Source organism: Ambystoma mexicanum, chromosome 1q (genome assembly GCF_040938575.1).
Source record: "Ambystoma mexicanum isolate Mex_15411 chromosome 1q, UKY_AmexF1_1, whole genome shotgun sequence".
In the NCBI taxonomy this organism is placed as follows: domain Eukaryota; kingdom Metazoa; phylum Chordata; class Amphibia; order Caudata; family Ambystomatidae; genus Ambystoma; species Ambystoma mexicanum.
The window spans coordinates 460,549,506-460,621,594 of record NC_090922.1 but is presented as its reverse complement, the minus strand read 5'-3'; positions in this window follow the sequence as shown (position 1 = coordinate 460,621,594).

Here is a 72,089-nt window from a genome sequence, read left to right as displayed (position 1 = left end):
TACCAAATTGAATAATATAACGGAGACACGATACTGAGGATAGAGCAATATGATACCGTAACCTAAAGCGCTCTGCATCAAACGGTTCCACCTATGCACCAGGCCCAAGTAGGCCGCAAGCAAAAGCTTCCATGAACATTGAATGAGCAAGAGCTCGGTTGCTGACCCTGCAGAATGAGCCCGGCGAAAGCACACCGCCAAGGGCACGATGTTGCAATCTCGCACGCCGCAAGCCGACGCTAAGGTCGCACCTGCAAGATAAACCAGGCACACAGTGGGAAAAACAATATTAATTGTGCTGAATTCTGCCTCAAACACGGTCCCACCTCACGTGACAAAGCCAAACCTGACAGGATGCCAAGCCCAGGAGGAAGGAGACGCCTGAATCCCACGTTCCAAGACACAGGCAGATACAATTAAAAGACTCATTGGACATCTGTAGCAGTGGGAGTAGTCGACCTCCCAACATATGAATAAATCCTCACATTGTTTACACCCACCCATAGTAAAACATTGTTGCAAATGACAGGTGCACCGCGAGCTGGGAACAGCGATAGTCCCAGACTGGGAGGCTCGCGAGCGGACCAATCAGAACATGGGGCTCTTATCACTGACGCCATTAACATTGACCAATCCTCAGAGGTCTTCATGTAACAATTTTCAAGTATCAAATTGAAGGGACAGCCCAAGTATATCACCTGACTAACCCTCAACCACTAACACCGTTCTCTATATGTATGCTATACTAACCCTACCACTCAAGTAACCAATCCAGAGTGGAAATAGGTTTTTTGCTAAACTTTCTAGGGTGACGCAAGTAGCGCGTCATACTAAGGTAAAAAGGGCCTGCGAGCCCCACGATTGTGTGTGTGTCAGGACGGACGCGTACGATCCTTGACCCATCCCTGCCGTTTTGTCTAATAAACAGCAGAGTCACCTTGCTTCTTGCGTGTGTCTCATACTCTATCTCTTTTGGGATATACGGGAGGAGTTGGGGCCTCCCTGCCCGGAGGTCTACGGACGGCCCGGCCGACCCCGGCAGAATTTCCCCCCGACACTAGTATTTGCTGTGATGTACTGAGGGCCAGATAGATATCTGATACTTTGTTTCTTTGTAAACTGTACAGTTATAGAATAAAGATCTGTGAATCTTTATAAGCCTGTATTTGGTGTATTTCCTTTTGGGGTACTCAGCCTCAATGTTTCCTTTTGCTTTTGCAAGAGGGAGCTGTAGCCTTGCACATACAATAATAAGACTTCAAGTTCATCTTCCAGGCAAACAAAATGTGTATTACAAAAACAACATACAATTATCTTCAGAAAAAGCCCAAAACAGGGATTCCACTTTAACAGCATACACTAAGAAAATATTTACATTAAAAAAAAAATATAAACAGAAATTCATTTCATTAAGCCCCATTCCTCTAACATTTCTTTTTTTCAATGCACTTATGTATTATGTAATTATTCATTGTAATATTTCTTGGTATGTATTATATGAATAATATTCTTCATGTACATTTTTAACTTTATTTGACTTCAATTTACTTTATGTTATGATCTCATGTCTACTTTGAATCATGCTGCATGTGAATTGTATTACTCTGATATCCCTCAACATTATATATTTGAGTCCAAAACCCATAAGTGGAATGCAAGACAATGAAGAGCAGATACAACGATTGGCTGTATGTACTATGTTGAACTTTCAACAGATTCTGTGAGATTTTGTTTGAGGTTAGTCTTGCTCCACGTAAAGGAGCAAGTTCCTTTTCTATTAACATAAATGACGTTAAAATGCACCACATAATATATTTACACTCTGAACATGTCTTCCTTTATGCACATTAGCCCATGTGCACTGGCTTTTCCACTAGCACTAGAATATTTCAGGAAAGTGTTTGATTGTCTGGGAGAGGACAGGACGTTTCGGCGCAGCTGTTTCAGCACTGGCTGTTATGGCATTGTCGTTTGTCCGCAGGTCACGATTCGGCACGCCCTGTTGGCTACAGCCTGTAGGGCACAGGGATCATTGGGCACGGGACATTTCAGCACTGAACAGTGCATCCTGGATCCAGCTGAGCATGCTAGCACCTAGCCAAGCGTGCTATACACCAGGAGTGTAAGATACAGTAACATGCTGAGTGTAATACGTGGAGGTCAAATGACGCAGTCACTGCAACAATCTTTGGCTTTCTTTTATTTCCCCACAGAATGTTAGCCTCATACTGCCTTAAATCATAGCAAATTGCTGTGTTTCTATCTTTGTGCTTTTAAAATGCCCCAGCCACGTGTGCCAAATCAGGAACTGGTGCTTGAACATGCACATTCTCATGTTGGTTTATACCAGAGTTAATCTTGACCACTTAGACATATTCCATCGTGAGCCATATCACAAGCGCACATACAAACCAGAAACAGTCACTCTAAAAGCAACTGCGTTGGGCCCTTCCACACTTTCTGCAGGGCTCTAACTGTAACCAACTCCTGCACCACAAATGTATGTATTTTGGCACCCGGCGCTCATTGGCATACCTCTTAATTTTTTGCTGCTTCACTTTCACCCTCTTCTGCATGGATTGCACATCTGTCGTTTAAATCGGAAAATTCCTGCCCTTATCCCTTAACTAACCAGGGACCAATTCTGAACACAGTAACCTTCCTCTCAGTAACTGGTGCAGCCTGTAAACAGATGTGCCGTGTGTTAGTAAAATATCAACACCTTCTGTACCCCTTTTGTCCGGTACCACTTGTTGAATACTGCAATCTTCGTATTCTCTTTGATAGCTCAATTAAAACGCCCACATTAGCCATTAGCCTGCGGAGGGTAAAGTGACATGTGGGAATGCACAATACCTCAATTTGCGAAAGAAAAACACATTTCCTTTCAGCCAAAGTTGATGCCATTTTCTTTTAAAAGATTCACAGGCAGGCATTTTTGAGACGAGGGCCAGGCCCAGTTTGCACATTGGCTGAAATGTCAGCCGCATCCAAGCGACTCTCGCGTCATAAGGCTTGCTCCGAATTGGCCTTTCATGTCACTTTGGCCATGCCAAAAGGGGCTCTGCGGACAAAGTGGTGCGCCAAAACAGCCTTTGCCGAAACAGCAGGGCCAAAACGGGGTGTACCGTGTTTGATTGTCTGGAGGGTGCATTTTTAGGGAAATGTCACCACATGGTGGCCATTTACATGGGGGCATTATCACTGGATACCGTGTCAGGTTGGATTGGGAATCTATAAGCAGGTCTGGCAATATCAGGAGTGAGGCTTTGTCCTAAGTAGCAGACAGAGGGCCTCATAACGAAGACAGCAGTAACCCGCCGGTGCTACCGGTGGGACGGTTGCCAGTGCCACTGTCCTCATAACACCGAATCCGCTGCCTGATATCTTCAGATGGAACCTTTACGAACGTTCTGACCAAAACAATGGCCTCTTAAATGGCCCATCCCTATAAATTGCCCCCAAATGCTCTGCTTGAAGAAAGAAACTGATAAGCAGTGATTAATCGACTGGGTCTGTTCTGTTAACTTAAACTGCTTGCAAGTGCCACTTATGTGTGCGCCAAATGATAGCTCACCCTCTGGGGCACCTACCCGCCCACTGAGTGTGGTTGTGTGTCTAGTGATGATCCGTGGCCATTGAGTATTACATAGCTCTCAACTCACACGCTTTTGGCGGGTGGCACCCGCCTTGTAAAAGGCTGACTCACCCTCCAAGCCTCCTGCACGCCCATTCATTCCAATGGGCGTCTCACCCGCCAAAACCAAAATCGGGTGATTTCACCCGCCTTTGCAACACAAATGGTTGAGAGCTATGGTATTTGCTGACTTGGGTCTCGACGTACTCATTGAAGCTGGAGAATTTGTAATAGTAAATAAATTTGACATTTATTCCAAAGTAAAAAAGATTCTTTTTTTGATACATGGAGTGGGATATCATACAGTCAGCACCACGGCAGCCAGTTAGCGCGTAAATACAGGCATTCATGTTTAATGGGGCTACATCACTCGTCAGAGAGTTCAGCATCCTTTAAATCCCACATGTCCCTTGGGCTGTGCAGATTGTGGAGGTGAATGATGAGTAATAAAAAAAGAAACAGTTCCCAGCCAGGCAGATAAATTCCCCAAAAGCACCAAAGCGCATGAGGATTATTTAAATGAACGATCATCAAAACTTTAAACTTTGACGTTTTTGATGATCGTTAATTTGTCTCTAAAGGACATGCACCAGGTGTGCCATTTGCTGTCCCAAACTAAGTGAAACAAAACAAGAGCTTCAGTGCTTTTTGGACATTACTTATTTTTCATTTTTGCTGTGTTAATGATGCGAGAGCCCTCTGCGCCCGCCACACGCACAACGTAATGCTTCCTTGAATCGGCTAGGCCTCTCTCACTTGTAGTTACCCACCTGAGCCACCTCCCTCCCTCTCTCTCGTGTCGTGTCGGCTCTAGCTAGAAATCCCAGCCTCGTGCGAATTAGCAGAAACAGCAGGAGTCAGGCCCAGACAAGGCATGTTGTGAAAGGAAATTTACATTAACTTGCAAAGATGAAAACATCAAGGGGGGCAGGAGGGTGATGGTGCCACATTGGCAGTGGCATCCAGCAGGTCAATTTAGAAAGCACAGGGGGCATGCCTGTTTCTGTAGTGCTGTTGTGTTGCTTCATTCAAAAGCACCCTTAACCTTAAAATAAAAAATAAATCAAATTGGTCCCGGCCCGCCCAGTGCAGAACCACTGAGGAGGAGGGGGTTCCGGAACGTCATTGTGAAGAAGAGCAGAATAGCTGAGTGGCAGATAGGGAAACAAGTTAGAAAATAAACACACGTACGCATGGACAGACGGAAGTCACATACAAGTGTTTGCATTTTAATAATACAGACACCCATGCACCACCATTTTATTTTAAAAGATTCACAGGCCGATATTTTTGAGACGAGGGCTGTTGTGGAGGGAAATAGGACACGGGCCCTTTAAGCAGAAGCGAAAGGGAAAGAGGGAGAGGGGTCGGGCGGGAGGAGGAGGGGAAGCGGGAAAGTTGGGGCGGCAGTTAATGGAAAATAAAGAAGGAGTTGAGACGTGTGATGGTGCCCGTGTCTCTTTTAAGGTTACGTGACCCGTAACAACAGGAGTCAAGAGAGCGGAGGTGACCCCACGCAACCATGGAGAGCCGCCGGAGTGAAGGAGGAACCCGGCGCCGCTGTCAGCAGACCGCCTGCGATGAAGGGGAAGAGGCCCAGCAGTGACAGAGAGGAGACCCAAAGCGTGAAGGTGCAGCCTGACAGTGCCGGTGAGGAGGTCCAGCACGTCGAGGCAACGCGACCAGGAGGAGGTGCAGGAAGTCTGTGGCGGTGAGGAGATCCAGCGCGGCAGCACAGACCAACCGGAGGGAGGAGCAGAGGAGGTGCCCGCCCACAACGACAGAGACCGGCGTAGAGAGCCAGCACCCGCAAGAAGAGCCGAGGAAGTGACTCTCGCCCAGGAGGGCAGAAGAATTATAGCACGACTGGTAAGGAGGCCCAGCCCGCGCTGCAGGAGCCCGCGAAGCGACACCCGTCAGTAGCAGAGGAACAGGAAAGCACGCGATCAACGCCAGACGCAGGAAGAAGAAGCGGACGAAGGGAGACACGTGGTGCGCGTATTAATAAAGGTAAAGTGTGCAAAGGACTATACCAGGGCAGCAACAAAGCATACCACTAATAAGCCACTTGAAAGCGAGGACTGCAAAGGACTATACAAGGGCAGCAACAAAGCATACCACTAATCACTAATAAGCCACTTGAAAGCGAGGACTATACCAGGGCAGCAACAAAGCACACCACTAGTAAGCCACTTGAAAGCGAGGACTATACCAGGGCAGCAACAAAGCATACCACTAATAAGCCACTTAAAAATGAGGAACAAGAGACACTGATAACACGAGGGCACCCATATTGGCCAAAGAGTCATGAAGCTGTGAGCACTACTCCACAGAGAGCCTACAGCTAACGCAGTGCACCAGCCGCCTGAACGCGAAAGCACCGGCAAACACACCACCAACCATGCCCAAATATCACCAAGAATGTCACAGTCAGGACGCGCAGCGGTAGATACCACTGCACCCGCCACACCGGGAATAACTCCCACCAACCCTGCCTCCTTCCTACGCCGCCCAGACCCGTTCTCGCTAGAACCCCAAGAGAACCAGGGACAAAGATGGCAAGAGTGCATGGATGAGTTCGAGGAATGTATGAGGGTGGTAGGAAACCAGGATGCCCCAAACAAACTAGACATCTTCACAAATCTGGTGGGGAAAGACATTAAGAGTGTCATCAAGACCATCCCAACAGCGGAAAGGAACACATACCCAAAACTCATCAAAGCCATCAACAGTTGCCTAGTAGTCGTCCCAAACAGAGACTATGAGCGCTACATCTTCAATCAGTGCACCCCGCTGCCCCAGGAAACAATCGGCCAGTTCATACTACGCCTACAAAGGAAAATCACATATTGCGACTTCGCCAACTTTAACGATGACTAAGCCATCTGCCTGAGAGTCATAGAAGGATGCTTGTCATCAATATTCCGCAAACACCTACTGAAAAAACCACTACCTCTGAAAGAGATAGCTGAACTGGCCAGAGTGTACGAAAGAGTGTACGTCCAAGCTTCCCACATAGAAAACCCAAAAAAGATAGACTCTGTCGCGGCCATCACCACGAGTCAAACGAACCACCGATACAATAACACATTCAGACAAGACCAGTGGAACAACGCAAAACGCCCGCCACCAGAAAGACAATGCTACCTGTGCGGGTTTGAATTCCCACACAAGGGCCAATGCCCCGCAATAGGACAAATGTGCATGAGGTGTGGCTAAGAGAACCACTTTCAGAGCATGTGCCGGGAGAAGACACCCCTACTACCAGCATACCGGCCACCCAACCAACAAGCAACTGCGAGAAGATTCGAGGTGCCGAGACCCTTCAACCCAAGATCATACCCGGAACGAGAGTATGCCAAGCCCGCCACCAACTCCAGGCTTGCGAACAATGCCGGGTTCATCAGATCAGTAGAGAACCTACAGGTGGACCAGGCAGAAGAAACATACGCCAACCAAGAACAGATATACCACATGCAAGCATATCCCGAAGAAGAACGCCAAAGGGAGGGCGTCACCAGAGACCCCTACGAAAACCCGCCAGTCGAAGAACACCCAATGGAACAAGCACAATACGCAGAATACGACCGATACAGCAGGGAATATGTTCGACTCATCTCAGAAGCCTCAGACGACAGCACGGCACCCAGAGTGACGATACACCTAGGAGGAATAGACACACCATTCCTGGTAGACATGGACGCAACCGTAAATGTCATGAGCCACCTGACATACAACTACCTAGCAGACAAATTCCCATTGCACCCAAATATTCCAATGGGGCGCAACACGGCCGCTGACTTCAAAAGGACAATTTGCATGTGACCTCATCCACAGGGGCAAAAGAGCGCAGACGATGATACACGTTGTCCACAGTCTGGCAACGGGAAGATGCCTCCTGAGCCACAAAACTGCTCTTGCCCTAGGCCTCATTGACATCCACTATGACGAATCGGAAGCGATTCAGGGAATACCGCCTGACTCCTGACTGATAGAGGCCATCCACCGAGGAGCCCTAAACATTGAAGACCTGAAATTCACCTATCCAACCTTGTTTGAAGGTGTGGGCATGTTAAAGAACAACGTCATCAAGTTACACATTGACCCAAAGATACGGCCAGTACCACAGCACCCCAGGCAAGTAGGGTTTCATCTGCAAGTGAAAGTAACCCACGAGCTGCAGACAATACTGGACAACGATATCATAGAAAGAACAACAGGACCCACACCATGGGTGTCTCCACTCGTAGTCGTGCCCAAAGCAGACGGACGCCTCCGCCTCTTCGTGGACATGAGGATCCCCAATACAGCCATCCAACGGGAGAGAAACCCAGGCCCTAACATCGAGGACATGTTGATAAGACTCAACCAAGCCACCACATTTTCAAAATTGGATCTCAACCGGGGATACCACCAACTTGTCATCGATCCCGCATCAAGACCCATCACCACATTCAGCACCCATGAGGACCTATTTCGCTACAAGTGACTTAACTTCGGGATCTCATCCACTGCTGAAATCTTCCAGGAAACAATCCACAGACTAATCAGCCCCGTCACCAACGCATTCAATTACAGTGACGACATCCTCATATTTGGTGTCACCCAAGACAAACACGACACTGCCCTACACCAGGTCTGCCGCATCCTCCAAGACGCCGGACTTACACTCAATAGTTAGACGTGCGAAATCAACACATGCACCCTATGCTTCTTTGGGCAAATTTTTTCGGATCAAGGCATCAAGGCGGATCCAGACAAGATCCGCGCCATAACAAACTTGCCCAGTCCAAAGGACGTCTCCAAACTCCACTCATTCCTGGGCATAGCAGGATACTGTGCTCGCTACCTCCCGCAATGCGCCTCACTAACATGCCCACTAAGACAGCTACTGAAAAAAGAACAACTCTTCCTGTGGACAGACCAATGCCAACAGGCCTTCTCCTCCACAAAACGAGAGCTGGCTGCCAATCGCCAACTAGCATATTTCAATCCACAATGGCGGACCGAAATCAATGTAGACATCAGTCCAGTGGGGCTAAGTGCAATTCTGGCCCAAATGGATCTGCAGAACAGCACCAAAACCTGCATTGTAGTGTATGCCAGCTGTGCACTCAACACCACCGAACAAGCATACTCGCAGGCAGAGCGAGAGAGCCTGGCAGCCGTATGGGCGTGTGAGAAGTTCCATCACTTCCTCATCGGACAAACCTTCACCCTCATAACAGACCACCAGGCCCTGCTAGCCCTTTTTAGCAACCCAAGAATCAAAATGCCTCAGCGCATCAAACGATGGGGCATCTGCCTCCAAGAATATGACTATACCATCATCCACAAACCTGGGGGCAATGCAACCCAACTGACTATCTGTCACGACACCGGGACGGAGCGTCTGACACCACAATGCAGGGAGAAGCCGATGGATACATCGCATACCTGTCACAGAACGCCCTTCCCCCAGCCATCACTGCACAACTGTTTGTGGAAAGGAGCAGGGCTGACCCTACCATCAAGGCAGCAGTTCATCTCACCAACACAAACAAGTGGCGACTGGCGGCCAACGAACACTTTGAGCCGGGGAGGGGGGGAAGTCGACAGAAGAGACTTAGCCAGAATGGAGAGAATACACAATGAACTGGCCACGACAAGCCAAGGCACGCTACTCAGAGAGAACAGCCTAGTAGCACCCAAAAGCCTAAGGAAGCCATTGGTCATGATTGCACATGAAGGCCATCGAGGCGTGGCCAACACAAAAAAGATATTGCGGAACCAGGTCTGGTTTCCCCATATGGACACCATTGTGGACGACATACTAAGACACTGCAGCCCGTGCCAAGTAAAGGCAGCCAGTTCACCACCCTGCCCCCTGCACATAGTTCCACTTCTCGATGGACCTTGGCAGCGTGTAGCACTCGACTTCTATGGCCCTCTGAAGAGGGAGGCCACTTGCTAGTGGCCATAGACGAGTACTCCTGATTCCCACTGGTGAAGCACGTACAGTCCACAGCCTTCCACCACGTGGTAGGCACAATAGATGAGCTGTTCAGCGAGTGGGGCATCCCAATGTAGTGAAAACGGACATTGGTTCCCCATTCCAAGGACAAGAATTTAAGAAATTTGCGGCACACCTTGGGTTCCACCACCAAAAGATCACACCACTATGGCCCCAGGCCAACGGGATGGTGGAATTGTTCATGGCGAATATCAAGCGCACGCGCCAGAAAGCGGCGACAGACCAAGCCTCGATGCCATAAGCCATCTCGCAAATGCTACAAAGCTATCGGCACACACCACATGAGGCTACTGGCCACACTCCAGCCGAACTCATAATGAAGTATAAACCACAGTCCCGGCTTCCCCAACTCGAGGACTATACGCCAGAGGAGGACAACGAGATACGGCAACGAGAAGCGGAGAAAAGACAAAAGGCCAAAGAATGGGCTAACAGGAAGCGGAAAGCCAGGGAACCCCTGATCCCACTAGGAGAAACCTTGCTGATCAGGCAAGCCCAACGCCGGAAAACGGACTCGAGACATCACTCCGAGCCCATGATAGTGACGGAAGTAAAAGGACCCATCGTCACCGCCTTAGGAGACCAAGGCGAAATAACCCGAAACGCATCATACTTCCGGCGAATGTTCCAAGAAGACAAGACCGAGGACATGCCTCTAGAGGAAGAAGATCCTATGGACCCAGAGACTCCCCCAGACCCGCCTGAGGTGCCCTTGCCAATAGACCAGGATGACGACAGGGACGAGCAAGCCGGACGACCTCACAGGTCGGCCAGGAGGACCACCCGGCTCATCGAAGAAATGTGAACGTGGACTCTGTCGATAAGTAAGGGGGGGTGTTGTGGAGGGAAACTGGACATGGACCCTTTAAGCAGAAACAAAAGGGAAAGAGGGAGAGGGGTGGGGAGGGAGGAGGGGGGGAAGTGGGAAATTTGGGGGCAGCAGTTAATGGAAAATAAAGAAGGAGTTGAGACGTGTGATGGTGTCCGTGTCTCTTTTATGGTTAGGTGACCTGTAACAAGGGCCAGGGCCAGTTTGCACTTTGGCTGTAATGTCAGCCACATCCAAGTGAACCTCGCGTCATAAGGCTTGCTGCGAATTGGCTTTTCTTGTCACTTTGACCATGCCAAAAGGGGCTCTGCGGACAAAGTGATGCGCCAAAACGGCTGGCGCCGAAACAGCAGGGCCAAAACGGGGTGTACCGTGTTTGATTGTCTGGAGGGTGCATTTCTTTAGGGAAATGTCACCACATGGTGGCCATTTACATGGGGACATTATCACTGGATACAGTGTCAGGTTGTCCACCACTGGATATAGTGATCTATGACAATATACAATTATACTGGCCACAACCTTTTGGGATCAATTTATTGTCAGTCTATTTTCTAGTGACTAATTTAACTGACAGGGACTTTTGTTTATCTGCCACCTGAGTCTGTGTAACACTTAAAACAACCCATTTGGGTCCAGCCCTAGAAATCCACCCCCCCCTTTGTTCACTCTGGGAAGACTTGTTGTATTCTGAGGAGGACAGCATATACCCAAAGGGATAAGCTGGGATCCAGTAGCTCAAAGGCAAGCGCTGCCAGTACAATGAAAAGCTTGCACCATGGTCAAAGGGAAAGCGATGAGTTAGAGTCAGCCACGATAGTGGTTGAAGGAAAGGGAAGTGTTCCACCATCTTGGTACTATTTAGGCCACTCACATTTCCTGTTCCACCTACCCACTTCCTGCAAACAAAGCATCTGGGGCTGACATCATAATGAAAAGGCTATTGTCACAGCAGACAGGATTGGTTGTTTACAGAAGGCTTGAAATGGACCAATCTCCAGGATGTAATTTGAGTAAAGAAAGGAGTGAGACCCTGCCTTATGGGTAATAATCATTTGACACACGAAGACGGTTTTACCTTGAACGTTATTGGAGGTTCAGTCTCATACCTCTCAACTCACATACTTTTGGCAGGTGTCACCCACCACTTAGGCAGCTCTCTCACCCGCCAAGCGCCCTCGACTCCCATAGGAATCAATGGGCGTTCACCCGCCAAATACAAAGTCAGGTGTTTTCACTCACCTATGAACCATGAAAGGTTGAGAGCTATGCTGTCTTCTCAATGTCCTCTCCGATAGAGGTGTGAAGATAAAGACTCCAAGGAGGAGGCAAGACCCTCCCATCACCAATCTCAGAGAACCATTTGGAGGAGCTTCTGCTTGGAAAAAGTTTGCCTGCTGCCTGAATACAGGTAGCCAGAGACCTGCTCACTAGAGTTGGGGACCTCTGCAAGGGCTCTCTGACGACTTTCTTAGCTGGGGAGAGCAGAATAAAGGCTCACCTTCTACTTCAAGACCCTGCACTCAAAGCATTGTGGATGTGCCTTTTGGTCATTTGGGATAAATCCATCCAGTAGTTTAAAAAATATTCAATGGACAAGTGGGTATCCCCTACTCCCGAAAGAATTGTTTATATTTATCCCATGGTGCTATGCAGCAAAGAGGCTGAGAGGCTTTTAAAAAATAAGAAAGCCACCATTTTTCGTTTGCTCTTTGCAAATGATTCCCGTGGAAATGCTGAGGGAAGCCAAAAATGAAAAGTGCTCAAAATTATATTTGGAGGTGGAAAAGGGGTGCATTCATATCAGGCTACAGACGGGTGAGAGTAAGAGGACTACATGTGCAGTGGAGGAGTTTGGGATGAGTTGGAGAGCTTTTTTGGAGGAGAACATTTTCAGCTTATTGGGGTGAATCCCAAAGGAATATCACAAGATTCCTGTAGTAACGTTGCAAGACATGCTCAGAATAAAAAGTGCATCACACAAACCGAAGGCTGAAAGTCAGTGATGGGTGTGGGCAAGGGAGGTAAAACACAATGGTGATTAGTTGGGGGAGCAAGAACAAACCTGAGCTACTGTGGAGAAATCCCAAAGAGCAGCGCTGACTGGACCCCACTGCTGGTTGCCTTTTCCTATAGTAGGAACATGAGATTGCCACTGGTGATCACCTACGCTTAGCTATAACTTGATACAGTGTCCCAAACAGCTTTGCATGACCTACAATCACACATGACCAGAAGCCTTTTGTAGGTTATGCCATAAATGACATTTCACAGGCAATGCAGCCGGAAACTTTTAAGGCCCTCTTAGTTCCTTTGGTCTTCATTTATGTCTTCTCTTTCTCACCATTCTTGCAGTCCTTTTCAGATCATAAATTGCATGCTCTCTCCCCCTCCTCCTGACCCTTCTGTCACTTCTAGCCTTTCTTTTTCTGACTTTGCTAACTTCTTCTCCTTGAAGGTCTCTTCAGTACGTGCCACATTCTCCTCTGCTCCTCCCCTTCTTCCAACTATTGACTCAGCATCTTCCTCATGCCCATCACTTTCAACATTCTCTCCCCTCTCCGACTCTGACAGAGCTTCCATTCTTGCTTGTGCCCACCCTATGGCTTCCTGACATGATCCACTTCCCTCTCTTCTTATCTCCTCTATTTTTCCCCCTATCATTCCTTACTTAACCTTGCTCATCAATCTCTTTCTATTTACTGCAATTTTCTCGACACCATTCAAACATTCTGTTTTCATCCCAATTATCTAAAAACAATTCTTGATCCTTCATTACTATCTTACCTCTGACATATCTCCTTGCTTCCCTTTTACTCTTTTACTCCCTTTTACTCTTTTACTCTTGAGGAGAACCACCTCTGGTTCCGGAAGCACCTCAAAACCTTCCTTTTTGCCTCCGCTTTCTCTCCCCCTCTCCCCTGCTAATACTACTGAAACTGCACTGAATCTGCAACTGGGCCATTCACCGTTCTCGGCCCAGCCACTCTCCCCTGCACTGCCTCCACGGCAACCCCTGCACTACGGGACTGTGTCTGTATCCATACAGCCCCCCTTCCCAGCACTTGTCTGCACTTACCTCGCACTTGCCACCAGCTGGCCCTTGTTATTTATCCTGTATGCTGTATGCTTATAACCCTGTACTGCACTTTCCCCTCTCCCTTTCCCACATGCACTTTTCCCTTCCCCTCTACCCTTGCGCAATCTGAATAACACCTGGCCTAGTAAGATCGTTGTCTGTCTCCCCTTGTTCCCCCCCTGCCTCGTCGCGCCTTGAAACACTTGTGTATAGGCGCGTTACAAATGCCTTATCATATCATTATCATATTATCATACTCTAAACTCCTAGAGAGAGATTTTTACTCCTAAATCCCATCGTTCCTCACTCTTCATTCTTGATTGCCTCTGAACTAAGCTGGTTTCCAGCCTGGCAATGCTGCAGAAATTGCTCTCCTTCACCTTACTAACTCCCTTTTTTACTCTCCATGCAAATCAACCTTTCTGGTGCATTCAACACTGTTGACCATCCCACTCTTGTCTCTGCCCTTACATCCTTAGGAGGTTCTCACTCTTCTGTTCACTGGTTTTATACCTATCCCTCTGATCACTTCTACTCCATTTGTTGGGCTGGCAAAACCCTTTGCCCCACTTTCTTCTCTATGGTGTACCACACAGGTCGGTATTTGACCCACTGCTTTTCACCTTGTGGCAAGACAGAAGAAGGACTCAGAGCAGAGGACTTGTTTTCAAGTAACTTTATTTAACTTAAAAGAAAACGCCTCACTAGACCTGCTGCTAAAAGGGAATTCCCTTATAATCGAAACTAAACTAGTTCTCATTTCAAACCTATCCAATAAACTGACCCTACCACTTACAAAAAATGTAAAAGAAAATTAGCTAGAATATTCTACATTCAGGCATATTCACCACAATCTCTCCCGGGTTTTCCAGGGGTTCTTCCAGGCAGTGGGTCCACTGGTTATCCGTAATTAACAGTGGGCCTCATTACACGGTAGGCGGTAAACCATGGCACTAATAGCGCCATGGTTCATGCCGGTAATTTACTCGTACCGCCTTGGAGGAAAGGGGAATTACCGCCCTATTCCAAGGTTGGGAAGGTGGTAATTCCTCCATCCTCCATTGCCCTTCCCCATTCCCATTTTTGCCCCATAGGGCATAATGGGAATGGGGAAGGTGCTAATTACGGTACTGCAAATTGCGGTACCGTAATTTGCTCCCTGGTCCCTTTGCGGGTTGGATTTTTAACGCCTGCAAAAGCAAACGTTAAATTCCCCAACCCGCAAAGGGACCTCGTAGTAAGGCGGTAAGGATTTACCAGTACTGGTAAGATACCGGTACCGGTAAACCCTTACAGCCTACCGTGTAATGAGGCCCAGTGTCTCTTTTTTACAGTACTTGGCAGTCTATCAAAGTTATTTAAGTTTCCCAAGTTCAACAATAAAAAGTCTTAAGTTTGTGCAAAAACAAGCTGTCCAAACTTCTGTAGGTGGAGAGCTATTTCTCGGCTCCCTCTCCACCTCTTTCCTATTAAAACAATGTTGGGTGCCCCGGGTTCTACTTCAGTCTGCTCGCCACTTGGCTTATGGGCCCCAGTGGTTCCATTGGATTTCTCTGCCCAACATGTCACTCATGTTATCCCTCTAGGATAGGGGTCTTTCCATTTGGTTCTTTTAGTTTTCAGGCCCCCTTTGATTCTTCTTGAGCTTTGCACTGTTCAGCTTTCTCAGGTCTCCACAATCCTTTTTTTGTCCCGTGTTCTCTTTCTTGTTGGACCCCTGTGGCGCTCATAGGGTTTTAGAGAATTCTTCTCTATTTCCCACCCTTGTTCATTCACTTATGCCAATGGGGTATTGGTGAGCCCCCTTTCTATTTATTTCTTCCAACTCGTGGTTCAGATTTTGAGAACCTGCGTGCTCCCTTCGTATCTCTTTCTTCGCTTTGCTTATTGGGCCCCTCTGGCCCCTAGGGTTCTTCTGTCCCAATGTCTCATGTAACACTCTGGGGTATTGTTAACTCCTCTTTCCTTGTGGTTCTCTTTGCTATTGTGGGTTTCTGTGACCCTTCTGGAGGTTGATACTACTCAGGTTCTCTTGATCCCTTAGTCCTTCTCTGTCTCTCGATCTTTCTCCTTCTATGGGTCTCTTTGACCATGTTGTAGGGTAAGGGCAATCCTGGCTTGTTCCCCACTCGTTCTTTCCTCTCTGTGCTTCCGTCCAACCTGGGCAACCCATGTACCCTCAGTGTTGCACTGTTTACCCCAGGGAGGATGCATCTCTTGGGCATCTGTGGCTTTCTGCACAGCTTGCCGCTCCCCCGGATTGGTTACGGGCGGTTCTCGGGTTCCATTTGGCTCAGCGTTCTCTCGTTCTTTTGCTCTCTCACTGAATGCAGAGGATTCACTCCTTTCTCAGTTGCTGGTTTAGGTGTCAGTTTGCGGACAGTGGGCTCACCACTTCCTCTGCGTGGTCACACCTCCATATAAACTTTGTTTGTATACTTTTTGCTGATGGTAGTTTTTTTGATGTTTTTGTTGCCGAAAAAACTCATCAAAATATATATGGGGGTATGTAAGGGTGTAAAAGAGGTGGGGGGAGGGTTGGGGTAACAACATAGGGAAATGGGGAGTTTGGGGGAGATCCCCTAATTAACTTAAAAAACATTTCAATTAGTTTTTTTGATGGATTTCTGTTGGCAGAAAATACACTGAAAAAACCAACATCTGTAAAATGACATAGAACCACTTTGTTTTGTGGGGCCTTTGTGTCTCAGGACCTGCACGTCTCTGTGTCGGGCCAGTTGCATCTCCCTTTGGTGTCTGTCTCGCTTCATGCCACAGCCGACTCTGATGTGCAGCATGCCTCCACCACTCCCCGACATCCCCACGTCAGCGGCTTGCCTCTGCGGTTTCTCTCTCTTCACTCAAGGGTTGATGGCCTTTATTCTTGCTCTGCTTCTTCAAAAGGGCTTATTATTCACTGTTGGCTGTAGAGCATATGGACAGTTCAGCATTAACATGAGCCAAACCCATAGAGGTAATGTCAGGGGATGAGGGGTAGCCTGTGATAGCACTTGAAGACAGTGGAAAGAAAATGGAAACTAAGCTGAGAATCATGTTAGAGGAGAAATGCTCAACAGAGATGAAGCGATGGAAGAGCATGGAGGTAGGGAAAAAACGGCAGATAGCCGAGTGATAGACTGAGCAGAGACGGGTGGGATTAGATGAGGGAGGGATAAAATAGGCTAAGCAGTAATTGAGATGAGAGAAAACAGTAGAGGTTCTAACAAATTTAGTCGCATGGAAGGAAAGGAATGGAGGGATCCGACAGATATTGTGTAGATGGAAATTACAGTTATGAGCTGCAGAAGGTCACGGTTTATTAGACGGTCACTCTCAACTCAGGGAGCTCCTCATCCCCAATGAAGGTGTCGCACAACAAAGCACTTAGCAGATTCAAATTTGGTTAGGCCTCCAACCTGTATTACACCATTCAGCAGATGCCCTCTGTATCACCAATAAGCCAGAAACCAGGCCGGTATATACAAATAACAGTGTATATTTAGTTACATTTCTACCATGAATAATAAACAACTCACCAAAACATCAGCCACCAACTCTGTGGCACAACAAAATAATCACAAATGAAAATGACTTGCACCAATTTACTGACATGTATTTATTAATAGACTTTCAGTTACCACAACAAACACAGGTTGAATTTGAAGATTTGAAATCAAAACACACGTATGATTTCTTTTCACATGAACAGATAGGACATTTTAAATACACACAGTGATAGCTTGGGTTATCACAATGCTGTTTTCTCCCTGCAACTCCCACAACCAGGCATCGGTTATGTTTGAACGCTTTGGTTTGAAGGCAAGGTATAGGGAGTGGGAAGATAATGGGAATTTTGTTTGGACTTTTCTTTTTACGTTTTGGGAAATGAACTCAATGGAACAATCGTTTGGGGAACACACATGAAAATGCAATGCAGGGTTTGGGGAATTTAAAATGTGAAAATTCATTTGGGACGATTCGTTTTCACAGGGAATGCAGGGTGTTGGGATTTTCGTTTTGGGCACACTAACACATTCAAATGAACAGCAGGTTTACCAATTACATTAAAGACTAGAGGAATTTACTGTGCACTTGGATAATCTTTATCCATTTCGAATTTTGACAAAACCATCACTCCATGGTTGCTGAAACTGTGGGAATTAATTAAATCATAATTTTAGTTAAATAAGTCAAGGGTATAATACTTTTACCCTCTTCCTATTAATGGGGCAGCACCCGCTAATAAAAAGGAATGGGTAAAAACAGACAGCTTCCCTCACACTTCCGGTTAAAACAGATAGGTATTCTTCTCTTAGGGAAATTAAGTGATACTTTTGTCAAACATGGCCAGGGTCTACACAGATTTGCCCTCCCCACCCACTTATGGGAAGGGATTAAGGCTGATACCTCCTCACGCAATTGATACCTTTAGGATATATCTACTTGCATGGGAGATCTCTGTTCTTAGCTCAGGAGTCCAGACATATTTTAGAACCCTCTTTTGGTAGGCAGCTCACACTTCAGGCCTTATTCCCGGCAAGGTCCATCCAGTCAGATTGTAGGCCTCTCTCTCAGACCGGGCTCCCAGCTTCCAGGCAAAATTCCCCAGCAAGTGTCCCAGGGTCGCCTGTCTATCTGCTCTCCTGGGTGTCAACCTCCCTTTGTGTCAGCTCTCTGTTGCTGTCAGTCTGCTCTCCTCTCTCTGCTCTTCTGTCTCCCTTTAGATTGAAAACTGATCTTAAACAGTGCTGATGGCACTTACATATTATGAATATTCCCATGCTATGGATTAGACATATCTCATTCCCCTCCTGCCACTAATTATGCCCACTGCCAGCTAATAGGGCAAGGAGTTTAGAGGTCTGTATTAAGGATAATGGGGGAGGAGAAAAATGCATCATTTCAAAATGACATGCTCTTACATTTTGGTTTTTCCCCCTCAAAATCCCACTACATGGCAACAACCTCTGCTTTTCAGATAACTACATATGCATATATTTTTCAATTCTACATTTTAGGGTGAATCGGAGAATACTAATGTTATTTCGGCACAACCTTTTTGGAAGAATCTATTCTTTTTTGTGTTTTTTTCCTGAGCTGAAATAGTTACAAATATGACACTTTCCAATTCAAACATTAATTTTGCATTCTATCAATTCACCAACTTTCGAGTTCCTCTGAATAATGAGAAGGCCAGGATTGTGGTTTTCTTCCTAACTCAAATTCTAACCATCACATATCGTTCATATTTACATAGAACTGACTTTCATTTTGTGGTCTTTAATATGAGCCTTGGATGAGCTCATTGCGACGCATGGTTCTCCTTTTATTAAGAATAATGTGTCACATGTTATTTGGTTTGCCATACATTAATATAGAAGCCTCAGTTTTACATGTCATAACATCTAAACAGTTTCCTTTCTCACAAGTCACATGACTTGAACAGCTGATTATCAGTCATCTCTGTTCCTACACAGTCTTTGAAGATCCATTAGTGGCCATGAGAGGCACTTTATTGGGGTCAAACTAGTCCAAGAGGTCAATTGTGTTGGCTGGTTCATCTGACCCTCCCACAATTTTCATCTAACTCTTTGTATTTCTTTGCATTTTCACCTGAACACCAGACCTACTTTTCCTGGTGAGCCCAGCCCAAAGGTCTTGAGGTAAAATTTTCAGAGGCAAAGACCTTTCAGTCCAGTGGGGAAAACAAGCTACATACATTATTCTAACAGAATAGCATTTGAAAATGAAAAGATGTGTTTACCATGTAACATTATGGGCCTCATTACACGGTAGGCGGTAGCCACGCCGCTGTTAGTGCGTTGGCTACCCCCTTACCGCATTCCGGGTGCATGTTCCCAGAATAGGGACTTAGCGGGTCATTCCGACCTTGGAGGACCCGGTAAGTTCCCATTCCGGGAACCATTCCCCATTCCCATTTCAGCCCCAATAGGGCTCAATGGGAATGGGGATGGAGCTAATATAGATCTGAAGTGCCTCAACGAGTCCCTTCCATAACACCTGGTAAAACTAGGCATTAGGGAAGGGACCCGCTAAGGCACCTCGTAGTAGGGCGGTAAGGGATTACCGTCACCGGTGCCCTTACCGGTGCCGGTAATCCCTTACCGCCTACCGTGTAATGAGGCCCTATGTATTGCATCCTGGCCTGTTGTCCAGGAATTAAATAATTATTTAATACAATAATTAAAAACATATGAGTCTCACTTTCAGTATTTATCACACATAGGTCACACTTAACATAGGAATCTAGTGTTCACATCTACAACAAGTAGGCCGCTCCTTTTAAATTATGTCATTTTGAATGTTGAAAAGTAAGTGTTGTATTTGTGCCAAATGCAAAGTGCTTGGCTTCAATTTAGATTTCTGGATCCCAGTCAATGTGACATGCTGCTATCTGTCTCCTTAAATTAAATGATAGCTTTTCTTATTTTATGAAAAAAGCATTTTCTGCCACACATGCATTGCCATGCATTGAGCATATTCTGCATATTCTACTGTATTAATGTTTTAAGGCACACTTTCCTTCACCTTCCCATTTTGGTAATTTTGAACGGGGCCTACTTTTTGTATTCACTAGGCATCAACTGGAATGCATATTCCAATGGGTCTCAGCATCAGCCAGCTTCATTCTCACAATAGGGGCGTTGCATGGCCTCTCCGTTTCTGTCACACTAGGGCTATATTTAGACGCCACATATACCCCCCAGAACTTTAACTCGGGTCATTCATAGGAAAGAGCAAGGTAGAGTGGGGTTTTGTTTTCTTTTTGCTTTTTATTCATGGTTTTCCTCCTCGTTGAAGCACGTCTGCTCTTTTTCCCATCCTGAGGGAGTGAGGGCTCTGGTCTGCACTCTCCTCTCTTCTAATTTTTTTGGGGTTTTGGTCCTGGAACACTCCCTTTTTTGGAATCTCCTACCACCGGGCTGTGAAGGTAAAGAGTTATTGAGACTGCAGAGACGAGTAACAGAGAGGTTAAGCATATTATATAGTACTTATTTCCCTGGTAATTGGCATACAAATAGTAAACAAAACAGCATCACACATTAACATTGATTTTCAGTCTGATGAACATTCCTACAAACATATTTCTCACATTTTTATACATTCTTCATGAGCATGAATTGTTGTACTCCCTGTATATGTGTGATATTCTCCATCTGGGTTTACATTCTTTTCTGTCATTCTTCAGAAGGTTCCTGGGCTCTACCCCCACTGGATTCCTCAATCGGTCCTAAATCCTGTCTAGGTTGACAGCGCTTCAACTGATTTATATGGACTCATTTCTCTTCTGTATGTTCTTCTTTAGGGATGCAGATCTTATAGTCAACCAGGGAAACGTTATTGATGATTTCGAAGGCACCAAACCAAGAGGAAAGAAACTTCTGCCCCTTGTTCTGGTTCTTTTGTAAATTCTACAGGTAGACCCTTTCACATACTCCATACTCCTTCTTGGCAGTCTTTAAGTCATAGTAGGTTTTCATTCCTTCTGCCGACTTTTCTAAAATGTGTTGAGCATAAGCAAAAGCATGCTGAAGGTGTTTACTTGAATGTTCAATGTACAACGAGTGGACGCATTTATCAGTGTCTGCTCCTGTGTTCTGTAGAGCAGAGGCAGGGGTAGCACCATCTTTCGTCTAGTCATGAGCTCAAATGTAGACATTTTTGTTACAGAAGATGGCATTGACCAAATGGACATCAAGACAAATGGAAATCGAATGTCCCAACTAGGTTCAGAGTCCACCACAAACTTTTTTGATATGCCCACAATTGTCTTATTATAGCTCTCAACTCTACTGCTCGAGGCCGGGTAGTAGGCAATGTGGAGTTTTCTTTTTACCCCTAGAATCTCCCACATCTTGGTCATCACCTCGCTGGAAAAATGACTTCCTCGGTCTGACTCAATCCTTTGGGTAAGGCCAAAACAAGAGAAGATGTGGTTGAACATTAGTGCAGCAACTGTCTCCGCCTTACAATTCGGGTATGGAAGACATTCTAGCCACTTGGAAAGCAAACATGTTACCATCAACATGTATTTGTTTCCTCTAGAGGAGTGACTCACTGGCCCTTTGAAATCAACTTGCAAATCTGACCAAGGCAGTGTCATTCCTCTTTTCTGTAGGGGAGCTTTGTCTGTGGGAGAAATTGGCTGAAACTGAAACTGAGCACACACAAGACACCCCTTTAATTAGATGTCAAGGTCCTGACCCATGTGTGGCCAGTATGTGATCTCACGCAAGATTTCTAATGTCATATTAAACCCCTTATGTCCAGCAGTGGCCGGATCACGGGTGTGACTCAACATCAGGCTTTGGAATGAGCAAGGTACCACCCACTGGTCACATCCAGATAGGAATCTCCGTACCAACAATCTGTCTTGGATTCAGAACATTTTGGAAAACTTCATAAAATCCCAGCGATCCTCTTTCCCAATATAATTGGATTCTGTCAGAGGAAAATTCAACAAGGTCCGATGAGACAGGGGCCACTACTCAATTGGTGATTAAAACATATGTAGAAATTCCAGGTAGCAGGAGTCCCTTGTTCCACATGGATGAGACAAGATCTAATGTATATGCACTTGTGTTTGACTTTTTAACTTATATTTAAGGTATATGTGTATACTTGCTGATGAGGGAGAGTCTCCTCGCTATCCCTTTTAGATAGGTGGTGCACCACAGGGCATCTAGGGAGAGCTTCTTCTGAATAGGGACAGGGTGTTCTTCTTAGTAGGGACAGTCTGTAAGTGTGTTTTGCCAGCAAGATGTGAGTTTTGTCTTATTGTAAATTCTTCTCCCAGTACCGTTCTTTTGTGATATAAAAAATGTGCCTTAACAGCAGGAATGGAATATTAACCGCTATGGTTAATATGTAAGCCCTAGGTATTTTTGTAGTCTTCGCTGGAAAAGCACACAGCCTCAGTGCGCTATTCCAATTGCCTACGAAATTACCATCTATCGAGTCACACACTCCGCTCACCGACTCTCTTTCCATTAGCCATGCCCACCTTGGCCAGGAATACCCGCATTGGGTCAACATCCACCCCAAAGGCAAGCCATGCCCTTTTGGCCGACCTGTGCCTGCGCACAGCAGTACCACCAGCATCAAACAGCCACTCTGTGATGGCCACGACTGGATGCATAACCACTTGAAGTCAAAGATCTAGCCCTCCCCCTCTGCCCACAGTCCACAGCACAGTACTGTCTTGAAATCAAAGGCCCTGATACACACTGAGGCTGTCCTTCATCGGAACCTTCCCTCTGTTCCTAAGCGCCATACCGACAGTACTAACACACCAAATGTCAGCACTACCACCATATTCAGCTCAATCACTGCACCCATGGCATATGCTAATACTATTGATGTACAACATGTGAATGCTTGCCCTATGCTGCCCCCAGTTACTGCCCCCATGGCAATTGTTAATACTATTGATGTACAAAATGTGAATGCTCGTCCTATGCTGCCTCCAGTCACTGCCCCTATGGCATATGTTAATATTGTTGATGTTCTATATGTGAATGCTTGCCCTATGCTGCACCCAGTCATTCCCACTACGGCTATTGATATTATAGTTGATGCTCTAAATGTCAATGTTTGCCTTATGCTGCCCCTAGTCACTGCCCCACATGGCAAATGTTAATATTGTTGAGGCTCTAAATGTGAATGATTGCCCTATGCTGCCCCTATGTCATATGTTAATATTGTTGATGCTCTATACGTGAATGCTTGCCCTATGCTGCCCCCAGTCACTGCCCCCATGGCAAATGTTAATACTGTTGATGTACAAAATGTGAACGCCTGCCCCATGCTTCCCCCCAGTCATTTCCCCCAATGTCAGTGCTGCCCCTATGCTGAATGTCGACACTATCCTCAAGTTCAATGCCAGTACTGTTGCACTGTATGAGCTGAACTTATCCCCAGGCCCAAGACCCTGTCCAAACGTTTTCCCAATGACACAGGACAACACTGTGATCCTGATTAACGACAATACACCTCCTCAGCCCAAAGCTAATTATCAAAGCCCTGCCTTCACAAGGTACTCCCCCACACCAGCTCACAAGCTCAATTTAGCCCTAATCAACACCAGGTTGCTGACTGCACATGCCCTGGACATCCATGATCACATATCCAATAATAAACTATATTCCCTCACCATTACCGAAACCTGGCTTCACGCAGCCTCTGGCCCTATGCTGGCGCTCGCCATCCTGCCTAAATACACTATCTACAGAAGTGATTGACTAAACTGTAAAGGAGGTGGTGTGGTCTACAATGCAAAGGAACACCTCACCATCCTACAAATACGAACCACACTCAATAACAACTGCAACATCCTCTCCCTCAAATGGATACCTCCCCCACCAACACGATCTCTGTTTATCTCATCTATCGTCCACCAAGACCAACACAGACCTTTGAGGAAGACATTCTCCTCCTCCTAGGCCATAACCTCAAAACTACATCACAAGTGCTCCTCATAGGAGACTTCAATCTAGGCCTCAATGACCCCTCAGACCTACCAGCTACTTCACTAACCATTGCCATCAACTCACTTGGCTTCAAACAACGTATAAGCAGCACAATGCACAACAAAGCCGCACCCTAGACTGGCAAGCAGACATGAACTGCAATATCTCCATTAAATTCAACCAACCATGCCCATGGTCAGACTACCATATCATCACCTACTCGCTCCTAGCGGGTCCCCCACTCGAACCCCCTACTATTCGTACTGCACCCACACTGGCCCATAGCTCCTGCAAACCCACTAAGGAAAACCTCACCCCCTTCATCAAAGCTCTCAACCCTGATAGGTTGGAAACCACCAACCCAGTATTCCTAGCACAACACTACACCACTAGCGTCACAGATGCCATTAACATTATTAACCCGTTAGCTGCAAAAAAAGCGAAACCAGCTGTCCACTCTAATGTCTTGTTCTGTTATTGCTTTACCGCACTTGAGGTTATATATTACGGCAGTAATTGGTCTTTAACCATCAAGCCGCGCTAAAAATAAGGCACCACCTACCCACGACTGCATTCCATGCAACAGCCTGTTTATTTACATCATTACGTGATTACATTGTTTACATCTGTGACGTCATTCACGTTACGACGTGATGACGTCACATCCATGACGTACATATTATCCGCGATCTTGCCAGCACTTTAAACAGCGCTGGTTCAGATCGGCTTCCTAGACTGAAATCATCTTTTAGAGACATCAGTAAGTACTCGTTAGTTTTACTTTCCTGTTCCCTTATGCCCTCGCAGGGTGACAGCGCCCTTACACTTACCTTACATCCTCAGTGGATGTTCTGACTCTTACGAGTCTTTTTATTACTACATTAACACATGGCGCCTTTTTCAGGTACCGTTAAGGATTTTGGACACGCATGGCTGTCCCCTTTTTTGAAGTCCTATATGCATCGTTCCATTTGGACGGATAAGGGCTTTACCAGTCTCCTGGACATTATCCAGTAAGTCATTTTACCTCTACTATAGCTATTTATTTAGATTTCACCTAGGGCGGACACGACTTCTTACACAGCACAATTCCTTTGTCTTTTTATTAAAATAGGGGATTCAGATTACCACTCCCTATAGGGATGCTACATCTTTGAAATACTACGCTTAATACCTACCTATGTGGAACACACGGTAGACTTGTTTCTATTCTTTTCAGAATTGATAGGTTTTGCTCCAGATTATGATTTGCATAATGATGTTCTCCTTTAACTACGCAATTTGGCACTAATGGGATACTAATCCCCATAAAAATATTATGGATTTGAAATATTTGGGCAAATACTGAAAGTTGTATTTCAGGCTTCTAACAATATTGAGCTATTGTTTGCACAATATCCCCCATGCAGTTTGTCTAAGTGAATATTTGTCTTTGACACAACAGGTTGAACTATTATGTATTCTGACATTATGGTTTTATATTTCTTTAGAACTTCTTTGATTATTGTATGAACCATTACAGCCCCTGATGAAGAGAACATTATCTTGAAACACATTGGGCATATGCTTATGAAAAATAAATCTTCATTGGAAAACCAATCTACTTTCAAGTTGTACCTAAATCATTTTTTGTCTCAAAACCTATGTTTATGAATGCTATGTACTGACATAGATTGTAATCCATTGACTAAATCTACATTGACTTTCCTATTGGAAATATACATTCCTTTAGCTTGTTTAAGCCATCATTAGAGTGCAGGGGACGGAGTTCCCTAAGTGGGTACTTTTTCTTGTCCTTATGGTTCACAGAGGAACTCACCACCCTAAAATCTAAAAAAGACTGGCCGAGACAACTTGGAAAATTGTACTTGCCAAGGCCTCTTCCCTAAACACAAGATTTGTCAACGCCTGCTCAGAATCTAAGGAATTATTCCCCACCCTTAAAGAGCTAGAAACTCCTCTCCCTCAAGTCTCCTCGATCCTCAAGGATGCTACTTGGTGTAACACCATCCAGAACGCCCTGCTTTCCAAAATTGACACGCTACAATACAAAATCCAAGCTAAAGAAATCTTACATTCTGCAATATACTATGCCCATATACATGACTACCACTCCCAATAGCGCTATCCCGCGTTTCCGCTTTAACAATGTCACCATCCAGCAAACATCCAGCATTCTACAAGGCTTAAAGCCCGCAAGATGCAAAGTCGACATCTGCCAGGCACCTCTGATCAAATATTTTGCCTACGAACAAACCCCTTCATCACAGCCTTTACAATTGCCTCTTTCAAAACTGGCATAGTACCCTCCTGCCTGATAGAAGCTTGGGTCCTCCCCCTGCTCAAGAAACCCATGCTCGACCCATCTATTGCCAATAACTATCGACCGATCACCACAGTGCTGTTCCTTCTCAAAATCCTAGACAGAGCGGCATACCTACAAAATCAAGGCCACTTAGAAACTAACCAAATCCTAGGCACCCCCAATCTGGATTCCGTCCAGACCATGGCACTGAGTCTGCTCTCCTAGACCATAAAATTCAAATGGACACTATCAGAGATAAGGGAAAGCTGGCCCTGCTCCTGCTCCTTGACCTGTCAGCTGCCTTCGATCTAGTCAATCATAAAACCTTATGCCACCACCTCATATCCTATACCGCCTTCTCCCAAGAAGCCACCGCCTGGATTACTTCCTTCCTCAATGAGAGCGTGATGAAAGTGTTCTCTGATAATGACTGCACTTCTCCATCCACTATCAACTGTAGGCCTCCCAAGCATCATGTGTTTCTCCCACGCTCTACAATATCTACATGAAGCCCCTCTTCGATCACCTAGATACCCTAAGCATAGCCTATATGAACTATGCTGATGACCCTCAGTTTCTCCTTCCACTCTAAGGATCATACCAGGAAGATGCTGCCTCTCTCAGCTCCACCTATGCTACCATCCAAGCCTGGATGGCTACCCACGGCCCCTGCCTTAACGACGAGAAGACTTAGCTTCTCATTGTTGGCCGAGCAGCCGCCCTAAAAACCCTTGCCTTCCAATACTTCTCCATTAACATTGACAGATCTTTGATTCCTGATTCCTTGGTAAAGACACTTGGAGTACATCTCAACGCCTCTATCTCACTAACGCCACAAGTAAATGCCATCTCCTCTGCAGTAGACTATTCTACGAAGCTACTCAATGCTGCTAAACCCTTCCTATCCAGAGACAACTGCCAAACGATAGCCGGAGCAGTAGTCAGTGCTGGGTCTTCCACAAAACCCAGAAGACATGGCTATTCAATCTGCACAACCCCACACTTCCTCCTTAAACCTCCACCACGGTAGACACTAAGGATACCCCATAGATGTTTATTCTTCCAACTCCACCAACTACCTTGCCAAGCTACTTCCTGTATATTTATACGCACTTCACCCTGCAACATGTAACTGTAATGTATGCCTACCCCTATCCAGGCCCATGACATGGTAAAGCGCCCTGATGCCCAAGGTTTGTGTGTGATATACAAATGAAAAACTAAAATAAATAAAATAAAATAACATTCCCAGTAATCGGATCCTCTTTTTGTGCAGTGATCAAATCAGCATCTGGGGTTTCTTTACTCCAATGGACAGTTGAGAGTTCATTATTGGCATGGGTTTGGGACCTGGTGACCTCAGTGACTTGGATTTCCCCCAACAGGGATTTCGTTTCTATGAAATCCCTGTGAATGGCTCCAGTTTTTGCCAACTGGATAGCCAAGTAATTTCTAGTCTTGTCTGGTCCTTCCATTTTGGAGTGACCTCTGATCTTTTTCCAATAGATGGTCATCTCATTCGAGGTTACCAGACCATCAATTGATTGGATTAATTTCCCAGGCTTTAGCGGTTTATTGTTTGCACACAGCATGTCACGATTTTTCCAGTTAATCAAGTGTTCCACGAACCCATTCCTGACATAATCAGAGTCAGTGATTATGACAAGTTGTTGCAGTGTGCTGCAGTGAGGATGGCTTGATGTACCGCCATCAACTCTGCCAACTGACTACTTCGGGGACCTATTTACAAAAAGACCTCTTTCCATGTGTCAAATTGTAAGATGCAAAACGAAATTGTTCCCATTTTCCCATTCTGTTTCCATGTGTGTCCCATTGTAAGGTGCAGCACGAAATTGTCCCTATCGTCCTATTGTAAGGTTCAAAACAAAATTGTTCCCATCTTCCCATTTTGTTTCATGTGTGTCCCATTGAAAGCTGAAAAAACGAAATTGTTCTCATTTTCCCATTCTGTTCGTATTGTCCCATTGTAAGGTGAAAAACAAAATTGTTCCCCTTTTCTCATGCTGTTCCTATTTCCCCATTGTAAAGTAAAAAACGAATTCCCATGTGCATTTTCCCCCCACTGAAATTGTGCTAAGCATCCCAAAATCAGTTTTCCCATTCTGTTCCGATCATAGACATATAGCCCTGGGTGTTATTGTCAGGTGTGGTAAAACATATTTTTCCCCTTGCATCCCTGTCTCATCTATAATGTTGTTGTGATTCAGTCTTCCAAAATTAGTTTTTTTCCCTTGTGAGCTGACTAGTATTCTTTAAAGCCTTGTCTGTCTTTCTAAGTATAAGCAGAACAAATTCCCTTCCGTTCTATTCTCTCCCATAACAGTTGTGATAAATACCTTTAAAAACCAATTTTTCTTGATTTTCTTTTAAAATTGTTTTTGGTTAAATAACCTTTACAACATTTTCACATCCAAGAGCAAACAAAAACAAATTAACCAAGGTGACAAAATCAGAAATCAACATACACAACTAGACATCACAATAGACTACTAAATACAATTACAAAAAACAAAGAATTAAACTCCAAGTCTTACATAATCAAGAATTCTCTTTCTCATAGTTCAAATTCAAGAACATATAATGTATTTTAAAAAACACAAAAATAGTTAATTCATGCTACAATACTGCAGTCTCCAATACAGTGTTAGTGTTGAAATAACCTTTGTTTGAATTCAAAGATTTAAAAAAGGAAGCTACAACAAGAGTTTCAGAGGTATTTCGTCCACTCAGACAGCGATGCCATATTTGCTGCTCGTTGGCCCTTTGATGATTCGGATACATTTTTGACAAGTCGCATTCTTGTTTTGTGTTCAATTCCTTGCAAAAGGAAAACATTTCTTAGTGACTCAACGGATCCTTCTTGGTGGCAGAATCGACAAACCAATTTCTGAGGGTCAATTAGGCAGTGTTGTGCATGAATTTCTTTCATATGCAAGAGATTCCATCAAACTTGCATACATGTTTGCCTATAGTGTTTATCAGGGAACTTAGCAAGATATTGAACAGTCTCCCCACATTTTTTATATTCATGGCTTATATACAACATGGAGGGGTAACTATGCAATTTCTCCATATTTTCCAACCAGTCAAATTCCAATAAATTATGTTTTACTTTATTAGGGGAGATCAAGGTCTCAATGTTCAAATTAATTTGGCTAAGAATTTTTGCACAATGCGTCTCAATTGGCTTTACAACATTAGGTTTTTTCCCACCACGACTTGTCTGCATGGTTTCAAGCACATTCACATACAAAGAGTCCCCAGAAGATAGAAGTATTTTTCTGAATAAAGAAAGCAAGTTCCACTCACCCTAACAGCAATGAGGATAAGCCCAATTCAAATCTTATAGCCACAATTGGCACACAATTAGCTTCCTGTTAGGCAGAATGATATGCAGTACCCTTTGGGAACACCACACACAATTAAGACTACAAGTGACAGTACAAATTCACCTTTGGTACAAGCCTGTACTAAAAGTGGTAGCGATGGCTGAGCAGCAAGACGTATTTCAAGAGTAAAGAGAGCAGTATCAGAAGTTACACAAAGGACAGCAATTACTTTGGTTCAAACAAACACTGACTCAAGGTTTCTGAGTAAAAGAATGTACATTTATTTACACCATCATTTGTAAAACATTTCACTAATATAAAGCAGCAGAAAATCACAATCTTAAACACTACACACCACACAATGAATTCTGGACAAGTTCAGCTCAAAATGAAGTGTGAGCAAAATGGCACTCCGGCAATTTAAAAAGGGAGGGAAAGACAAGGTTATTCAAAATCAAGCAGCACCAACAAGTAAGTAGGCAGGGCAATTGAGAAAAGTATTACTAAAACTAACTAGGATTCAAATCAATAGGTCTGGGCCAATGTTGAGGGTTCAGAGTCTTTGCAGAGTATCACCCAGTTCAGAGTAGTTCGCGGTTAAGTCTTTGCTAAGAGTTTGAAACAAAGTTGGTCAGAAGAAAAGTTACTTAAAAGAGTAGAGAAGGACAATCCCTCAATAAGCAAAAGATTTCAAACACTTTCACCATGGTCGGACTGAATGAACGACCGGATTTGAACAGTACCTTAGTAGAAGAAGAATGCTGTAGCTGAGGCAGAAGTTCCTGGCAGGTCCTGCAGGCTCACGGTTCCTGAAGCGACTGTCGGACTGACAGGAAGGAGGAAGACTGGAGTGTCCTGCACTGCCCAGGGAAGTAACCAGCAGCATAGCAAAGCAACAAGTTAAAGGTGCGCTCCTTAAAACCCAAACAGGGTCCGGTCCTCCTGGCTATCCGGTTCACTGCAGCGATGCACATAAAATTCAACCATGGGAGGGAGGCCTTGCTTGGTGTTTGGCGAACTGGTTGGTCCCACCAGCTAAAGGGAAGAAGATTCTTTGCAGATCTTCTCTGTTGTCGAAGTGTAGGAAATTCGGACCCGTAGCAGGGCTTCACCAGGAGGTTCAGTAGTGCTGTAGTCCTCTTCAGCTTCTCTTTGGTTCTCTCGATCCAGTGGCAACACTGCCTTTCAAGTCCCAGAGACCTGCTTTTTATGCAGTTTTCCCCCATTCACACAGCCTGGCTGTCAATCACACAGCAAGGTGGCTGTCATGGCAGGGCGGTCACCTAGCAAATCAAACAAGAGTGCGACTTGTGTCTCCATGGAGACCCTGTGCAGGGGGCCTAAACGCCCTCCCTCACATCCTGTCTACCTAGACTCTCAGGCGCCTAAGGAGGGCTTCTGTGCAGAAGCCCGCCAAAGGACGGCAAACAAAGGAACCAAACCTGGTTTGGCACGCAAAGTACACGGGAAAGACATTTACAAAAAGAAATGCTGAATAAACCCAGCCGGAACCAAATAAAATTAAAAGGAGTCCAGCGGATTAAAGTTTGAGGCTACTAAAATAGCCTAAAACAGTACCAAGACTATTTTCGTAGTCCGCGGTAAGAAATAAATTGTAGATACCACTGCCACCAGCCAAATCTTAAAGAAAGGGGAACAAAATAATGTTCCATGAGAAACAGACAAAAAGGGATAACTATTAACCCTTTCCATTACTCTATGGAAGATAATTTGCACTAGGTCTTTGAATTTAAAAAGACTAATAAAGTAAATGGCAACTTTACATATTCTGGGAGACAGTAGCCAGTCTCAGAAAATGGAGTTTAAAGTGGGAAGTCTGAAAAAGACAACCCTGTGTCACTGCACTGAAGGTGCTGTGTGACACACAGTATAGAATTAGGCCTATGGAGTAGGTGAGGCTCCACAGTCTATGGACACAAAAATGTAAAACACACAGCAAAACACATGTAAGAGTGGGAAAAAAAGGCTCACTCTCTTACCAGGTGAACAAATGTATCCTGGAAATCCAGCAAAGCTGCTGAGGGACTCAGTAGGTAAGGGAAATTAGCCATTCTGGGTAATTCTCCCTACAAATCTCCCTCCGCCCACCAGACTAAGGGACGGGAGGATTTAATCCACTCCTGGATGAATCTCTTCACTCTGGTTGGTTACAAGCAGCCTAGAGAGACCATCAGCATTTTGGCGGTGACATCCTGACCTGTGCTCAATAGTGAAATCAAACCCTTGCAGGCAGATTGACCATCTTACTAGTTTTGGGATCTCCCCTCTCATTTACATTAACCATCTCAAGGGTTGATGGTCTGTAGGAATCACAAAAGTAGATCCATACAAGTATGGTCTACACTTCTTCAGAGACCACACAATGGCAAAACATTCATGCTCTATGGTTGCCCACCTTGTTTCTGGTTCCTTCAGCTTCCTGCTGATGAAGCAAATGGGGTGCTCCCTACCTTTCTCATCCAGTTGACTAAGGACTGCACCTATACCTGTATTGGATGAATCTGTCTGCACAATGAAGGCTTGGTGATAATCAGTAGCTCTTAGGACTGGAGCTTGACAAAGGCCTTTCTTCAGGTTTTCAAAAGCTTGAGTGCACTCCTCATTCCATCTAACCTTTTTAGCAAATTTTGGAGAGGAGATTACATTCAAAGGAGAGGCTTTGGCCCCATAGTTCTCAATGAAATTCCTGTAGTACCCAATGAGACCTAGGAAGGCTCTCACTTGGGTTTGAGTAGTAGGGGTCGTCAAGTTTTGTACAGCTAGTACTTTGCTAGGCAATGACCTTATTTCACCTCCTCCTACCTCATGACCAAGGTAGACCACTTTGTTCTGACCAATTTGACATTTGCTTGCCTTTATGGTCAGATGGGCCTGCTCAAGAGCCTGCAAAACATATCCTAAGTGATCAACATGTTCTTTCCAAGTAGGGCTGAACACTGCAATATCATCCAAGTATGCCATGTAGAAGTCCTCCATCACATTCAGAACTAGATTGACTATCCGTTGGAATGTAGCAGGTGCATTCTTTAATCCAAAAGGCATAACCTTACACTGGTTGAGGCCTGCTGGGGTTGAAAATGCAGTTTTCTCCTTGGCATGATCTGTCAGGGCTATTTGCCAATAGCCTGACGTCAGATCAAATGTACTGAGGTACTTGGCTGCACCAAGGTTATCCACCACTTTATCTGTCCTTGGTAAAGGATGGGCATCAGTCTTAGTGACTGCATTTAGAGCTCTATAGTCCACACAGAATCTCAAATCCTTGGATTCTGCCTTTGGTACTAGAACATCCGGACTAGACCATGGACTTGTAGATGGCTCTATTACCCTGAGATCAAGCATCTTGTTGGCCTCATCCTTTATGTGGGTTCTGACATTCTGTAACATCTGCTTTTCACAGGTAAACTGTCACCAGTGAGAATATCATGCTGGCCCAAAGGGGTCAAGCCAGTTGAAAGCGAAAACAGGGAGGCAACCTGTTTTAACAGAAAACTTACACTCCTCCTGTTGTTCAGAAGTCAGATTAGAAGAGAGATTAACTCATTCTATCTTCTCATCCAAAGGTTGGCCTCTGAGTAGGTCAGGTAGAGGTTCACCCTCCTCCTCCTCTTGAGCTGAAGCTAGAAGGAAAGCTCCCACTTCTGGTCTTGAGACATATGCCTTCAAACGGTTGATGTAAAAGACTCTGGGAGCCTCCTTAGGGCTGCCTAAATCCACCAGATAGTTCACCTCTCCAAGTTTGCCCACACCCTTGAATGGTCCTATCCATTTGTCCTGCAAGGCCTTGTTGCCACCATAACTAGTGCAAGCTGGTCTTCAGTAAACTCAACCATGTTGCCCTTCTGGTCATGCAATGTTTGACCAAAACCTGACCTGCTTTCAAGTTATCACTAGCGTCTGCCATCATGTGTGACATTCTCCGCCGGAGACCTATCACATAGTCAGTCACTCTGACTTGCTTGGGGGAAGGAGCACTGTCCAACCCCTTCTTAAACAGGGCCAAAAGACCTCTTACTGGATGGCCATAAAGAAGTTCTAAGGTACTGTATCCAACTCCCTCCTGAGCAACTTCTCTATAAGCAAAGAGAAGACATGGCAGTAGAAGGTCGCACTTTCTTTTAAGGGGTTCTTCTAAAGCACCTATCAATGTCTTCATAGTACAATTAAACCTCTCTACCAGTCCATTTGTCTTTGGATGGTAGGCTGTAGAGAATGTATAAGGGACCCCGCAGTTTTACCACATGGCTTGCATGTAGTGGGAGATAAAATTGGATCCCCTGTCGGATATCACTTCCTTAGGAAACCCTACTCTGGTAAAAATACCAAATAGAGCCTTAGCCACAGCCTGAGCTGTAACAGTCCTCATAGGTATTGCTTCTGGATGGCTAGTAGCATGGTCTACTACAACCAGGATAAACCTGTTTCCTGAAGACGTGGGAGGGTCAAAGGGACGAACAATGTCGATGCCCACCCTCTCAAAAGGAACTCCCACCACTGGGAGAGGCACCAAGGGTGCCACATTCTTGGCTCCACTCTTGTCAGAGGTTTGGCAAGTGTGACAGCTCCTACAGAATTTGTCAACTTCTGAACCCATCTTAGGCCAATAGAAGTATAAAGAGAGCCTTTCTTGGTATTTTTGAAACTCAAATGATCAGCCAAAGGTATATCATGGGCCAACTGTAGGAACTGGAGTCAGTTTTCTAGGGGCACTACAAGTGTTTTGCAGTCCCCAGGGATATACTCAGTCAGTTCACTGTCGAAGAGGCCATCTTCCCAGTGCAACCTATGCTTCCCAGCTTCTTGCCCATCAATCTGAGAAGCTGCCTGTTGTCGAAGACCTTCAAGAGTAGGACACTCTCTTTGTCCTCTGACGAAGTCTGTCCTGTTGAATCCACCTTCTGCCAGTCAGGACTGCAGCTTAGGATGGTCAACAGGATCCAGATCTCCAACTGGAGTAATGTCTTCTTGAAGATTTGACTCTTCAGAAGCTGACTCAACCACATAGGATTGTACCTCACACTCAGCCTCAGCAGGTGGAACAGTCACATGTGTGACTTTGGACAATCTTGGGAATGTCCTTGTTGATAGCACAGTGGTGCTATCTGCTTTCTTTTTGGAGGTCTTAGGTTTCCCCTTTGCCTCTTTCCTTCTTGAAATAGCAGTGAGCAATTCCTGTGGAGTGGGTGTGATAGTTTCCTCTATCAATTTCCCTGGAGAGCCTCTCAAGGTCCTCTCCCTTGCAGGCCTAGTGAGCTCCTGTCTCCTCTTACTGGGAGGCCTGGGGGTACTGGACACAACTCCAAGAGTTTTCAGGTCATTACCCAACAGGACTCTCCCAGGAACTTCACTCTGCACACTAACAGGTATATTGACAGTCATGTCATTGCACTCAATGAGAGCTCGTAACTGGGGAAGCATTTGCACAGGGCCTCCAGCTAACTTGGTTAGGTGTTTGGGTGCCTTTGCAACATCCTCTACCTTGAAAAATGATTCATCAACCACAGTTATGCTGGCTCCAGTGTCTCTGATGGCAGGGGTCTCCTGGCCATTCACAAGAACACTATCTTTATAATTCTCTTTAGTGTTATCTGGGATGGAATTATAGACATCTAAATTATGTTGTTCCCACAAACCCAGGGACACTAAAGAAACACTAGCTGAGACTCTCATGGGTTCATCAGCCAGTAGGTAAAAGTTTTCACTTGCCATAGGTACGTCTTCCTCTGGGGAGAAGGCTAAGGAGACAGTGTGGACCCCTGAAGGTTTACCCTTACATCTGGGATGCACTTTCACATTGCCAGTTGACCCACATTTCCCAAATGTTTTGATGAATGGGGGCTTGTTCTGACCTTCATCTGGTTTGGGTCCAGATGGTACACTAGCCTAATTCGGTTTCCCTTGTGGCTTACCCTTATTGTTTTGTTTGGGGCTCTATTTTGGATTGGAGGTATGAGAATTCTTCTTGTTATCTTTCTTTGGCTGCTTTCCCTCATACTTCTTCTGAATAACCCCAGAATCCTTGTGAGTAGCCCTGTTGGCAACCGACAAGTCAGCAGCCTTAGCTAACTTCTTTAGATCTATCTCTTTAGAATCAGCCAAGAGCTGTCTGAGCTCAGGAGAGCAGGCATCATGAATTGACTCCAACATAACAAGATTTCTCATACCTTCATAAGTGTTTACTCTGTAACCCTTAACCCAACCATCTAAGTTTTTCAAACATTCACATACCCAGGTAGCCCAAGGGGTACCATCATGATTTATGAGGGTCCTCAACCTCCTAAGGTACTCAGAAGGGAAGGGGTCTTCCCAAATCTAGCAATTAAAGCTAGCTTCACACACTCATAATCCATCCTATCCACCTCTCCCAACTGCATCACAACATCAGATGCAACAGTGGGTAACCTAGAGAAGAGCCAAGGAAGCAACCGATTCATTGTAATGTCTTAAATACCATGGTTATACTCAAACATTGCCATCCAATCCAGAATATCAAGCTTAGCCTCATACATACCAACAATGTATTTAGGCATACAGGGTCTCTTAGGACTGGAAGACCTAGAAGACTCTGGGAGAGAAGCATTTTCAATAGACAACTTTTTCATTTCTAAGGCATGGTTCATCTCCATTTCTCTGACCTTAAGTTCTTGATGCTTTTGTTCAGTTTGAGCATTAATACCTTTTAATTCCAATTCAAGCCTCATCTTTTTAGAACAATGAATTAAGGACTGAGTGTAGGACCTGATGGGGTCCCAGTGGACAAAGATTGAGGCCGCTGAGCAGGTAGAGGAGCAGTAAGGCCTACATTGTGAGATACATCTGCCTCATCTAACTTATCAATAATATCTGACACATTATCATCCTTCTTATTTTCCACATTTGCTGGAGGGTTAGGTATTTCAGACCCACTCTCTGGACTCTAACAACCTTTAAATTAATTCTGACTTTTTGCCTTTAACAGAGAGATTCCTTTCTCTACACAGATTTTTCAGATAATCAACAGTGTATCTAAGGAGGGTCTCCTGACTGTAGCTTTCCATATCAGACATGATTAAAATGTTGCTTTATAGTGATGTTTAGCCTTGTGGTTAGTTGATCCAAGGCAATAGCACCACTCTAAGTGTAATCACTATACTTGATCCTCACTGCTGTACACCAGTGTTAGGCAGAATCATATGCAGTACCCTTTGGGAACACAACACACAGTTAAGACTACATGTGACAGTACAAATTCACCTTTTGTACAAGCCTGTACTATACAGTAAAGTGGTAGCAATGGCTGAGCAGCCAGGCTTATCTCAAGAGTAAAGTGAGCAGTAGAACAAGTTACACAAAGGACAGCAATTACTATGGTTCAAACAAACACTGACTCAAAGTTTCTGAATAGAAGAATATACATTTATTTACACCATCATTTGTAAAACAGTTCACTAATATAAAGCATCATAAAATCCCAATGTTAATACAATACACACCACACAATGAATTATGGACAGGTTCAGCTCAAAATGAAGTGTGAGCAAAATGTCACTCCAGCAATTTAAAAATGGAGGGAAAGACAAGGTTATTCAAAATCAAGCTGTGCCAACAAGTAAGTAGGCAGGGCAATCTAGAAAAAGGCTTACTACAACTAGGATTCAAATCAATAGGCCTGGGCCAATGTTAATGGTTCAGAGTCTTTGCAGAGGATCACACAGTTCAGAGAAGTTCGCGGTTAAGTCTTTGCCAAGAGTTTGAAACGAAGTTGGTTGGAAGAAAAGTTACTTACACGAGTAGAGAAGGACAAGCCCTCAGATTAGCGAAAGATTTCAAACACTTTCAGCATGGTCAGTCGGAACGAACAACGGATTTTAACAGTACCTTAGTAGAAGAAGAATGATGTAGCTGAGACAGAAGTTCCTGGCAGGTCCTGAAGGCTCACGGTTCCTGAAGCGACTGTTGGACTGACAAGAAGGAGGAACACTGGTCTGCCCAGGGAAGTAACCAGCAGCAGAGCAAAGCAACAAGTTAAAGGTGCGCTCCTTAAAACCCAAACAAGGTCCGGTTCTCCTGGCTATCCGGTTCACTGCAGGGATGCCCAGCAAATTCGACCAGAGGAGGGAGGCCTTGCTTGGTGTTTGGCGACTGGTTGGTCCCACCAGCTCAGGGGAAGAAGATTTCTTGCAGATCTTCTCTGTCATCGAAGTGTAGGAGATTCGGACCCGCAGCAGGGCTTAACCGGGAGGTTCAGTAGTGCAGTAGTCCTCTTCCTTCAGCTTCTCTTTGGTTCTCTAGATCCAGTGGCGACTCTGCCTCCAAGTCCCAGAGACCTGCTTTTTATGCAGTTTTCTCCCATTCACTCAGCCTGGCTGTCAATCACACAGCAGGGTGGCTGTCCTGGCAGGACAGTCACCTAGCCAATCAAACAAGAGTGCGACTTGGGTCTCCAAGGAAACCCTGTGCAGGGGGCCTAAAACCCCTCCCTCACATCCTGTCTACCTAGACTCTCAGGATACTAAGAAGGGCTTCTGTGCAGAAGCCTGCCAAAGGACGACGTACAAAGGAACCAAACCTGGATTGGCGCACAGAGTAAAACACGAGAAAGACCTTTACAAAAAAGAATAAACCCAGCCGGAACCAAATAAAATTAAAGGGGTCCAGCGGATTAAAGTTCAAGGCTACTAACATAGCCTAAAACAGTACCAAGGCTATTTCCATAGTCTGCAGTAGGAAAAAATGGTACATACCACTGCCACCAGTCAAATCTTAAAGAAAGGGGAACGAAATAATGTTCCATGAGAAACAGACAAAAAGGAATAACTATTAACCCTTTCCAGTACTCTATGGAAGATAGTTTGCACTGGGTCTGTGAATGTAAAAAGACTAATAAAGTTAATGGCAACTTTACATGTTCTGGGAGACAGTAGTCAGTCCCAGAAAATGGAGTTTAAAGTGGGAAGTCTGAAAAAGACAACCCTGTCTCACTGCACTAAAAAAATGTAAAACACACAGCAAAACACATGTAAGAGTTGGAAAAAAAGGCTAAAACTCTTACCAGGTGAAAATATAAATCCTAGAAATCCAGCAAATCTGCTGAGGGACTCAGTAGGTAAGGGAAATTAGTAATTCTGGAGAATTCTCCCTGACACTTCCATTCATATGTAGTACTTATTATTGATTCACGTAATTGTCTTCCAGCTTTGTCAATGTTCATGGTCATGCCACTTGGGGAGACTTTTAAATTAGTAGGGCCCAACGTTCCCCTTTCAGAAATTGGCTAAGGGAGTTTAACATAGAATGATCGCTCCAATCTGTTGGAGTTATTGAGAACTCAAAAATATTTACATCAACACAGGGTTCCAAAGAGGTAATCAATCATACTTTTGCTTGTGCCTCTAGATCATGTGTATTGAGTTAATTCCTTTTTTTTAAGTGTTCATAAAGGGAAAACAGATTCAGTGAGAAGAGAGTTGTACTCCATTCCAGATATTTTCCCAATTGTTGGCCGCAGGTATCAGATGTAAGATTATCTAAAGTGTTGTCAGCAGGGACAGGAAAGCATTAAGTATTCAAGTCACACGCTAACATGACACAGCAGACACCTTTTCGAGCCCTCCAATTGCACACTTGATTAACAATGAACAAGAGAAAGTCATCCAATTTACCCACTCCCGGGTGCCAATAGATGTTCAATAGATGGACCTGTATCTCATTGGACGGGAACTCTAATACTGCTGCCAGGATACCATAAGGTAAATTGTGAGACTGGCATGCTGTTATAGAAGGATCGGATTTTAAAGCAATCAATAAGCCGCCATAAGGCCTACCTCTCCCACTGGATTTTGCTGCTTGACAGAAAATCTGGTACCCATCAAGAACCGGGTTAGTGGTAAGCCACGTCTCGTGTAGAAAAATGCACTGCGCTTTCTGCAAAACCTCAAGAACTGCCAAATGTGTGTGAAGGTGTGAGTGCCCCCTAGTGTTCCACAAGATAACCTTCAATTCTCTGTTTGCTTTATTAACAGAGGGCTGACATTTTCAACGTTGAAACCACTGATTACTGGTTTGGGTTGACCCATGAATTGAAGAGGCTCTTTCAAGTCGCAACCTAAAATTTTGGTTTTCCTCCTTCCACCATTGGATATCATTGGGGAAAGGGTTTGTTATCTCGGGAATATCGTAAGCATCTTCATGTTCCACCTTCAATTGAGCCAACACAAAAACAAGATTTAAAAGTGAGGTTCTTTCAGCCGAAACTAAGCCAAGGACCAATTTTGAACGACTGTGTATATGTGCACTTGATACTTCAATTTGTTCGGGAAAGGCGACCCTTTCAATGTCTGCAGAGGATATTGCATTCAGTGTTGTTACTTCTGCTAATATTAGTAAGATATTCATACGATTTAGACATATTGTTATTTATGAGCCTAATTTGCTAGACATTGATATAATGTATTGAGGGTACGAAAATTGGCGACTTCAATGTGTTGGTCTTGATGTGTCTTCATTAGAGCTTAATCTCCCAACTTCTGGATTCAGTAGTTTCCATTTGCCAATAGGGGCTGTATTAGGGTTGTTTAGTTTGTCAGTTCTCACGAGAGGTGTGTCATTACTAGGTCTTATGTATCCCTGGGAGCAATCACAAACATAACCAGAACTTGGATTGATAATAGTTTGCTGGTAATCCTGAAGGGTCACAACACCCTAGTTATCCGTTGCGTAATTGCACTCCGACAGTATGTAGAGTTTGTCAAGTAAAGCCCCCAGATTGAAATGACTTGCGTGATCCTCACCCGAAATGACCCTGCTTTCTTTACTGCTGATACAAACGGTTGGAGTGAAATTGTATTAGATTTCGTTTGGTATGTGCATGTGTGTAAGCAAGGTATTTGCAAGTTATCACTAATGATTGTCTGTGGACAGTCCTGGTTACCTTGCAATTTTTTGTTATTGTTGTATCTCATACATAATGAGATTTACACGCTGAGTGCTGTGTTTTCAGTGATGTTTTTATTCATTATTTATGGTGTAGACACATAGTCTGTGAAGTGGTCAGCCGACAAGTTTTTCAACGTCTCTCCCAGAATTGGGTCTGTCGTTGTCCAGAGCTGATATTCCCGGTCGTGCTGAGTAGCCGAAGTTAGGTGACTGTCACCTAACTTCGGCTACGCAGCTGGGAAAGACACTTTTCTATTCAATTCGTATGAGACAAAATCTGAGGCAGCATCCCCCACCCTCTCAACACCATATCCTGCCTTGATAAGGACCCCGCGGTCGAAACACGTGTCGGCTGACCACTTTATAGACTATGGGCCTCATTACACGTTGTGCGCTAAAAATCTCAAATTACCGGCATGGCGATCTTAACGTGTCCGCCCTCGCAAGAGGGCGTTAATAGCATACCATTACGAGTACACGGACACGAGCATAACGCCATGCCGGTAATGACCCTACTGCCATGCCGCTAAAGTCCCCAAAAAGTCTCTTACCGGCTTCGATGAAAGTGCAAATAGTGGTCCGCCCTCATGCTGCATGCAAATAGTGGTCACCGCTATTAGCGGTGACCGTTAAATTGCTGAACCGGAAACAGCGTCATCGCACAGGAACGGGAAAGAGCACGGCGGCCATCTTCACAATCCATTGCCATCCTCTGCCCCCTGGACCTGTTCTGAGTAGTTTGCAATAGGAAATCCACAGGGACACCCTTGACATGCCTAAGGCTGTAAAAAAAAACACTGACCGGCAGTGGAAGGAAAAATTTACCACAGAGGAGCTATTAATGCTCACCCAGACCCTAGCTGACAATGCCGCCGTGGTCTTTGCCAGTGACATGCGGCGGTAGACACTCATCAAAAAGAAGGCAATCTGGGCTGAGGTTGCCTTGAAAGTCAGTGCTGTGGGCGCCACCACCCGCAATGTGCGTGAGTGCAGAAAGAGGTGGGATGATCTCAGACTCCGGGTGAGAAGCATCCTTGCAGAAAACCACAACATTGCCACAGCAGGTGGATCTGGTTCGCCCATAAAACTGAAAGAATGGGAGGAGACCTGCGCCAACCTCATTGGAGTGGAATCAATAGAGGGAGTTGGGACAATGGAGCATGGTGTGGCAACCACTTCAGATGGAGGTGAGTGTACACATGAAAGCATGCAATGTGAATCTACTGGTCCACCCAAATGTGAGCCCAGAATCACCTCATGGATGGCCAAACATCCACACATGCATCCAACCCTGGCCATGTCAGTGTCAGACCCAAACACACACACATGCACACATCACCAGAGACAAGTGCCACACACAACCATGCATGGATGAGCCACTGAACTGACACATCACCTGCATCCTTAACAATGAAGTCCAAATGCCCACAACTGCATTATTGATGTATACTGCATTAAGTACATAGAAACGTAACCAATGCCATCCCCCTTCCTGTCCCCGACAGGCTCACATACAGACAGTGAGGATGCTGGCAATGCATCTCAGGCACCCCCTGCGAGTAAGAAAACAAGGGCACAGGACACAGAGGACACCTCCACAACATCAAGGGGCAAAGGTAGAAGGGTCCAGATGCAGAGTGTCAAACATCAGTGAAGCGCCACTGCCAAGACACAAGTTGCCACACCACCAACAACTACCCCACCTCCGGAGGTTAACCCACCACCACGGAGGGCCCACCCTCAGCTGCAGCTAGTTCTGCAGGAGAGGCAGCAGCCACTGCACCACTATCAGATGTGGAGGATACAAACTATTTTCACATGGAGATGCACACCCCAATCCCCCCTGGAACCCCTGAGCCATCACCACAGCAGACACCTGGGTCTAATGTCACTGGCGAGGACAACATGCAAGCTTTTGGTAGCCCCCCGGTGGCTTCATCTGTTGACCTGGTTGCATCAGAGGGCACAGCAGCCACACCACCAGAACCCAACACTGCCCTCGACCTGGCCAGCATCAGCCAGCTGCAACAGGAAATAACTGTGCTGGTTGGGCAGCATGTGGAGGAGGCTGCCCGTCTCAGGGCTGAGATTACGGAGACAGCAAGGCACTCCAGGAGGGCATGGAGGCCTGTACAGACAGGTTGTGTGGGGATTTGTCCGATTTAGGGAGGTCCTCACACGGATAGCGGACGCAATGGACCGCCACTTCCCACCACCACCACCAGGACAGTCAGCCACTTCCTCATCCGCCAAATCAAGGCAGACAAGCCCCCTCCGCCGCTCCTCACGCACCACCAGGCGCACGTCTAGGCAGCCTCCCAATGCTGGTGTTGTCAATGGCCAATAGGGAGTGCATGGTCAAGCTTCTGCGTGCATGGCTGGACGGAAACATTGTGGCAGACACATGAGGAACTGTTGTGGGGGGTGGGTGGAAGGGTGTTATGGGACTGTTGTGGGGGGTGGGAGGAAGGGTGTTATGGGACTGTTGTGGAGGGCGGGGGGAAGGGTGTTATGGGACTGTTGTGGGGGGTATGGGGAAGGGTGTTATGGGACTGTTGTGGGGGGTGGGGGAAAGGGTGGTGGGATGTTTGGGGACATTCACATTTTCATCTTTACGTTCCTTAATACTCTGGTGTTTGATCAAAACACAGGCTTGGACTTCTTCATTGTGTATGTGTACTTTATTGACGACAGGGTCCATTGTGCGCTTCCAAACAGTCACCAGTGCATTACTACCCATATCCATGTGACAGTAAGAAACCATGTTACTCAGAATATTTGGTTGATCAGATGCTGTCTCACAGCACGTCCCTCCTGGCCATCCCCTCATGCATGACCTGCATCCCCTTCACCTCCGTCCTCATCACCATCATCATCCTCATCAGGTGCTTCCATTTCAACGTCAGGGGGCAGTGGCACATTCCGTCTGATACACATATTGTGCAGCATGACACATGTCATGGTGATCTTGGCCACCTTCTCATGGCCATACAGGAGAGCGCCACCAGACCTGCTAATGCACCTAAACCGTGTCTTCAAAAGGCCAAAAGTCTGCTCGATCACGTTGCGAGTACGGTTATGTGCACGATTGTATTCCTCTTTGTGCCTGTTCTGTGGGTTCCGTACAGGGGTGAGGAGCTACCTCTTCAGGGGATAGCCGGCATCACCTGTATGGGGGGACGAATGGGGTCCTGTTACTGTTCACGTCAAGAGCGGCCTGTTCATATCACACAAATTGACTTTGCATTGTGATTGAAGTACACAATTAACAGCATACATGCAGACGGTCTGTGTGACTGCAATGTGCAAAGGTGAGCTCGACCCTGCAAGTAGACATGCCCCATTAATGCCTCCAACAGTAATGGAAATGTCCATGGTGAGGCCAGGTCTTAGGTGTCCCTGGGCCCAGGCAGATTTGGTACCACACTGCTGGTGTACTGCCATTCTAACATTGATGTTGCCATGCTGAGAGGCATCACTTCAGTGGTGCTATAGGTGCGTGGTGCAACGCTATGGCTAGAGGTGATCCCTTTGCATGCATTCAAGGGCACATTGCATTATTGATGTTGTGCTGCGCTAATTCTGTATGACTATCTTGACGGCATGTTTGACATTTGTGTATTTTGTGGTGTGGAATGTTGTGCAATGTGGATGTGGATAGATGTTTAATGTTTGTAGACCTGGATTGTCATCTATGTTGTGTAGCTTATACTTGCAGGTCCGTTCATCTCAAGTGCGTTGCGGCCTTCCCAGATGGACATTGGCATACATCTGTATGTGCATTTGTCCGACGGACAAGCTACACCCATATCGAGTATGTATATCTCCCCCCCACAATCACACCCAGTTGGAGTATGTATCTCTCCCCCTCCAATCACACCCAGTTGGAGTATGTATCCCCCCCAATCACACCCAGTTGGAGTATGTATCTCTCCCCCCCCCAATCACACCCAGTTCGAGTAAGTATCTCTCCCCCCCCAAACACACTGCCATGTGCTTTCCCTGCTACTCACCAAGTAGCCATAAACGTTGTCCGGCTTGTCGCTCCATGTAGCGTGGGATAGTTGAGTTCCGCAGGACCATGGAATCATGGGTTGATCCTCGAAATCGGGCACAGCAATGTGTGATTATCTTGTTGGCGTCACATACCATTTGGACATTGATGGAGTGGAATTGCTTCCTGTTTCGGTAGACTACTTCATTGTGATGTGGGACCACCAATTCCACATGGGTACAGTCGATGGCCCCGATGCAACTTGGGATGCCTACCAGTGAATAGAACCCAACTTTAGTGTTTGCAATCTCCTGGGCAGTCCGTGGCATGAATATGTGTTCAGGTGCATGCTTCAGGAGGGCATCGAGTACCTGGTTCAGCGTGCGTGAGAATACTGGTTGTGAGATGCCATGCATCTGCCTCACTGTATGCTGGTAGATGCCTGTGGCCAGGAAGTGGAGCACAGTCACCACCTTGAGTAGAGGGGGGATGGCAGTTGGGATGTCTATGAGGCTCACAATGTCGTTGTGTATCATGTCCACGATGCTGGTGATGGTATCCTGGTCCAGATGGTACATGGTGTGTATCTGCTCAGGGGTTAGGTTAAATGGACTGGCTCTGATCCTGGGGATTGGTGGGTGCCTCTGTGGTATGATTAGGTGCCATGATGGTGCTTGCTGTGCCTGTCTTGCCCTCCTCCTCCTCCTCCTGCGTCTCCTCTGTGCTGCCTGTTGTTGTTGCTGCTGCGCTGCATTCATGTCCTCCAGCCCATGTAATGCTGCTCGTATTGGGACCATCTTGGTGTGTGAAGGGTGTGGTGTGCTCCTTTTGTGCTGTCACAGTCTCCATTGCCTCCACCTGTGCTGATTGTGTCCACCTGTGGCAAGTGGGAACACTGCTCAGTTCTCTTAACGGGTGGTTCGCGATGCCGGTATTAGCGCCATGGCGGTAAGGGGTTTTTGGGGCTTTACAATGCCGCTATTGGCATGTCCGCTTGCCTTGTGATGCTGTGCTATTAGCGGTATGGCGTTATTTACGGGATGGAGCGTCGCGCGCACGCGGACAGCCCACTGTTAGTGGCACCGTACTTAGCGGTGCCGCTAATAGCGGTGAGCCGGGTCGTAATTCGCATGGGGATTTAACGTTACCGGTATTCCATTACCGGTAACGTTAAATTCCTACCGCCTACCGTGTAATGAGGCCCTATGTGTCTGCACGATAAATAATGAATAAAAACATCACTGAAAACACCGCACTCAGCGTGTAAATCTCGTTATGTATGAGATACAACAACAACAAAAAATTGCAAGTTGTAGAACAGTAGAACCTGAACAGACAGCGCGTGGCTCAAAGAAGTTGATACCCTCTGCAGTCACCCACACTGTTCCAATAATGTTATTGTGTTTCCTAGACGTTATTCCCAAACTACAAGAGTCTAGGATGGATTAATTGAAGTATGCTCCAGAGCTCAGCATGGCTCAAAGAGAGGACAGACCCTCCACAGTCACCAACGCTGCTTTACAAGGAAGTACGTTCGCAGAGCACTCTTCAGAAAATGTAATAGTCTGATTGGATTTTCGTGTATTGAGCTTGGAACCACAGCGTGGCTCAAAGAGTGTACGATCCTCTGCAGTCACCAACGCTGCTTTGCAAGGAAGTAAGTTCATAAAAACCTCTTCAGAAAATGTAATAGTCTGATTGAATTTTCATGTATTGAGCTTGGAAGCACAGCCTGGCTCAAAGAGGATAGAATCCTCCACAGTCACACGCCGTGTTTCATGAGAACAAAATCTTTACAGCAATACATCCAAACGCACTTCAAGGCAAATTTTTATTTGAGCAGGATAGCAGTGCAGCTTCGGTGGAAAACAGCTTACAGAAGATGCACAGCAGAGCTGTTTACAGATAGCAGCCACTAACACAAGTTTTGCGAGAAACCAATGTAGCAGTCGATTGGTTTAAAAGTCGTAGAGATAACTGGAAAGAGGAAAACAAAAAACTCAAAAAATCGCAGCCTCCTATTGGGGCGTCTGCTTTACCATGCAGTCCCTCTTTTGTTCACACACCAGGGTGCAGAAAAAAATGTGCCCGACACTGTGAACGTTGAAAGTATCAGAGGAAATATGCAAAACTCTCTTGTTGATAGTTCTAACAAAAAGATTTGTGCTAGAGAATCACAGCTCGCACTATAGCACGGTTAGCCATGAAGCGACGCTTCAATAAATGCACTACTTATCACGCAGTGAAAGGGGTGTAGTGAAAAATACAACTCAAGGTTTTATAACTTTATATCCATTATGTTTTAAGCCTTGAATAAACCAAGTTGCTAAAGTCAATGGGCACTTTCCAACCGCTTCCAGAAATGAATCAGTGTTCACGGTGCCCCGTCCACAACGAAGGGATCACTGAGGATCAATGGGGGAGGCTTACAGTGTTATTTCCTGGTCAGCCTGAATTGCATCTCAACCAACCCTCTCCTCACTCCGCTGAACAATGCAGAACACTTTCGAAACACATTTGCGAAGGGGAGACCTTTAAAGTCCCGAGCACAGAGAGCACAGAGAGATCAGCTGTTAAAGGAGACCTGTTTTCCAGTTTACAACAAAAGAGCAATTCCAAAGAGAAATTCCAAGCTGCAGACACCGCAGAACACTTTCAAAACCCATTATAGAATGCAAATGAACTTGGGAGTCTAGAGTCCTCTATTTTGGGAAATTTGTGCACAAAATGGACTGTTTACAATCGGAGAATTTTTAAAATCGCCTGATCTCGGGAATAATGTCTCCACAATTATTACGGCTTAACATAGCTGTAGTAATCAACATTCTAGTATGGGGTGCAGGTTTTGGGGGGAAATTAATGTATTTCATTTTTTCTCTTTATTTTTTTTTATTTTTCTCTTTCTGCATTTTTAGCCCTTTTTATTTTTTCTTTCTCTCTTTTTTTGTTTTTTTCTTCTTTTGACGGAATTACCGCCCCATTCCAAGGCGAGTGGGGCGGTAATTCCCCATTCACCATTTGCCCTTCCCCATTCCCATTTTTGCCCCATAGGGAATAATGGGGATGGGGAAGGCACTAATTACGGCACCGTAAATTACGGTGCCGTAATTAGCACCAAGGTCGTGTAGCACCTTGGACTTTAACGCCTGCAAAAAGCAGGGGTTAAAGTGTGAATCGGGCGTTAAGGGTTAACGGCGCCGACGGCGCCATTAAACCCTTAACGCCTGACTTGTAATGAGGGCCATTGTATGTAGGTTTGTTTCGTATTGCGCTGAAATGATTTGTAAGAAAATGTATCTTAATTATGGGGAATATGTAATATGATGATTTATTTTTATAGTTTGTAAAGATCTATTTTGATCGAAACAAATAAAAATTACAAAAATAAAATAAAAACCATTATACCATTGTGCTATGCCAAACAAATTTACACAGTTCCTCTGTATCCCATATTGTTTCTATGAGTACCACAAAAAATGATTTTTCCCTTGCATGCCTACTCTCTACCGCTGCCTTCCATTCAAAGGAATCAAGCCCAATTGATGTTTGGGGCGTGGTCGCTGGGGTAGCACTTAATAATCATGCCATTTTTGTGTGTTGAATTGTTCTTCTGTCTTGTAATTAAAAAGAAAGTATTTGTGACAGTATATCTCAACCTGGTCGCGTTACAGAAGTCATTGCATTTCGTGCTTCCACAACATTGGTGGCTGATGTAATCTGTTGGTTCTAATTTGATTTCAATAAATATATTAATAAATATCTTATTAATAAACACCGGCCTGGTTCTTAGTCCATTGTGACGCTGGGTATTCGTTCGGGTTGGGTGCGAGATGGGTGGAGGCCTTATCAAAGGACCTCAAGTATAGAAATCAAAGTGTTTTTATTGTGCGCCACATTCATTGTTGAGGAAGGAGATTCCTGGCTTGCATGTGCTCTGTAATAAACCATGACAGCTCCCGCGGATTGGATATGCTGGTGAGTATGATGCTGGAAATGCATCGGAAGGACTGGCCTCCATATCCTTGTCCTTTATTGCCTTATCATGTATGTTCTGTCTTGTTTTCAGCACAGGAGTTCATGTGGGTCTTCTGGCAGTGCGGCTCTTCCTCTTTTTGGTTTGGTGAACAGACCCTTGGGATACCCTTATTGCACCCATGGGTGGGAGTATGACCCTGTACTCCTAGTCTATCTTTTTGGGCACCTGTGTGTGGCCGAAGAGCAGGGTACGGGCTGGTGGCAGCTTTGTGCTGAATTTACAGGTGCCCTGTGCATCCTCCATTTTGGGATGCCCAGGCCCTGTCATTGGAATCAGTGGATTCCCATAGGTGTCCTATTGCATGCCCCCAGACGCCAGGAGTAGACCAGCCTACCCCAGTTGCTGGCACCCATGGGGACCTTTAAGGCCCCAAAAGGTTGCCTCAAGACTTCCTGGAGTCAGTCCTGGCGCCGTTGGCGCCATGCTCATATTATTCCATCATGTAAAGCAGGTTGAAGGGAGCATGGAGACACACATAGCCCACCCTGGAAGAAGTGAGCCATACAGTCTAGCTTCGGGTGTGGCTGGAGGGATTACTTTACCTGGGACTACTTGTGCAGGATGTGGCTGGAGGAACTACTTTACCTGGGACTACTTGTGGAAGGATATATAAACCACAGCCTAAGGACAGAACACGCTTTGCGTTATTCTGCACTCCTGCAGCGTAACGTTCACCATGTCTGCTTAGCTCCAGTTCACCTGATCTTCAGCCACGCCCGCCTTGGGAACCATGAACCATCAGCACCTGTTTGAGAAAAGGGAAGGAAAAGAGAACAAGAACAGCAGTTGAGTCCTTACCTGAGAACAGTCCGTCCGAAATGCTTTCTCTTCTGCCGCTGCCCAGAATCGTCCCATCTGCAGAAAGGAAACACGAGCATAGAGAGCCGATACTCACCCGGAAGCTGCACTCTTCTTGTAATCCATTGAAGCTGTTCACGCGATCACCGCCCTGGAGTCACACCGCACCTGCACAACAGAAAAAAAGACATCAGGTTAGTCGTGCAAGGGAAAAAGAACCATTTCTAACTACATTTCGATGCCGCGCTCTCATGCTAATACTCACCTGCAGGAATACTGCTCAGCTTTGCAGAGAGGAGTCAATCCTTCATCTGGCACCTCCAAAACCGCACCTGCAAAGGAATAAGCTCAATAGTGACTTTGGCAACAAAGAATATTTAATCAAAACGATATCAAGAATCTACTGGCATAGAGGCTTACCTAGAGAGTCACAGTGGTTCAGGACTCCACTACAGCCCGTAGGATCAGTGACGCAACTAGATCCAGAAGAGAGGCTTATGAACATTAACGCACCCCTGCATTCAGTCGCAGGACGGAGAATCTGCCATTAAAACACCTATGGTGAGCCATAAGCAGAGGGGAGCACTAGGAGGTTACGAGAGGTGGGATTCTAGCCCACCCCTCGCGGCTGGTTAACATCTCGTTTCAACATTCTAGGCAAACGCCCACTCATGAAAGAAGTAGTGGGGCAGAGAAGACACGTGCAGGCATTCATCACTCAGCTTCGTGCGACGCACGTGCAGACATTCATCTCTCATCTTCGTACAACGCCCCCGTGGAGAACAGGTGAGCGAAACAATAGGAAACAAGATAGCCCCTGTGTCTCTTGCTTTCTATCAGCTGTTACCTTACTTTTCCCAAAGTACCAGGAAGCCCTGGCTCTGTCCCTTCCCTCTGACTGGCTGTTGTGTGGAAGTTCCATAAATGGTGTTGTGGGGAAGTCCAGGCCAGACCGGCTGGAGCCTTCCCAATGACTTTATGTTGTGGGTACACCTGTGGGGTAGGACCTGGGTGAATGGAGTGTGTGACAAATACGCATTTCATGTTATGGGTGCCTAGTATCTGGTCTTTGACACAATGGGCCTCATTACACGGTAGGAGGTAGCCATGCCGCTATTAGGTCCATGCCGGACCCGGAATGCAGTAAGGGGGTAGCCATGCCGCTAATAGCGCTAATAGCGGCATGGCTACCCCCTTACTGCATTCCGGGTCCGGGTAGGCGGTATGGGGACTTACTGGGACATTCCGACCCTGGAGGACCCGGTAAGTCCCCATGCCAAATACCATTCCCCATTCCCATTGAGCCTCCATAGGGCTCAATGGGAATGGGGAAAGAGCTAATAACGGTACCGCAATTTGCGGTACCGTTATTAGCTCTGAAGTCCCTCAGCGGGTCCCGTCCTTAACGCCTGGTCAGGATAGGCATTAAGGACGGGACCCGCTGAGGGACCTCGTATTAGGGCGCTAAGGGATTACCGGCAGCGGTGACCTTACCGGTACCGGTAATCCCTTAGCGCCGGCCGTGTAATGAGGCTCAATGACTGAGACAGCCGTGCCCGAAACTGGTATGAATGCAGTGTGTAGTGATGAATGGCAGAGTGCTTGTCTGAATCCACATTCTGTGTTGTGAGTGTCTGGATGGAGAAGAATAGCCTGAATGCACTTTGAGTGATTGGCTGCCTGACTACCTGAATGCCCTTCTGAATGATTGGTTGCCTGAGTGTGACCCAGCAGAGTGAATGGGAGATCTACAGTATATCTGAGGGCCTTGCACTGCTAGAAATTGTTCTGAAGCTGAAGTTGAAACTGATGCTTAACTTTGAAGCCCACTAGAAGAAGAAGAATAGCTGCTGCTGTCCTGCGCTAATCTGAAAGCTGCTGTGCCTTCAAGGAACTGATCCAAGAGAGGACCTGGCTAGGAAACCTCTTGCAGAGCTAAGAGGGACCATCGTGCACCAGCTGATCTTTGCCAAATCTCCCTGGTAGACAGACCATGAAAGGCTGCCAACCGAGAAGGGGACCGCCGATGAGAACGAAGAGATGCACCGCACAGCCATCCACCGTCGCCGCCTACCATCGACGACCGCCATCACCAACCGGAGCCGCAGTGCTCCCTTTGCCTCAGAGCATTGAACCAAGGACTTCTTTGCTCTTCCTCGTTGACTGCTTTTGTTGTGCTGGAGAAAGTCAAGGCCGCCGACGACAGAGGAGAATCCGCTGGTGGGTTTCCCGCCAGCCAAAGACCGCAGAGACGATTATGAAGCTACTGACGTTAGCCGTGGTCCCGTCCCGTTTGCCGACGCCAGAGGCTGATGACCCGATACCCTAGCCAGGCCAAAGTTCTTCATTGACTCCCTGCGGCAACGAACACTGGTCGTAGAGGTGCACCGCACGCCTCAGCTTGCAGGACGTTTTAAACCGATCATCAACTAGCACTGCAAGATCTGAAGCTGCTGCCACAACAACAGTGTTCACCCTTTTTCCTTGTGGGTTCTCAACGATCCATGGCTCCTGCCTTAAAGGGAGCCACTCAACAAGGATCTGTCGACTACTCGACGTTGAACTCTGCTATTTAAGGTACATTGGGGTTGTAGAACTATTTAGAAGGAAATAAGACTCTTGTGAACAATATACAAAACCATTATATTAAAAAAAGACAGTCACAAGGGGGCACGGATGGGGTGGTGTTCAAACAGTTAGGATGCATGCTGAGCTATATATATATATATAATTTATTTATTGCATTTCTTAAACACCCAAAACCCTAGGGTATCACGGCGTTGTTACAGACATCTTATAATAAAAGTTCACAGCAATCCAATTACATCAACCAAAACATTAACACAAGAAAATGTACATGAGTTAAATACTTTTCATAGTCATTTTCATTAGTTATTGATATGGACTGGGCTTGTACGATATATTTATTTACAGGTTGCCCAGGTGGGGGGATCCTCATGCAGAACTGTGTCTAGGTAACGGGGCCAGTATTCTGCCAATTCTTATAACCAACTGCTCTCCTCCTATATCTATTGTTGGTTCTCTTCATTATTTGATTTGTGTGACTTTTAAGCTAAGAACAGTTGATGCACTTTAATAAAATCTGATAGTAATTGTGGTACCAAGTAGAACTGTGTATATATTTGCCATTGTAGATTAACTGAGCACAAAGAGAGTTATTGTTATTGTGTATATAACCTTAAACCTTAATTATATAAAGACTGTGTTTTAACTAATACAGTGTGTGGACATTCCTTTGTGGGTGCTTGGGGACTACACTGTACTTAAGAACCAACCTGCATCACCTCATGAGAGCTAAGCCTTGATTGCTCCTCCATTGCTACCAACAATAGAGAATCTTTGCTGGGGTCATCTGTGCCTCTCCTCTGACATATAGAGAGCAGGAGCACAGACACCACCCTCTGGTGCTTTTCAGTGAGCAGGTGGGATGAGCTGACTGGTGCAAAAGGAACACATGATGGCAATCTGTCATGAAAAAGGCAAACCAGTAGAGTCCTTGACATTTGTCTCAGGAGGATAGCTCAGGGGCAAGGTGGAAGCAAGACGACATGGAGCAGCACAGGTTCGATTCCTGGGTCTGCCCTTAGAAAGCTCTGGGTATTAAGTGTGTTATAAATAACCAATCATATCATATCTATCAGGTGAGAAGGAGGAGGAGAGTCTTGTGATTGGCAATGTAAATGTAATGAGGAGGTGGAGCAGAATGGAATAGAAAGACTGCCATGTTCCTGTTTGCAAAGGACACTGACAACCATGTTGATGTTCGTCTTATGGCCACCCCCTCAGGGTCTGATGCTTGACAGGTAGGACTGCAGAACGTTGTGATTGCCTGTCTGAACTCTAGCTGTATGTGGGGTGGGTTATTGGATGGTAATTGCATAATTAACTGACAATCCGCACTGTTTTAGCACAGGATCATGGACTACTGACATACCTGGCTCAGCAATACTGGGCCTTGCGAAAGTACCCATCTGACGAATTGGATTTTATATATTATTGATCACTTGAGTCACAGTGGACCAATGCAGTTCTAATGAGTGGAAACTCAGAATTACTGAAAGGGAAAAGGGATAGACCTCATTTCAACTCCTTTAAATTAGGCGAGAGTGTTTTAATTTCCCGAACACCCATCAGCATGCACAGAGTCTGAGGATTGAGAGGCGGCACTTACTGTCCACACTTGAATAGGAACCATGCAACACTTTATAAGTGTAGGGATTAGAAGCAATTAGTAATAAACGAAACACACTCATACTTTTCCAAAACAAGTAATTGACCACACAAAATAATAAAGATATGTTTTCTACATAGTATTGAGAAACTAGTAAAGAATGATCTGTCTTCAGTGTGAGAATGTGGCGATATATGCCCCGAGGTGGTGGGCCCACCCTACGGGTAAGTTAAGGGCCCGAGCGAAACGAGGGTTCATTAATGAGGGTGGTGGGCATTACCCTCAGGGTGGCCAGAGCCACTGAGGGGCATATCGCCATTAGTACCCGTGTAGCATGCTACGCAGGTCCTAATGTTTTTTTTTTTTAAAGGAAAGTATTTTCTTTCCTTGCACGCGACGCCTTGTGGCATCCCATTCAAGGAGAGAAAATACTGTACCAACATGGCCGCCATGGAAAAGGAAGGTGAGGCTCCATATGGAACCTCTCTTCCATTTCCATGGCGGCCAGAGCAGGGATGGGAGCAGCAGCAGCTGCAGCGGCAGGACTCACTGGCAGAGCCAACAGGTAAGTAAAATTGGGGAGGGGGTTTAAAAAAGTGGTTTTGGGTGGGTGGGGGTTAATGGTGGGCGGGGAGCCGGCCATCAGGCGGCATACAATGCAGGCTTTCACTGGTAGTTTCAGCCCAAGTATCGAGCCACCTGATTGGCTGGCTCCCCCACCCAGGGTGCTAATGATGTTTGAGGAACCATGATAATCCAACTAGAAGCAAGGCTGTAAGTGAGCTGTGTTGCAGTATGTTGGATGTAATATTATTGCATTTGGGGCGTAATCCAGATTGGTAATTTTGGAACAGAGCGAGTATCTTTCTCAAAGACTTTGGGCCTCATTACGACCCAGGCGGTAAGGGGTTAACGGCAGCGTTAACAGCGCCGACCCTTACCGCCTGAGTACGAGGTCCCTTAGCGCCATGGCGCTTTTAACACCTGCTTTTAGCAGGTGTTAAAATCCATGGCGCTAAGGGACCATGGAGTTAATTACGCCACCGTAATTTACGGTGGCATAATTAACGCCTTCCCCACTCCCATTATGCCCTATGGGGCAAAAATGGGAATGGGGAAGGGTAAATGGGGATTGGGGACTTACCGCCCCGCCAAGGTCGGAATGGGGCGGTAAGTCCGCCAACCACCATGGCGTAAACGTAGTTTACGCCATGGTGGTAAAGTCACGGCCCAGGCGGTAACTTACCGCCTGGGTCGTAATGAGGCCCTTTGTCAATGAATGGGAGTCTTGTGAAAATGTTAGTCTTCATGTGGTGTTGAGTGAGATCATAACTAATACTTAAAAGTGAGCTGCCAAGAAACTGCAGGAGCGTTCAGGGTTAGATTCTGGTGCGATAGTGGAGCACTACATCCTCTTGTGACTCTGGAGTGGAGGACAGCAGGCATCTATTCCCACTAAAACCACTTATTGTAAGCAGTATCTTTTATAAGTGAGTGGAGTCCATTTTCTCATACAGCATTCATTAACATTCTGCAGGTCACGTCCATGAGATAACTGACCACCATCTAAATCGGGTGACCGCCTTTAATGAGGGCCAGGGTGAATTACATCACCAGCGTGTGCTCTGAGAGCATGCTTAGCAGGACCAGAAAACTACAACTACTGCTCGAGTTTCAATTCAGCTAAAATAGACCGTTTTCTTTTGCGCGATGTGCCAGCTGGGAAATGCTACTTCACATGTAGTGTTTAGTGTCATAACAACGAGTAATTGTATCTGAGATAAACGACAATATAAATACATGTCAATGTAGCTGGCAGGCGGGTCAGTTTTATGCCACGTGATTCAGCGTTGTGGACAGGTGGCCTGCTTTGCCAGTCAGTGCAATGTATGGTATAACAGGGCTTAATTTATTAACTTGGAAAGAATGGAGGGCTAAACCTCTATGTGAACTTGCCGAGTCGCAGTGCAGGCGGCTGCCTGATGCAACGGCTTGACACGTTGCCCACCGTCCCATTCAACTGCAACGAATCTCCCGTGCCCACAGATTCCTGCAACGGGCTGATGGAGGATGTCTTGAATTTGTATTTCCATATTAGAGCGCGGGAAACGCTCATCACTGTCGTTGTTGATTATTTCGAAGGGCTCTGGAACAACGCAGAGCATTACACATATGGTTGTAAAAGGTTATCTCACTATAATAAACGATGACTAATATGTGTTCAGTTCCAGTTGCAAAGCAATTGCGAACTTCAAAAAGATATACTTTGTATCAGTTAACGGGAGTAACTAATTAACTGATAGATAAGATAATGCCGTCCGCTCTTGCCTTACTCAGAACATGCACCTACGCACACTGAAAGCCTTATTATAACCAGCATTGGCACAGCCAATAGTTTGGTCTTTTGACTAGGCATTGTGAAATGCATGTGTGGATGTCCATCAGCACTATGGGAAAGCATGCGCAGTGTGAAAGTGCATGCCCTAGATGGAGGTGTGCATTCAATGTGAGAGTCAAGCAGAAGCCTGCATGTGTAGTGGGGGTGCTTATGCAGCATGTGCAGTTGGTGCTGCATAGGTGCATGTGTATTTGAATTGTGTCGTTTAATGCGTTTGCATACCAGTGAGAGAGAGAGAGAGCGAGAGAGTGTGTGTGTGTGTGTGTGTGTGTGCGTGTGTGTGTGTAGAATGTTGGCTGGGAAAATACCACCAACCCTGAGTGTTCGCTGCATCTCACGCCATGTTATGAAAACGTCTGTGTTTCTTTTTTTTTCTTTTAAATCAGGTCTTGTGTTGTGCACTACTGACGTTTCTGTGGCTTCTTGGTGCTTTGGGAGCTGCTGGAAATTGGCTGCAGCTAGGTCAGTAGGAGACGAGGGGGTTGCGTTGCTATTATGTTGATGTTTGCAGGTTGGATGAAACCGGGCTCTGTGTGATTGTATGTATAGATAGGGAGGGCGCTTGTGGTACGTTTATCCACAGGTGAGGGGCAGGTGTGGCTGTCCTGCATGAGACCAAGGATGTCGTGGTGATTGTGGAGGACCGATCGCAACACAATGGTGAGAGTGTTAATGAGCTTAGATGGTGTTAGAGTGCCTGGCAGGAGGAGTCTGCATAACCTGCAGAGTGTGCGTGGCTAGTCAGTGGGTGCAGTATACGATGGGAAGTAGCATTTGTGAGCAGGCTGGATTCGCCTTTAACACAACAACTTCCCAGAATGGCATCTCTATATGCCTGGGGATAACGCAAAGTGGGGCCACTATACATTGTACATTGTATAGTGGGACAGTACAGACACATACACATCTTTGCAGGGGTGCTAAACCTTTAACAGCCAGCATCTCATAGCAGGCCTGCTCTTGGCAAAAGCGGTTATTTATTTTTCATGGGACAACATCTCAGCAGTTTTCAATGGTATTTCTGTGTTCTTAATGGGAGAGTACCAGCATTTCTTAGTGGGCAGATTCTTTTGTTATGTTCTATGACATGTGTTTAAGGTTTTACCAATCAGTTTTATTTCCTTGGAATGTTGTGGGTTGTCTGGGAATTCAGTAGATCGTAGGGCTGCCGGTTTCCCATGTGGGCGGACTCAGGCAGGGCGGAGCGGTGACTGGGAGGAGGGAGTTGGGCTTGAGGAGGCTGAGAGGTCTCCTTAGGCGGGAGCAACGGGAAAGTGTGTCCAGAGGAGGAGGTAAGGATGGGAAAGGAGGACGGGAAGCCTGGAAAGAAAGGAGGGGTGGAGGAAAGGGAGAAGAGGGGAAAGGTGTCATCTGTGAGATCCTCATCTGTGGAGGAGGGGAAAGGGGGAAATGGGAGACGGCTTCGCAGCAGGTCTCCTCAGAGGAATAATGAAGGAGGGTTGGTTCAGGACACCTCAGGGTCGGAGTCTCAGGAAAAAGGTGGTTTGGAGGAGCAGGGGGTTTTGGGGAGCGGTGTGTTGGAGGCGGAGAAGATGCAGTGTGATAGTGTGTGGAAGGTGGTATTGAAGCCTGATAGTCGCGAAAAGACATTTCTGGGGGTGAATCCATTGGAAATTGCTAGATGGATAGAGGCAGCTGTGGGGGATGTTACTCGGGTGCTAGTGGTGGCTGGGGGTCGGTTGCTAGTGGAGGGAACGAATGCTGATAGCAAGGCTAAGATTCTGGAGGTGCGTTGTTTGGGTAGACATGCGGTACATGCGATTGATCAAAGTGGTGTGTAGTGTAAGGGGGTGTTGTATGGCGTGCCGGTGGCTGTGAATATGTCTGAGATAGAAGATAAATTGGTGGATTTTGGGGTGGTGGAAGCGTGGAGGTTGGGGAGGAGAGATGCACGTGGGGATGTAATATCCACGACAGTAGCAGTGAGATTTGCGAGGAAGGAGTGTCCGGAAATGGTGGAGTTGGGATATCAGAGGTTCCGTGTGAAAGCTTATGTAGCGATGCCAATAAGGTGTTATAAGTGCCAACAGTTTGGGCATATGGCGAGAGTATGCAGGAATGAGAGACATTGTGGGAGGTGTGGAGGGGATCATGATATTAAGGAATGCAAGGTGGAGACCCCGATGAAGTGTGTGAATTGTGGGGGAGGGCATTCTACTGCGTTTAGGGGGTGTGAGAGTCACAGGGTGGCGAGAGAGGTGGTGCAGGTTAGGGCGGCGGAAGGTTTGTCATATGCGGAGGCTGTAGCAAAGGTGAAACCGGCACGGGTAGCAAGTGAGGTGAGTGCAAAAGAGCTGGCAGTGAAAGAGGGTGTGGGAAGGAAGAAAGTGATGGGTGAGGTGAAAGGCAAAGAAATGGTGATTGTTTCGAAAACTGAGTTTATGTGCTTCATAGTGAGTGTGCTGGAGTTGGTTCAGAGGAATGCGTCTATCAGTGTGTCGGATCTTACGAAAGGAGTGGTGGAAGCGGGGAGGAGGTATTTGAGTGTTGTGGATGTGGTGGAAGAGGATGTATTTAAGATGGTTGCTAAAATGCGGAAGCAGAGTGGGGTCACGGCATGAGGATTTTGCAGTGGAACGCGAGGAGTTTGTTGAGGAATGGACAGGAGTTGAAAGCGGTGTTGTGCGGGGAATTGAATGTTGACGTGGTTTGTATTCAGGAGATGTGGTTGAGGGGTGATCTGAGGTTTGTGATTCCGGGTTTTGAGCTGTTTCGTAAGGATAGGTTGGAAGGGAGAGGGGGGTGTGGCTCTAGCGGTTCAAAAGGGGTTGGTAGCAAGGGAGATTGTGGTGGATGGAGCAGTAGAGGCGATTGGGGCGGGGATACGGGTAGGAGGATCGGAAGTATTGGTGCCGAATTATTATAATCCGTGTGAGGTGGTGGAAGTGGGAGTGCTGTCTGATGTGATAAGGGGACATGTGGGACCTTGTGTTTTGTGTGGCGATTTTAACAGTGCCAACACGTTGTGGGGTAGCGATCGGACAGATACGAATGGGGAATTGTTGGAGGACATGGCGGATGAATTGAGTCTGGTTTTGCTGAATGATGGTTCAGGTACGCGGTTGGATGTGAGGACTGGGAAGTTGTCGTGCTTGGATTTGACCTGGGTGTCTGCTGCTATAGCGGGTGAATGTGATTGGGAGGTGCGTGTGGATGGGGACATGGGGAGTGATCATTCTGGTATCTTGGTTACTGTAAGGGGTGAGGTAGGGATCAGGCCACGGATGACTGGGAGACAGTTGAATTTTAAGAAGGCTGATTGGGAGATGTATAAAAGAGTGTGTCAGGAAATGATTGTTCCTCGAGGTAGAGATGGGGGGGTGGATGAATGGAATGAATATTTGGTGCAGGGAATGAGAGCAGCGTCTGAGGCGGCAGTTCCAGAGATTGAGAAGGGGAAGAGTGGGAAGATTGAGGTACCTTGGTGGACGGTGGAATGTTCGAGAGCTGTGGCGGAACGTAAGAAGGCTAGGGCCAGGGCGGTAAGGTCAGGAATGATAGTGGATTTGGTGACATATAAAAAGGCTAAAGCTATGGCGCAGAGAGTAATTAGGGAACGGAAGCATGGTTATTGGAGGGGTTATTGTGGTTCCCTGGGGAGTGATTCTGGTGTGGGTTAGGTATGGAAACAGTTCAAGCGGATGTCTGGATTAACGAGACCACAGGGTGGAATGTCAGTGTTGTTGAAAGGAGAAGAGGTGATTAGTGAGGATGGGAAAAAGGCGAATTTGATGGGGGAGTATTTTGCGGGGGTGCACAGTTCGGGGAACTTCCCAGAAGCGGTGAGGTTACGAATGGGTGTGGTAGAGGAGGAGATGCGGGTGGTGTTGGCGAATGTTGGTCCTTGGGAAGAGCAATATGAGGTCCCGTTTTCGATGTTGGAGTTGGATGGTGCGATTCGAAAGGGGAAGTGGTCAAGTCCAGGGGTGGATGGTGTTATGTATGTATTTTTGGAGAAGTTGCCGGTAGAATGTAAGTTGGAAGTATTAGCTCTGATCAATGAGATTTGGAAGAGTGGTGTTTTGCCGAAGTTGTGGAAAAGAGCGATTGTGGTGGCGATTTTGAAGGGTGGAAAGGTTCCAACGGAGTGTAAGTTGTATAGGCCGATTGCGTTGACTGTTGTGATGTGTAAAGTTATGGAACGGATGGTGGTTGAGCAATTGGGGTTTTATTTGGAGTCGAATGGGTGTTTGAGTGACTTTCAGAGTGGGTTCAGGAAGAGTCGGTCGGTCGCTGATCCATTAGTGAGATTAGTGACTGGGGTGGAGGAGGCATTATCTGATGGAGAGTTGGTGGGAGCGTTCTTTTTGGATTTGGAAAAGGTTTATGATATGGTGTGGAAGAGTGGGTTGTTGGAGATGGGTGTGAAGGGGAGGATGTTTCGGTGGATAAGGGCATTTTTGGCGGATAGGACCTTTCAGGCGAGAGTGAGGGGGGTGCTGTCTGAAGTTTGGAAGATGGAGAATGGGACACCGCAGGGAAGTGTGATTACTGCAATGCTCTTTATTGTGATGGTGGATGGGCTGATTCGGGCTATGATGGGAATCGGGTGTCAGGTAGATTTCTTTGCGGATGACGGTGTGGTATTGGTAAGAGAGCGGAGTTTGTTGATGGTGCAGAGTCGGTTGCAAGCTGTGATAGTACGCATGGAGGAGTGGTGTGGGAAATGGGGCTTTTCGGTGTCTGTGGAAAAAATTGTGAGTATGGTGTTTTCGAGGAGAAGAGTGCAGCAGGAGTTGAACTTGGTTTTGAAAGGTGAGAGGGTGAAGAGTGTGAAGGAGTTCCGGTACTTGCGGGTGATTCTGGATAGAAAGTTGAATTGGAACGTGCAAGTGGATGGAGTGATGGACAAGTGTAAACGCAGGCTGAATTTGTTGTGGGCGGTGACTGGGAAAGAGTGGGGTGCGCAGCAGAAGTGTTTACGAATGTTATATAAGGGATTGATTTTGAGTGTGTTAGATTTTGGATGTCAGGTGGCAGTGGGTTTCAAAATGAGTCAGAAGTTGCGGTTGGATAGGGTGCAGGCGAGAGCATTGAGAGTGTGTTCGGGTGTGATGAGGTCCTCTCCAATGAATGCGGTTCATGTACTTGTGGGGGAGATGCCATTGGGATTGAGAAGGGATGTGTAGAATATGAGGTGGTGGGTGAAGTGTAGTGCGAAGAGTGTGGCCCATCCGGTACGTGAATGTTTGCGGTATAATTGGAGGTTTGACTATTATGGGGATCGGTGGAGGAGGAAAGGGGGCACTTTGGGGTTTCACATTTGGGAGAAGGGGGTGCAGTGGGGTGTAGGCGAGTTGATGGTTGTGACAGATATGGATCTGGTGAGGTGTCCAATGTGGATGATGGGGTCTCCAAAGGTGTGCTTGGAGTTGACAAGTGTGGTGTCAAAGAAGCGGGGATTGCGGGGTGAGATGAAAGCTTTGGGTCGGGGATATGTGGCAGAGAAAGAAGGGTGCAGGGTGTTCACGGATGGTTCAAAGGATCCGGTATCTGGAAGAGTGGGAATGGCGTATTATTTTGAAAGCACTGGGGAGTATAAAGTGGGGCGTCTGACGGATGATGTGTCAATTTGTACGGCTGAGTTGGTGGCGATTGCAATGGCAATTGAAAGGGTATGCGAGTTGAGGTTTGAGAAAGTAGTGGTATTTTCAGATTCATTGAGTGGGTTGCAGGCGATTGTGGCAGGGGATGGTGATAGGAAGGATGTGATTTTGGATATCAGGAGAAAGTTTGATCGGTGTGTGCGTGGGGGGATGGATCTGGAGTTGGCGTGGGTCCCCAGTCATAGCGGCATTCTGGGAAATGAGTTAGTGGATCTGGCGGCGGGTGAGGGTATGAGAAGGGAAGCGGTTGATGTAAGGTTGCCTTTGAGTGTGGATGAGATGAAGGCAGTGATGGTCAGGCGGGTCATGGATGAGTGGCAGGAGAAGTGGGTGAGTGGGGTGAAAGGCAGGTGGATGTTTGGTATTCGTGAGAAAGTGTCAGTAAAGGTGGATCCGGGAAGTCTAGAATGGAGGAGGGGGGAGGAGGTGATGCTGAATCGATTGAGAATAGGGCATATGGGGCTGAATGACTGTCTGTTTAGGGTGGGGAAGCGAGAATCGAGGGATTGTGCGGTGTGTGGAGTGCCTGAGACTGTGGAACATTTTCTGTTTAGGTGTGAGAGACATGCTGTAGAGAGAGAATTGATGAGGGTTTGATTGTCTGCGCAGGGTGTGGCTGAGTTGAGTGGGAAGGCTTTGTTGGGAGGTGACGGGGTGAGTGGCAGGAGGAGGAGTAGTGTGTTGTTGGATTTTGTGAGGCAGACAGGGCGGTGGGAGGAATTGTGAGTTTTACGTGGGTTGAATGCTGAATGGTGGGTAGGTGCACATCATCCAATTGGATGGGGAAGTGCCTGCGTGGGTCCGCCCACGCCTACACTAATTTAAAGAAAAAAGTAGATCGTAGGCTGACAATTACATAATTTGTACAATTGTTATTTTATAATGGCTTAATACCCGAGATCAGTTTCTACCACAGTCCAGTTTCTAAGCGCGAAAGCGTGATTAGAACCTTCGTCGTTATGTTGTCTTGTTTCCAAGACAAACGTGATGCCCAGGCGCTGTCCTGCCATCCTCATGATAAGATAGCAAATTACATTGGCGGAAATTTACTCTTGTTGTGGTGAGCAGTGCTGTAACATTTTCTTTAACAGTTGTTACATGTTGATTGGAGCACTGTGTATTTGACTGCATGAGTCAAGCAGTGAATGCTGCCATGAGAACCTAATGTAGCCCATGGGACTCTGGGGCTCTGCTAGCTATGTATGGGCTGCTTCACTAAAATGTGTAGCGAGTATGGAGAGCTGCAGAACAACTATCTCTCCTGTAGCAACTGATTGCAGTTGGGGGCTCTGTGATTAACATTCATACAATACGTGGGGCGAGAGGGACAATTGACAATGGACTTCTTAAAGAACTGAAAGTAGAAAGGGAAGAGGCTGTTTACACACAGAAAAGCAATACAAAGTCAAGCAAAAGAAGCAACACGTGACCAGGAAAGGGGTTTCAGATAGCACTTCCTTTTGTGCAAACGATAAACTTCAGATGATAAGCACACGCAGAAGGAAAAGTGAGTGGCTGCTAAGATTGAATGTGAGCAACACAAAAACATAATATTGCAGCAATAATGGTTTTGCAACATCATGTGAATAATAAGAATATCCACATTACTGTGGATATACAATGGTCACCGTATCATCTCATGGCCATCCGAGGTTTTTTCATGAAATATAGGTTGCATGTTTATATTATTTCTGTTATTTCTATTCTATTCATTGTCAGCATGTGGTTTACCACCTACAAGTAACATGTTAATACACTATCAAGGGACTTCTAATGTTTATAAATAGTAAACATCCAGCGCTTAGGGTGCACGTCTTATGGTGTTTTGGAAACACCTATACCTACCACACATGCTTTCCTAGAATAAATGACAGTTGAATAGCTCTAGGGTGCTGACTCTCACCATTGTGGTTCTCACCCTACTTCCTTCACAAGAGCTCAGACTGATCACTACTATCCAGGGCTCAAGTCGAGGGTACACGCAGGGGGGACGAAGTCCACCCACTTTATTCAGAGGACAGACTTAGTCCCCCCAGCTAAAAGAGAAATATTGTATGTCCTCTTTGAATTTATGAATTAAAGCCGACCTCGGGGATCGAACCGGAGTCATCAGGTTTGTATGCCAGTCACTTCACTGCACTATATTCCCTGACGAAAAATAACAAACAAAGAAAGGTGAAATATCTCATTTCGGTACTGCAAATGCTAGGGAAAACATTTGCATTTGTTCTTGGAGTTTAAAACATGCACACCTTTTAACGTTTTCAAAAACACTATGACAGGAAAATATCCTGTCTTGGTTTTGTGTGTGATTGATTTTATAAAAGGCAAATGCACGTCCTGTTCAATTAGGGTGGTTATGCAAAGCCAATTGAATGACATGTGTATATTTCACCTTGATATGCTCATTTCTGGCGACGTCACATCCCATTGTGCTACAATCCAAAGTGTTTCCCTTATTTAAAAGCCTGATAGTGGAAAGCACATGCTGTGCATTTATGGTTCAGGCCATGATTTTAACCGGGGTGCGGTCAAGATTTCTACAAAGAACCCATGAAAGTAATCATAGGATCCACCAAAACACATTTGTACGTGTAATCACTGTAATAAAATATCTAGTGGCAGACCAAGGGACCTTATGGCCTCTTGTTTAAGGTAGACTGTGGGCATAGCTGAGGAATCCACTGATGATCCAAAGTCTAAGGGATTAGGATTCATTTAATTCACTGTTTGACAAATCAATGAAACAAAGAATTGAGTATTGTATTTTGGAATGTGGTCCTCAGTCCTTCCCTCTCATCTTTATTATCTACTTCTGGCAGGAAACAAAATGTCCCTCAAAATCTTTATTTTTTTTAAGTGCCCCACACTTCTTTCTTGGCAGTTGCCAAGTATTGTGATGGTGTCAGGATGTCATACTTCACTGTCAGGAATTACCAGGACCACTGCCACTGGTTCATCTAAAAAAGGGTCATGTGCCAGACAATGTACAATTGTTTTAAGGATTGCAGCAGGTACTGGGGTTTGAAGGATCACAGCAGTTCATGGGGTGTTACGTCTTAACCCCTTCACACAGTGTTAGTGAACTCCTTGGGAAACTTTCCCCACCATGGCTCCCTAGAGAATTTTATCCTAACTAGCCCTCTTTATTGTTGCCTCTCCATTTGGGCACTTACACCTCTTTATTACTATTTTGTTCCCCTCCTTATCTTTAAGGGATTCCCCCATTTTTGCCTCTCTTTCTTTCCTCCTCAGCATCCCACAATGCTCTGTTGTTTTCATTCTTCACCCCTCTCCTCTTTTTCTGCTCGGCCCCTCCTCTCTTATAAAATTGCAACAAAAAAAGCATTCTTAACTACCATGACCTCACTAACAAAACCCCTCTGCCCTCTCTTAACTCTGCACTCCACTTCAGCTTCTCTAAAATTTCTATTCTTGAGGTTGAAAAAGTTATACTTTCCCCCAAACCCTCAAACTGTCAGGATGACCAAAGCCCAGCCCAACTCATTAAGGATGCGGCGAGAGCCCTTGCACCCTTCCTATCAAAGCTAATTAATGCCTCATTCTGTTCAGGCATCATCCCAAGTAACCTCAAAGAGTCTTGGTTACTTCCATTCCTTAAAAAACAGACTTTAGACCCAACCATACTGACCAACTACTGGCCCATCACTACAGTGCCATTTCTCCTCATAATTTTAGATGAGGTTGCCTATCTACAAATACAGAAGTATTTGGAGCTTAACCAACTCCTAGGGGCTTGCCAATAAGGTTTTCAACCAAAACACAGTACGGAAACGGATAATTGACCTCAAGGCCCAAATTGACGAGCTCAGAGACAAGGGAAAATCAGCCTTACTTCTTCTCCTTGATCTCTCAGATGCTTTTCACCTTGTGGACAACAAGGTCTCATGCAACCACCTGGACTCAGCAGCTCATTTCTCCAAGGAGGCCATAGGCTGGATAGAATCATTCTTAAGTAACAGGACCATGAGAGTCTTATCACCCTCAGCAGCCGCAGACCCTACGCCTATCACCTGTGGAGTGCCCCAGGGATCATGCGTATCACCTACAATGTACAACATATTCACCAAGCCCCTTTTCGATGATCTGGACCATCTTGGTGTCACCTACACCAATTATGCAGATGATACTAAAATTCTCTTACCACTTACTGGGGATTATTGTCATGCCCGCGCCGCTGGCGCACGCATTGGCAACCATAATGGACTACTTGGTACTCATTTATCTTCCTAATACTCCTTGAACAACTCCTTTTCACGCCTTGGTCTTTTATTTCCATTTGCTCAACTTTGGTTCTTTCTTATTTTATTTAATTAACTACATTTACCATAATGCACCTGGCCGCAGTCCTCATTTCCTGGCTATTCTCATTCATCGTTATTGGGACCACAATCCCCAGAAGCCCTAGCGGCCAGTGCTGCTTCCACCTGCTCAGTACCAGAGAGGGAGGAGGCAGATTGTCTTCAGGTGTGCTACTACAGGTGCTGTCAATTAGCCTGCCTCAGAACAGGGCAGAGCTGTATGTAAGCAGCTGCCTGCAAGAGCACAGTGGCTTGCATCTTGAGTTCTCCCGCTCCTGTTTGCCTTGACCCTTTACTTTGTATGCTGTTCTTGTTGCTGCTTTATCCTGTTTTGTTCCAGTGCCCTTTCCAGGCTCCCTGCCTTGCAGCCGATCACGCTCCGCTGCCTTCTACCTACAGCCTTTGTCCTCTGGGCTTCCTGCCTTGCAGCCTATTACAGTCATCTGCAGCCCTCTACAGTCAGCAGCCCTGCTCCTCTGGGCTCACTCCTTGCTGCCCTGCTCCTCTGGGCTCACTCCTTGCTGCCCTGCTCCTCTGGGCTCCTTGCCCTGCAGCCTGCCTCACTCCGGCTGCCTACAGTCCTTGTCCTCTGGGCTTCCTGCCCTGCAGCCTGCCTCACTCCGGCTGCCTACAGTCCTAGTCCTCTGCAGCCCGCCTTGCAGCCTGCCTCACTCCGGCTGCCTACCGTCCTTGTCCTCTGGGCTCCCTGCCCTGCAGCCTGCCACACTCCGGCAGCCTACAGCCCTTGTCCTCTGGGCTGCCTACCCTGCAGCTTGCAACCTTCTGCTGTCTCCAAGCCCTTGTCCTCTGGGCTCCCTACCTTGCAACCTATACTTCTTTGCTGCCTACAGCCCTTGTCCTCTGGGCTCCTTCCTTGCAGCCTGCTCCCTCCGCTGCCTCCAGCCCGTGTCCTCTGGGCTCCTTCCTTGCAGCCTGCTCCCTCTGCTGCCTCCAGCCCGTGTCCTTTGGGCTCCTTCCTTGCAGCCTGTCTCCCTCCGCTGCCTACAGCCCTGCTCCTCTGGGCTCCCTACCTAGCGGCCCTATTCTTTTGGGCTCTCTGTCTGTCGCCTAATACTAATCTCTCTCTGTCCTGTTCTTCTGGACTCCCTACCTTTCAGCCTACTACAGTCCTCCGCAGTCCAATACAGTTTGCCTGCACCTAGTGTCATTCTTGACTGCAGACCTGCTTCCTACTTGGCAGCCTTCTGTTTTCCTGACTGCTGCTCCTTGTTCTCTTCCTTGAGTCCTCTGTACTCCACCTTAGGTTATCTATTTCAGTCTAACTGCCTTTCCTTCATTTCCTTCTGCTAGATTGCTCATTGACTTCCTTTTCGCTGGATATTTCTGGTCTTGTCTTCTCAGGTGTCTTATGTAATCCCTTTGTACAGAGCTTGCCTGTTGGTTTCCGACAGGCAACCTCTGCCCCTTCCCTTGTCGCGTTTTCAGTGTTACAGACACCCACTGCTGTTGTTCCCAGCCATGAGCATACAGCGTGGGCCTCTGTTATAGCAATCTGTGCAGAAGGCTGGAGTTTCCTAAGGTTCGTGGAACACTCTTTCCCATTTCAGCATACACCCCAAGAGGGAATCCAGTTTGTTTGTAACTTTGTATCTTTTGCCCCTTTTGGCTCACAGCTACTGTTTCCTACTCTTGTTTCTTGTTGAACTTCCTGCTGTGTGTGCTTATCTGCTACCTTACTTCAGCACAGCCACCCAAAACCTACCTGGGTACCCTGTGCCACTCTTGACAGAGTGCCATTCTTGACAATTATGATAATGATTTGGCCTTGGTGAATAGAGTCTACCTCATCATCCAGGCATGGATGGCAGTGCCCGGTCTATGTCTGAATGATGACAAATCGGAGCTCATAATCCTGGGTACCACTACAAATCTAAAGAAAAATGGCTCTGAATACACCGCCTTCCACATCGATGGCAACTCTATTAAAGTAGCCAAAGAGGTTAAAAGTTTAGGCTTTTACCTCAACTCCACCCTCACATTCACCAAACAAGTAAACACCACGGTATCCGCCACTGCATATACATGCAAACTAATCAGAGCTGGTGAACTATTTCTATCTAAGAATAGTTGTATCATCCTTGCCAGAGCCCCTATTTTGTCCAGACAGGACTGCTGCAACTCCTTTTACATTGGGGCCAATAAGTACATTACCAGGAGAATTCAAACGCTCCAGAAAAATGCCCTGTGAGTGGCCCTCGGCACAGCAAAGAGAGAGCAAATTTCTGAGATTAGAAGACAAAACAACTGCTATCCACCCGTGACAAAATCCGACTGAAAACTGGCTCACTTACCTACAAATGTCTGAACAATGCTGTGTCTTGCTACCTCACTGAGAGATTCATCAGAAAATCTTCGACTAGGACCACTAGAACAGCTAATACTAATTGCCTCAATGTCGCAAGATTTAAACTCTCCAACGTCGGGGGTAGCAGCTTCCCAGTTAAAGCAGCGCATCTGTGAAACTCCCTACCACCATCGCTGCATGCTCACCAAACTTACATGAACTTCAGATAGAATTTCATCAACTGGCTTAAAAGCAACAACCAGTAATGCTCTTGCCTCCCACTTCACTTCACTGTAAATAGTTCTCAGAATGTTCGGTTATCTTCCTTCTGTATAGTGTTCTTCTTGCACTGGATATTTCTACCATCTCTTATATAATATGTATATTTATTTCTTGAGTTCTTGATTTGTACCTTATATGCCATTCTGTAACCTAAGTTGAAAGACTTCTTGTATCTCCTGCGCCCTGATACCTCGGGGTCTGGCACGCAATATATATAAATAAACAAACAAACAAACAGAGGCCGGCAGGTGGTTGTTTCTCCCCACCTTGCTGGTCCTCACTTTTCCTTTTAGGCAGATGCTTTGATTGGTGCTCACACCAAGGGAATACATATTGATTGTATGTGACAAATCTGCAAACAGGGCCTGGTGCAGGTCTGTGGACTTAGGATTCATCAAGAAGGGCCACCATCTTGGATGCACACAGCCTGTGGCCATGTTTGCTGACACCGGGCACTGCTCTGTGGATTGCTGGTAGGCGTCTCTGTTCTTGATCGTGGCAGGTGGGGGAAGGGAGTTATGTGAGCTCTGTGCACCAGGGCTATAGAGCAGGTGTGAGAAAGAATTACAGATAATTTCTGGTATTTTTGAAACCTAGGTCTCTGCATCCAGGACAAGTGCTCTGCAGACACCAAACCCAATCCATCACATCTCACGTGGCTTTGGGACTGTCACTTTTTGGGGAAACCTTCTTTGCCTTTTCCGGTATACCATTTCGGAAGGACCAGTAGCTGTCATAATATCTTCCCCTAGCAGGCAAGCAGAGAGACGAGGTTTTAGAAAAGTGGAAACAAAGTAAATAGCCAAACAATAAGAACCAGAGAAATATGCTTCACATCAATGACCTCCCTTGGTCAGTTCAGTTCCTGCTTTCAATGACTTAAAATGGACAGACTTTTAAATGGTCAAGCAGCAGCTATCAGGCCTGGGTTGCATTGGTTGTTGTTTTAGTTATGTTATGTTATTTTGCTTTTATATAGCGCCTTATATACCATTGGTATGGTCTGAAGGTGCTGGTAGGTTGAACGCCCTTGGGAACCGAAGTTCGGGTCAGTAGAGAGATTAGAGAGAGTCCAAGGTGCGTGTGCGCACCGGGTATGTGTGCAGCTGGTGCGGAGTTCAACATATCAGAGTGAACATATCACCTTAATGAGGGATGACCTTAAGGGTGAGGAGGAAGGACACATCAAGGGGAGCAAGGGGGAAGAGGAGGGGCTACGGGAGCCGGCAAAGACAGAAGGGTTAGAAGAGAAATAAAGAAGGTTATAAATGCAATTTCTCTCAGTTTCCTTATTGGGCCTACTCCCAGAGTCCGGCTCTGTCCACCTACCTCATACTGGTCCGGTTAACACACCCACAACTGCAGGCAATTAAGGGAATTGAACACCACGGGCAATAACGCCATGCCAACAGAAGACGTCAGGCAGCCAAACCAATTGAAGATGGCAGTCCGCCACACTGACAGAAGACGACAGTCTCCCGCACCAAAGCAGAACACACAAGACCTCTGCCGTTCTGGCATCTGACATTGCACCGCGGAGGACAAGCACACGAGGGCCACGGGTGAAAATGCACCAAGAGGATTCACCTGCCGGGTGCATAATAGAACAGGTAACTTCTGACGCTCTGCCGCCCGCCCAGCATCTGAGGACTTCTGCCTGCAACTAAAACGGGTCTGCCGCCTTAGACCCAGGACGCCAGTGCACCGTTCCAGCCGTGCTCTGATGCGCCGCCCGTAGTATGCAGCACCCGAACATAATATGAGGAAAGGAACACTGGGGTAAAATGAGGAACAGTGGAAGGCACGACCGAAAAAAGAAGGAGAAGGAAAAGAACACAAGCTGCTCTGGTAATTATAATAATAGGCGTAGTACTACAGAAAAGAGCACAGTCTGGTCTGGGGGAAAAGAAAAGGTGGGTAGTATACACTAAAGATAACAAGGACACACATGATGAAAGAAGGTGCAGAAACAAAGGCACGTCTACCTCGGCACATTGTGCCATCCTCCAGGGAACAGGAGGAACACCTGCCATCAGCACAGGCGGCAGTGCGATGGACTGCCAAGAACAGGAAGACATGCGGCACATTCTTATGGCGAAGGCGAATGCAGTACAAGCTGTACACAGAAAGTACACCGATATAATGAGGTCCAAGCAACACATAGATCAGACAGTGGTGCACTTAAGGAAAGCCGACAGAAGAAGAGAAATTAAAAAGAAGACTACGGAGTATAGGAAACAGACCGCAGCCGCAAAGGAAGGAGAGCAAGCGCCAAGTAGCAGAGGAGACAAAGATGGCAAAGTCAGAGTGCCGGAAGAAATAACCAAATGTGGACTTACTGATCTTGCAAAGAACATAGCAGAATACAAGGGTCACACAGAGGGAATTAAATGGAGGAAGATGAAGATACAAGACGCAGATGGTAAAGTGAATACGGCGGAAGAGGGGCGTGAAATGGAAATCAAACAGCAGAAAAAACAAAGAATAAGATGATGACTCACGGAAACAGGACTGTACGATGGTGAGAGGAATATCCCAGGTCCTAATATGATATGATAAGTCATTAATAACGTGCCTTTGCACAAGTGTTTCTAGGCGTGACAAGAAAAGGGTGGGAAGACAGAGGGAAGACAAAACAAACAATCATACTAGGCTTTGTGTCATTCAGATCTTGCAAGTGCAATGCGCAAAGTGCAGGTGGAGTGGGGAGAGGACGTGCCAAGGGAAGGGGAGGGGGAAGTGCAGTCAAGGCAGCAATGCTCTGAGTAAGTGCAAGGAGGCAGGGGACTGTAGGGTTCCAGATACAGCCCCTAAGTGCACGGTCGTCAAGAGACAGTGCAGGGGCTACTGGTCGAGGGGAGCCTGGAACCGGTGAGACTCTCAGGGTAGCCAGGCAACCAGTCAGCACAGCAGACAGGTCAATCAGCAGGGGTGAGGTAGGGAAAGCAGAAGCGAAAAGGAAGGTCTTGAGCTGCTTCCGGAATTTCAGGTGGTCCAGCTCAAGTTTGAGAGGGGCAGGGAAGCCATTCCAGAGGTAGGCACATTCAGAGGAGAGAGAGATCTACCCCCCACTCTCTGCCTGGAGAAGCGGCTGACCCTCAGAGAGTTGGAGGTGGCTGAGCGAATTTCTTGAGTAGGAGGGTGTTTAGGAAGAGAGAGTTGGATGTAGTGTGGACCGCGGCACCAGAAAGCCTTGTGGACGATGCAGAGGGTCTTAAAATTGATCCTTGCATCCACTGGGAGCCAGTGGAGAGATTTCAGGGCTGGAGAGATACAGTCCCTTGTTTTGAGGCCAAGTACAAGTCTCACAGTCCTGTTCGGGATTACTTGCAAAGGGCGGAGAGTAGAGGAAGGCAGATTGAGAAAGAGGCTGTTACAGTAGTCCATCCTAGGGAGAACCAGGTCTCTGGAGACAGTGAGCTTCTGGGGGAAAGTGAGAAAAGGAAGAATACCTCTGAGGCGGTGCAGCTGGTATTGGGCCTTCTTGGACAGGTCTT